General features: G+C 40.2%; 1 long non-coding RNA gene and 2 pseudogenes across 4 annotated transcripts; 2 read left to right on the top strand and 1 right to left on the bottom strand.

Annotated features, from left to right (window-relative positions):
• Positions 1–14,472: 14,472 nt before the first annotated feature.
• LOC308551339 lies at positions 14,473–70,097 on the top strand. 2 transcript variants are annotated; one of them, XR_013998006.1, is made up of 4 exons: positions 14,473–14,624; positions 15,088–15,110; positions 68,128–68,293; positions 69,070–70,097. It is a non-coding gene; the product is annotated as an uncharacterized lncRNA (long non-coding RNA). The 2 variants fall into 2 exon arrangements; XR_013998007.1 differs by lacking the exon at positions 69,070–70,097 and having other exon boundaries at positions 68,128–69,059.
• On the bottom strand, positions 16,469–17,602 carry LOC308551651 (small ribosomal subunit protein uS2 pseudogene; annotated as a pseudogene). The gene is made up of 2 exons: positions 17,555–17,602; positions 16,469–17,143 (listed from the first exon to the last, which is right to left on the bottom strand). The product of its transcript is annotated as a small ribosomal subunit protein uS2 pseudogene (transcript).
• Positions 56,977–57,777, top strand: LOC308551338 (destrin pseudogene; annotated as a pseudogene). The gene has a single exon. The product of its transcript is annotated as a destrin pseudogene (transcript).
• Positions 70,098–72,089: the final 1,992 nt, after the last annotated feature.

Raw genomic sequence — 72,089 nt, 5'->3', positions numbered from 1 at the left:
AGACCTTAACTTATTAGTGTTGATGTGCCAAATGAAGGCCCATTGCCTACAAGCTAATACTCACCTTACTTTCTCCTATGACTCATGATTACTAGGATCTCTGGGGCTGGGAGTTTGGGTTCTGGTAGAGAGGAGAGGATAGGCCACTCTGTGAGGCCTAGCAGACTATAGTAGTATGGTAGGCAGAATTCCAAGATAGCCTTCTAACATTCCTGGATCCCTGTTATACACACACCTTCTCCCAGTTATTCAGTCAAACATGAACCTAGCTACTGCAATGTGGGTTGTGCAGATGAAAATAAGGTCCTAAAACACTTGACCATAAAATAGAGAGATTTTCTGGGTGGGCCTGATCTAATCAAAGAGCTCTTTCAAAGTAGAAAGTTTTCTCCAACTAATGGCAGAACAGGTGGTCAGAGGTTTGAAGTACTAGTGAGATTGATGGATGAGAACTTTTTGTTGTTGGTTTAAAAATGGAGGAGGATAGCCCTAGCTAGTTTTTCCCAGTGGTTAGAGCAGACTGAAGGATCTCGGGTTCGATTCTGGTCAAGGGCATGTACTTCGGTTGCAGCCTTGATCCCCGGCCCTGGTCAGGGCACGTGCGGTAGGCAACCAACTGATGTGTCTCTTTCACATCTCTCTCTCTCTCTGAAAAAAAATGGAAAAAATATCCACAGGTGAGGATTAAAAAAAAAATGGAGGAGGATAAGTGGAAAGGAATGTGAGCAGTCTCTTGGAGCTGAGAGTGGTCCTTGGTTGACAGTTGCAAGAAAATGGGGACCTCAGTCTTACATACGCAAGGCATTGAAGTTTGTCAACAACCTGAGTGAGCCTGGAAGACCCTAAGGCCCAGATAAGAACTGCAGCCCTGGGCAGCTATGCCTTCATTTTAACCTTGTAAGACCTGAGCAGAGGATACAACTTAACCTGTACCTCCTGACTGATGGGAACTGTGAGCTAACAAATAGCTATTTTAAGCCACTAGGTTTGTGCTGTTATGGTGCAATAAAAGCTAGTACATATGTGATCTCCTAGGATAAGCCTGAAGGTTTGGGCACTCAAGAGTCTGAGAAGAGGGGCTCTATAAAGCAAGGGGCTACAAAAAACAATCTTATTTATTTTAATATTTTGCTGGTGGACTGGTTCTCTGTTCAAGAAATGGAAGATTACTCTTCCTTTCTCCCCTTTGTACCACATCCCAGGAAACTTCTTCTTTCCAGCACCCAAAGCTTGGATTGTTACTGTTGTAATTAGCTAGTTATTAATATTAATAAGAGGAAAGGAGCAAAGGAAAGGCCAGACATTATAAGCATGGCCATCTGGACAGCTTCAGCAGAAAGTTGCAATTTCACACTTCCCAGGGAATCACTGCAATCACTGGGGGAAGGGATCCAACAAAAGGGAAGATGCCCCTGCCCGTGTGGCTCAGTGGTTGAGTGTTGACCCATGCACCAAGAGGATGCTGGTTTGATTCCCAGTCAGAGCACATGCCCAGGCTATGAGTTGAATCCCTAGTAGGGGTCCTACAGGAAGCAGCGGATAGATGTTCTCTACCATCAATGTTTCTATATTTCTCTCCCTCTTCCTTCCTCTCTAAAATTAATTAAAAATTTTTTTTTAATTTTTTAAAGGGGGAATATGGATACATGCACAGTAAAGTTGGGGTGATGTAGGGTAGGTACTTGCCTGTCAGTCTAACCTGGGAACAAAGATAATTGGCCAGAGGGAATGGAGTCAATGCAAGCCCACAAAAATTTAAGAATACATAATCCCCAGACAAAGGAATTCTCTCTCTCTTGTTCCTCTTGCTTCACTCCTGCTTCTTTGCACTTCTCCATTCTCCCTCCATAGCCATGTGGCCCTAGAAGCTGCATGGCCTAAGGCCATGTGGACCCCATATGTAATGGACTGCATCTGGGAACACAAGCTAACCTAGCCAAACGCTGGACTGGACTGTGCAAATATGGAACGAAAACTCTGGACACTGGCTTTAATCCTAGCTCCGCCAAAGACAAAATGGAATTTTTTCCATGGTGGGATGGAGGGAGATGGGACCTTGGAAACTATGGGATTTAATTCCACATAAATAAAACTCCATACTTCATCCACTCATGAGGTCCTCAAGAAATTATTTTCTCTGTGGCGCCCCAAGAAGCCCACTTCCACTGGCAACAGGTGGGGACACAGAAAGCACACCACTGATAATAAGATCAGTCTTATTATTTCTATGGTTCAGTTTTACAAAAGTTAAATAGATTTCTACAATTTTCCCTGAGAACTTAGCTGCCACGTATAAAGTTGTTTCTATGAGAGGATGCATTCTGAGTTCCCAAGGACTTAAAAGCAAATTTTTGGAACAAAGCTCATTTGTTATGAAAACAGACTAGTAAAATATGAAGTCTTAAACCAAAGGGATACATATCTGTAGAGATCCAGGCACCTGAGTGCTGGTATTTGGGAGGGTGAAGGGGAGAGAAGTCTTTTACTAAGGGTACATATAATATATATGGATCTAGATCTTAGTTGCTTATGTTTAAATCCTAGCTCTGTCACTTGCCAGTTGTGTGACTTTGGCCAAGTTGCTAACTTCTCAGTGCCTTCTGTTTTCCATCTATAAAATGGGACAATAGTACCAATCTTCTAGGTTTGTTGCACAAATAAAAGAGCAGATATATGCAATGTTCTTAGACTAATACCTGGTACACTATATAAATGTTAGTTACTACTGTTATAAATGCTCAGAAACTTATAGTCTTTTTTGCCTCTCAGCTTTCTTAGCCCTATCAGTTAATTAAAATCAGTTAATCTCTAAAGGTTTAGTTATATTAAAATCCAGGTATTTACAGTCTTGGAATATTAGGGCCATCCTTAAACCATTCCACCCAGAGATTCTCCAGTCTAAGACCAAGTTAGGATGTTCTTTTTTAAAATCTAGATCAAATCCTATATACCACAAAAGAAGCCTAATATCTTTTTGTGTGGTCACCAAAGAAGAGCAACTCTTGTTTGTTCATTTGTTTTATGTAGAAGAGTGTAAAGGTGAGGAGAGTAAACTTGGGTTTGAGTTTTAAAACCTCAGTCTCAAAGATAAGCCTAGAATCTAAATTCAAAGTATGAAGGTGATCTAAATGGAAAATCTGAAATCTGAGTGAGGTTATCATGACTATATTTAGAATTTCACTTTTCACTCTTCAGTCAAAGCTTTCAAACTTAATTAAAATTGCATATCATAGTTGAGCCAAAGTACAGCACCGTGGCAATCAAAAACAAATAGCCATCCTTGATATAGAAGGGCCTAGCTTTAAGAACAGCAAAAGAGCCCGACTGGGCGTCACTCAGCGGTTGAGTATCGACCTAGAATCCAGGAGATCAAGGTTTGATTCCCTGTCAGGGCACATGCCCAGGCTGTGAGCTCGATCCCCAATGACTCTCTCATCATTGATGTCTCTGTCTGTCTCTCCCACCCTCTCCTTTCCTCTCTCTGAAATCAATAAAGATATATTTAAAAAAAAACAACCAAATAGCAAAAGATAACTTAAAAAGCTTATTAAAGAGGCCCTTTCTAAACACTTTTATGAGATAAATGCAAGTAAATCAGGAACTTTGAGTCAAGGAGAATAGACAGGTCCCTGTGTGTGACAAGTTGCAGTATGTTGTGAAAAGATGACACCTGGATTCTAATGCTGACTATCATTTAGTTTAACCCCAGTTTCCTCATGTGTAAAATGAGAATACCAATCTCTGCTCTACATGCCTCAATGGGTTGTTGTGAAGACTCAATGATCTCATTGGTGAAAAGTTACTAAACTAAAGCACTGTGCAAAGCCAATACTTTCCTTTCTATACAAAATCATGCTTTCTATACAAAATCAGGTCTTTAGTATTCTATCTCAATTACCAGATTGTGAAGTTATTGAAAGCATAGAACATGGCTGTCTTTTTCATTGTTATAACCTTGTACCTTGTGCAGAACCTGACATAGAGTAGGTATTTAATAAATATTAGATAAACTGATCATAAGAAATTCATATTAAAAAGGCAGAATTTGCTTCTGTGGCACTCAATCTTTTTTATCTGGACTTTTCTCATCACTGGTGCTTTCTCTGTTTCAGAGCCCTAGTCTCTCATACTTTCCCCTTAAAAAATGCTCTGTGGAAAAGAACAAATAACTTCATTTACAAGATGCCAATGGTGAACAATACTTACTGGGATATTCTATGCCCCTCTTCCTCTTAGGGAATTAACATTCTAATAGGAGTGAAAACCTAAGGGACAGTCAATCTTTAATGGTTGGAATTTCAGGAATCAATAGCCTGTGGGCAGTGCCTGATTTTATGCAGGAAACTTTTGCAAGTCACTGATTCCCAGAACCAGGATTAAGGTCAAATATGCCACTTACCTTGGATACAAAATGTAAGAGAGCCTCAAAAAGTCAGTGATCAGCCCTGCCTGTGTGGCTCAGAGGCTGAGCATTGATCTATGCACCAGGAGGTCCTGGTTAGATGGTCCTGGTTTGATTCCAAGTCAGAGCACATGCCCAGGTGGTGGGCCCAATCCCCGGAGGGGGACAAGCAGGAGGCAGCCAATTGATGTTTGTTTGTTTTCTTAAATATATATTTATTGATTTCAGAGAGAGGAAAGGAGGGTGAGAGAGAGATAGAAACATCAATGATGAGGGAGTCATTGATTGGCTGCCTAGCCCGCAACCAGGGCATGTGTCCCTACCAGGAATCGAACCCTGATCGCCTGGATCCCAGGTCGATGCTCAACCTCTGAGCCACTCCCAGCCGAGCCAATTGATGTTGATGTCAATGTTTCTCCCTTCCTCTCTCTCTAAAAAATCAATAAAACATATTTTTTAAAAAGTCAGTAATCAAGATAAATAGTATTTTAATGTAATTACTTATTTATTTTTTTACAGCTTTATTGAGCTATAATCTACATGTCATAAAGCTCACTTATTTAAAGTGCACACTACAATGGTTTTCAGCTATTTACACAATTGTGCAACCATCACCAAAATCTATTTTTAGAACATTTTCATTACTGCAAGAAGAAACCTGTACCCATCAGGAGTCAATCCCCATTCCCTTCAATCCCTCTCCTCCAAGTCCTAGGTAACCACAAATCTATTTTCTGTCTCTATAGATTTGTAAGAGAAATTATACAGTATGTAGTCTTTTGTGATTGGCTTCTTTAATTTAGTGTAATGTTTCACAGGTTCATTCATTGTATGAATATACTACATTTGGTTTATCCATTCATCGGTTGATTGAGTTGTTTCCACATTTGGGCTGTTATAAATAATGCTGTTATGAACAAGTTTCTGTGTGGACATATGTTTTCAATTCCCATGAGCATATACTTAGAAGTGGAACTGTTAGGTCATATGGTAAATCTAGGTTTAGCTTTTTGAGGACCTGACAAACTATTCTTCATTTTACATTCATATCAGCAATATATGAGGGTTCCAATTTCTCCACATTCTTGCCAAGGCTTTTTTGTCTTTTTGATTACAGCCATTCTAATGGGTGTGAAATTGTAAATGCAATTAAAAAAAATTTACACAAATCCATGATGAATAAATATTTTAAATTTATAAAGACAGAACCTGATGGTGCTGTGCTGAGCCATAATAAAGCCTGAAGCAAAAAGAAATATGTGTGTGTGTTGCCATTGTGAATAAAAGAAACATTCAAGCCTGTGAAGAATTTTTGTGAGTTTATTTGAGCCTAACTGTCGACAATTCCGGGAAGCAAAATCTAAACGAATTGAGATTATCTTCCAGAGAATGACTGTTTTACACCTTATTTTATACATTACAATCAAAAGAGAAGACATAAGTGGGTTACATGAAATTCATTAGTGATACATTAAGGATACAAGAGAAAGCAAAGCGGAGGGTGGGGAGACCTCTGGGATTGGATAAAAAGTAAAATGACAGACATATACATTTTTTACATAGGTGGGTACAGGATAGTTAAAAGTCAACAATTAACATGATAAAAATAACAATGAGAGGATTTGTAGTCTCTGCATTGGTTGTGCCCTGAGGGGCCTGGAAAAAGGGAAGTTACACAGACATTCCAAAGGTACGTTACCGTAGATGCCAAAGATAATAGGCTTAATTAAGGTGAAAATTGACCTTTGTCAAGGAAGATTCTAACCTAGGACTTCACTATCCACCATAAACTGGTTTTAGTTAAAAAGTTTTAATTTCAGAACATCTTTTGTGGTTATTTTGGTCTCTGAGTTTGCAAGGTTGCCACACAGGCCTTCCCTGAGCTTGTCAGGTTAGCATGTGGCCCCTTTTCATCCACACGTATCCCTTTTGGTCATAAATCAATGCAAAGGATGCACTTATGACCAACCTTTTGTTCAGATAATGAGGTTGCACAAGTACTAGGAAAGCTCCTCCTTAGGAAGTCTGTTTTAGTGCTTGTCTTGCTGAACAATGGCCCACCTGGGATGGGGCAAGACCTTAATCTTGGATGGAAGTCAAGGCTGAATTTTTGTTTTTTTCTCCAAAGTGAAAGGCAGGTAAATGAGAGGCAGTCAAGTCTTATGGGCCTTTATTAAGAAAAATATTCTGTATACACAACCCAAGGACACGGACAATGGTGGGGATAGGGACTAGGGAGGGGGAAGGGACATCTATAACATTTTAAACAATAATAAAATTTTAAAGAAGAAAAGAAAAATATTCTGGATGATTTCTAACCTATAAGCTATTATGATCCAGGTTTTGTTGCCTGTCTCAGTTTTTTATATTTTTATATTTTGCATCTAGTATAACATTTACTTTCAGTTTGAGGGCACAACATGCATCTTTTCGGATTTTATAATTTGACTATGAGATGGGTTTCTATTTACTATGGCCCATTTATTTCCCATTGGAAACATTTAGGTGATCTCCGACTCAAAACACCAGTGAAATTTGGAACCTTTGCCCTCACAGCATCCATCAGCGTTGCGGAACTGGAGATGTTCACCCTATGGAAAGACCAAGCAGCAATCAGAGGCTCGGGGTTCAGGAGGTTTATTTTACACCGGTGGGCCCAGAGGAGTCCAACTCCAAAGTCTGAGCTTCGAACACAAATGGGCAAGGAGTTATATACTGTACAGGCTTCCGCCTAGGTTACGTTAGGAGGGCAGGGCCAACCTAACTAGTTTGGAGAGCAGGAAAGTGGCAGGGTGCAGGAAGGGGAAGCCCCCGGGGGGAACTGTCAGCCATTTTAAACCGAGTTTTCCCTTATCATTCCCCCTTTGATGCCCCAGAGGTGGCGAGCCTCCGAGGGCATCATTAAAGTCATCTAGCAGCCGATACCCTCATAAAGCTAGGACCTTGGCTGTGGTTAGGCGGAGGACTGAATTGTAAGGTCCAGTCAGGAGGGGCTGTCGCAGCAAGTCCAAGTCCAAGGATCAGGGTGATGAATAGGGCTGCAACTAGGAACCAGAGGTCTCCTGTGCTCATTAGGTAGTTGTCCGCTTTAGCCGGATCTTGAGGGGGTCACCTGGGTCTGGGCTGGCTCTCCAATCATCCGAGCGCTCCTAGGGAATGTCATGGGATTTCTTGACTCCGGAATGATGGACCCACTGGGAGATACCTGTAACTTTAAGAGCAGTGGGGGTGGTTCAAACTACAGTGTGGGGTCCTGTCCAACGTGGCCTGATGGGTTCTTTTTTCCAGTCCTTGGCCAAAACTAGGTCTCCAGCCCAGAATGGATTGACCGGGGTCCCTAGAGGGATGGGGGCCCTTTCAACTGTATACTGCTGTAGTTCTGACAGGGTGGTTCCCAGGGCCTGGAGTTGTTCTGTAAGGGTCCGTTTTCCTACTTGATGTAGGTCTCCCGGGATGATTCCTAAACTTGGGGGAGGCCTAAAGTAACTTAAAAGGGGAAAAGCTTAACTTTCCAGAAGTGCAATGGGTATGTAGCAGGGCCAAGGGGAGTAGATCTACCCAGGAGAGACTAGTTTCTTGGCTGTATGCCTAATGTTTCCTTAAGGGTATGGTTCATGAGCTCTACTATCCCTGAGCTCTGAGGCCGATATGCTGTGTGAAGTTTCCATGATATACCGAGGGCCTTTGACAGAGTCTGGATGATTTCAGTTACAAAGGCTGGTCCATTGTCACTGTGGATGCTCAGTGGCAGGTAGAACCTAGGGAATGACCTCCCGTAGGAGGGCCTTCACAACTCCTGTGCTTCTTTCAGTCCTGGTGGGAAATGCTTTGGCCCATCCTCAGTATGTGCAAACTAAAACCAGGAGGTACCTGTACCCATGTCTGGGCAGGATCTCTGTGAAATCTATTTCTAGGTCCTCAAAAGGAGCGTTTCCTGTTCTCTGGACTCCAGGAGAGGGCTGAAGCATGGAATGCGTGTTGTTCCTGGCACAAGTAACACATCATTCCCCTACTGCTCAGCAGAGCGCCGGCAGGTGGCTGATATAATACTGTTTTTTTCAGAAGAATTTCCAGGGCAGTTTTTCCAAGATGAGTGAGCTGATGGTACTCAGATACCAGGTGAAGCCTGATGGTTACTGGGACTATGATGCAGCTATCAGGTAGTCACCACCAGTCCTGTGCTGTGAGGGTAGCCCCTTCTTCCTTGACCCATTTAGTCTCCTCAGGGGTGTACTCAGGCTGGTGGGAATCTTTTACTGGTGCAAGGACTGGAGTTGGGTCTGGATGGGATGGTTCCTTCTGGGCAACTGCTTTTGCTGCCTCGTCCGCTAAGTGATTTCCCTTCACAATGAGATCAATTCCTTTCTGGTGTCCTTTGCAGTGGAGAATGGCTACTTCCCTTGGGAGCCAAACAGCTTCCAGTAGTTTTAAGATTTCTGCTTTATTCTTAATAGTTTTTCCCGCTGTTGTGAGGAGGCCTCTTTCCTTGTAGATGGCCCCATGTATATGGACCATGGCAAATGTGTAGCGGGAGTCAGTGTGGATGTTAACCCGCCTGCCCTTGCCAAGAGTTAGGGCCTTCTTCTGTGAGACGTGAAACCCAGCTTCTGACAGTAATTTGAGGAGGGCCCGCATTCCTGCCATGCAATGTTCCTTGGTTTCGCTGGCAAGGAGTAGGTCATCCACGTACTGGATAAGGGTACATTGGACAGCCTCTTGCGAGTAAGCAGCTAAGTCAGTGGCTAGAGCGTCCCTGAATAAGACAGGTGAGTTCTTAAAACCCTGTGTTAACCAGGTCCAGGTCAGTTGCACCTGTCTTCCTGTATCTGGATCTGTTCATTCAAAGGTGAATAAGGGCTGACTCTGGGGTGCGAGCCTAAGGCAGAAGAAGGCATCTTTCAGTTCTAGGAAGGTGAACCATGCGGCAGTGCCAGGGACCTGGCTGAGGAGGATATCTGGGTTTGGAATCACTGGATGCAAGGAGATAGTTACTTTGTTGATGGCCCAGAGATCCTGCACTGGCCGGTATCAACCCCCGGGGTTTCTTGACAGGCAGCAAGGGAGTGTTCCAAGCCGATTGGCATTCGACCAGGATACCAGAGTCCCTGAGCTTGACTAGGTGGTCTCATATACCCAAGTGTGCCTCTCGTGGGATGGAATACCGCCTTTGTCTCTATGGGAGAGCTCCGGGTGTTAGCTGAACTATCACTGGAGCCTGGTTGAGGGCGAGTCCAAGAGGGTTATCTTCAGCCCAGGTGAGAGGAAATTCCGCCTTGAACCCAGGGGAGGGGGGTTTCACTCCTTTCTGGAGTGCTGAACAGCCTCCATTCTTCCTCTCTTCGGGTGACGACTGCCATAATGAGGGGTGCAGAGCCTTTGCTACCGGGGTATAGCTGCAGGGTAGTACCCCACCTCATTCAAAGGTGATCTGGGCCCCTAGCTTAGAGAGGAGGTCTCAGCCAAGGAGAGGGATGGGGCATTCAGGTATGTACAGGAGCTCATGCCGTACCCATTGGCCCCCGAGTTCACACAATCGAGCTTGGCAGAAGGATTTCTGGATGGCCCGGTCCCCAGTTGCTCCAAGTATTGTGGCTGTCCTCCTCCCTGGGGGGCCACAGGCGTAGTGACTACCCATTGTTCTGCTCCAGTGTCTACCATAAAAGTCACATTTTGGCCCTCGACATTCATCCTGACTGTGGCTTGTGGGGGCCGAGGAGTATCGAGCCCAGTCCCCTTTAGTCAGAGTCTATGCTGGCTAACGCAACAAGGTTGCCTTCTTATGGATCCCCTTGATATTTGCTAAGAGTCCGAGGTTTTTCTTTATTGGGACACTCATTTTTCCAGTGTCCAGTCTCCTTGCAATAGGCACACTGGTCTGCCCCCAGTGGGGTCTGTCGATTTTCCCCCTTTTGCAAGCGTGCCTTTTTTGCCCTCTTGATCCCTCCTCTCTGAGGGCTGCTGCTAGGAGGCTAACTTTCTTCTTCATCTTCTTTTCAGCTTCCCACTTGGAGGCGGCTTCTCTGTTCATGTAGACTTTGTTGGCTATTTCTATCAATTGAGTGATATTCATGCCAGCGAAACCCTCCTGTTTCTGGAGTTTTCTCTGGATGTTAGGGGCGGCCTGTGCCAAGAAGGCAGTGTCGACCATTTGCTGGCTCTCTGGTGCCTCGGGATCAAAGGGCGTGTAGATCTGTTATGTCTTGCAGAGCCACTCATAAGAGTCCCCAGGGGTTTCCCCTGGCTGCTGTGTTACTGAGGAGATTGGCCATGTTCATTGGCTTGTTGGTCCCCCCTCGAATTCCACAGAGGATTGCCTCCTGGTAGCGCTGGATGTGACCCTGGCCTTCCTCAGTGGTGAAGTCCTAGTTGGGGTGCTCCTCGGGGGCCACCCTTAGGGCCCAGCCTGCTGGATCATTCACCTCTGCGGGGGTGTTATCTTTTAGCCATTAATGGCCCCTCCTGATAATCTGACGTCTCTCCTCCATGTTGAACAGGGTATGGAGGAGCTGCTGGCAATCTTCCCAGGGTGGCTGGTGTGTCTGGAAGAGGGATTCCATGAGGTATATCATGGTCTGCGGCTTCTTGGAATACAGCGGGGTGTTATGCTTCCAATTGAGGAGGTCAGTGGTGAAAGTCCGGTAGTATATCATGGAACAGCCAGGTTGAACTGTACCATAGTCATTCAGCCTCTCGGGTTCTCGAGTCTCTCTGACTGGCATCTGGAGGGCTCCTTGGTGTGGGCAAACTCTCCCAGCCCATCCAGGTGTGGGAGGACCTTCTCATCCTTAAGGTGGAGGTGACACCGGTGGTGGTGGAGTATTAACATCTGGCACCAGAGGGGCCGTAGGTTCTCCAGACTCTCTGAGATAGAGGGTGGCCCGATGGGAGGCTCATCCTCTTGGTCTCCTGCAAAAACTTGAGGGATTTGTTTTCCTTCAGGTTAAGCAACGAAAACCTTAGCCTTTCCCTGCCTATTGGCACAGAAACATACCCAAGGGGGGAGAGTCTGCACTATTTCTAACCAGGAATCTATATAAAGAAACGGGTCTGGGTGGCCGGGGTTTCCAGTGACAACTTGCCAGACCCAGTGGATTGTGGGGACATCCAAGGTTTCTCCAAGGGTCAGCCAACCTGAAGGTGGTCCATTCAAGTTCACACAAAGTGCGAAGAGTGCTGGGAATAATTTTGATCCTATAGTCCCTGGAAAAGCCCTTTTCAGTTTTTCAGCATACAGTCTAGGACGGTGGGCTTTCTCTGATGTCCTCCCATGTTCCTGTGTAGGGTGTTGGATACAGACAAAGGGTAGGGGGGGTCCCCGGAGAGACCTTTCAGATGCCCATCCGTCTGCTGCCTCACAGCGACTTGGGCCAGCTTTGACCACAGTGCACCTGTATAGTCCTGGGGCCTGGTCAGCCAAAGCTGAGTCACGGTTATGTTGTTATGGCTGACTATGGATATGGAGAAGGGCCCACTCAGATCCTGTGGCTAGCCCCGTGGGATCACAGACACATTCACTCTTACAGTCATTCAGAGGTTATTACATTCACTCCCTGGTAAGCCCTACCTGGGGACCACTAGAGGTCCTTGGGAGGTCATCAGGCTCCCCTTCCACCCATTTGGGCAGGCCTGACTTGGTTGGGGCCCCGGGGTGTTACCGTGTCTGATGCTCTGGTCCCAGTCCTGTCCTGCCTCGCCTCCTCGAGTCCGGTGGGGACCACTGTGCGGGGCCGAGTGCAGGTGGCCAGATCGGAGACTGCCAAATCAGGGCAGAGCGCACCTTTCTCCTATGCAACTCCTCCTTGTTGCCCGCCGCCCTGTACTCCCACCCAAACTGGTGGCTGCAAGGGCCAGCACGGTTGGGCTTCCCGGTCAAGGAACCGAAATGTTGCGGAACCGGAGACCTTCAGTTTACGGAAAGACCAAGCGGCACTAGGAGGCTCGGGGTGCAGGAGGTTTATTTTACACCGGCGGGCCCAGAAGAGTCCAACTCCAAAGTCTGAGCCCAGAGCACAGTTGGGCAAGGAGTTATATACTGTATATGCTTCTGCCTACATGGCAGCTCTACCTTGCTTAGGGCAGGGAAAAGCCCTTTCTGGTTTGGAGCTCAAGGAAACAGCAGGATGGCCATAGGGAAGCCCCGGGAGGAACTGTAGGCCATTTTAGACTGAGTTTTCCTTATCACTGTCTGCCCTACCAATTTCCAAGACTTGCACAGACAAGTCTAAACCATAGGAAATGACACAATTTAAGCTTAAGCTAAGACCTCACTTTACTACATATATTACTGACAAAACATGTGGGCTCCATGTAGTATTTTACACAAGAATGGCCATACATCAAGGCCAAAATGTCTACACAATTCTCTACCATTACCTTCTATTTGAGGGTGAAAACAGCAAAATAAATAAAAGGTAATGATGTAAATGAATAGAATAAGAGGTGTTTTATGCTAGGTTCTTGCGGAAAGCTAGAGATAACATTAGAATGTAGAGATAAACTATAGTTTTGGGAAGGGATTAGGACCTCTCTATTGTCTTTTCCATACCTGTGCAGCACATACCTTTCCCCACCCCCCACTAACCTTCTAACCATTCATTTATAATATTTCACAAACAAGTTTCAGCCTCTTTTTTTTTTTTTTAAATATCTCTATTGATTTCAGAGAGAGGAAGGGAGAAGGAGAGAGATAGGAACATTGATGTGACAAACATCAATCAGTTGCCTCCTGCGCACCCCTTCCGGGGATGGAACCCAAAACCTAGGTATGTGCCTTGATGGTAGAATCGAACCAGCAACCCTTTGGTGCACAGGACAATGCTCATCCAACTGAGGGGACACATGGATACACATCAATTGGTTGCCTCATGCACACGTCCCCACCTGGCAAGAGATCAGCCTGCATCCAAAGTACCTGCCCTTGCCTGGCATCAAACCCAGGACCCTTCAGTCTGTGGGTGTACACTCTAACCACTGAGCCAAACCGGCTAGGGCAAGGGTTCTTTTTTAAAAACATGTTTTGGGGGCTGGCATCCAGATAGTGCATTTCCCTTATGGAGAGAGACTGAAAAAAGATAAATGTTTTGATAAATATAGATGCTTCTTAGAGGAGCAGGGACTTGAGCTGAGTCTAAAAGAAGAGGAAGGACTTTTAGGCTGGAGAACAGCATCCTAACACCTTTATAAAGACACTTTCTGTTATAGAATCAAACAAGGAAGAAGCTTGAATTAATTTTTGTCCTTGACTCATAGTATGAATTTAGGCCCAAATCTTTTCCATTTCTGTCTTAGGTTTCCCATCTTTTCAACTAGTTGGTTGAAGCATACTTTGATCTATAGGAGCATGGGGCTCAACTGAAGTGAAAAAAAAAATAGGTTCTTGTTTATTCTGAGAACAGCTGTTGCATCATTTGGAAAATTGCTTCATCTCTCTGGGCCTTCATTTCCTCATATATAAAGCAGGGAAAAATCAATCCTCAGCTTACCTTATAATGTTGAAATCAATTGGTGAAATAACAGAAATACAGGTTTATTATAAGATGCGGCACACTTTGAACTAATTGAAAGCTGAGAACAAGAGATAGCTAGCCCGGGGGGCGTGGCTCAGCAGTAGAGTGTCCACCTAGGATCCAGGAGATTACCATTGGATTCCTGGTCAGGGCACATGCTGGAGTTTCAGGCTCAATCCCTAGTCGGGGCGTGCAAGAGGCAGCCGATCAATGACGACTCTCTCATCATTGATGTTTCTATCTCTCTCCCCCTCCCTTTCCCTTCCTCTCTCTGAAATCAATAAGGATATATTTAAAAAAGAAGATATCTATAAATGTGGAAAGGAGTCAGGGCGAAGGTAAAAAATATTGGGGCTGGAAAAAGAAAAAAGAAATGAAGGGAAAGACAAGAAGGAAGAATGAGGGAATTTCAATGGAGATAAAGGCTGCAAGAGGAAGTGCAAGCAGTCAGGAAAACTCAGAGAGGGGCCGCAGGACTGCTGGGTCTTGTTGCCGGAGGAGCCATTTGGGCAGTGCACGGCGGTTGGGCGCGGGACCTCTTTGGCTGTGACGCCCACCACGGGCATTTATGGGCGTATCCTTTACAGCTTATCTAAGACCTAAAATGGCGGCGTTTGCTCGGCGCATAAATGCTGCCTGCATACCAGGTGCGGAAAGGTGGCCAAAGGACGAACTTACTAAGGAAAGTCCAGAAACTGAACAGCTTTTGTGTTGTGGTGAGTGCTGAACCTCAAATCGGTGAAAAAGTGGTCGTTAGCTAGGCTACATACTTCGGGATCGTGTGGCCTACCTGAGTGGGGGAAGGAGCTGGCCTGTATTTCATTTTTCTCTCTAGCCTCTCTTCAAAATATCAGACGGTAATTTCTCTCTCCTTAATCACCTTACCACTGATGAGGCTAGGTGGTTCCGGACACTAGCTCCTAGGCGGGATTTTGGGTTGTTTTCCTCTCGTCTTCCATTGTTTAAATGGTTTTTTGTTGACACCATGCCGCCCCAGAATGAAAGATTGCACCCCCACAGAGCGCTTTCAGGAACAGCCTAACCTGTTGGACCTACCGGTCCTTATTTCTTCCTTTGTGCTCTTTTTCGGGTGCAAATGTCATAGTTTTGATAAACTAATCAGTTTTTAACATTCATTATGTGCTAGATTAAAATTTTTTTTTTCTATGCCTTTTATAGGTACTCCAAATGAGGACTTTTAGGTATGTAATGCTTAATATTTGTTCTGAAAGCATCTCAGAGGTAGGTGTGTGTGTGTGTGTATGTATGTATATGTGTGTATGAATAAAGGTACTCATTGGGGGGAATTGCTATATTATTTTGTGGATTGTTGATTACTCACCAAGTAAGAGAAGAGCTAGGTTTCCTGTGTTCAGATCTGTTGGTGAAAATAAATTTATGTTATGCATAACATGTTTGCTGTATGGAGAAGACTGTAAAAAATTACATTTAATCTGTTGTTAAATGCTTATGTGATTAAAATATATGTCGGTTAAGACGTGTCCTAATCTCATGTTGCTGGAGAGAGTATGACTTGCTACAACCTTTTGAAAAAGTAATCTGGCAATATTTAGGGAAATAAAAAACTGAAACCTAATAGTCTGACTTTTAAGAATCTATCCTACTAGGCCTTGGTGGGGTATTCAGTAAGTTAGAGCATTATCCTGATAGCCAAGATAGGCTATGGTTTCAGGGGTTCTATCTCCAGTCAAAGCATATACAAGAAGCAACCAATGAATGCATAAATTAGTGGAACAACAAATCGATATTTCTTTCCCCATTCCTCTCTCTCTCTCAAATCAATAAATAAAAATAAAAGAAAAAGGAAAAAGACCCAAATCTATCCTAATGAGATAAAAGTACCAGTGTGTTAGAACACATGGACCAAGATGCCTTTGCAGTTTTGTTTTTGTGACAAGTAACTGGAAGCAACCCGTGTATTCATCGGTAGGAGAATGTTCAAATAAATTGTAGGACATTTGTATTATGACATATTCTGCAACTGTGGAAACATTTACTTCTTTACACTCTTTTGAGCTGGAGAATGCTATAATGGATTGTTATGTGAGAAAAGTAAGTTGAAGAATAATCCATCTAGTGTGATCTATGTTTTTGGTTGTGGTAGTGAGGGTGGTGAAAGAATGTAAGATTAACTTTCTTTTGTTTGTCTTTTTTGGGGGGGGGCTTTCTATGTGTGTTACGAAATACTTAAGACATATACAGACATATAAAGGATAATACAGTGAACCTCCGTTCTCACCAACCAAGCATAAAAAAATAAAACATTACTGTTATAGTTGAAGTTCTCTGTGCACCCATTCCTGTGTACCCATTCTTTTCTCTCATCCCCAGAGGTAACCATTGTTTTAAAGTGATTATTTTTCCTATACATTTCTTTTTTTCAACTTTTAGAAACTTTATTTTCCGTCAGCCTTACTTCTATTCTGTTAAGAGTTTGTGGAAGAACAGCTTAAGACCACTCAGGAATTGTTCCTACCCGTTCAGTGGCCTGAGCAGTGGGGGCTGCAGACCAATCTTCAGTGGCAGGCTGAGCGGAGCTTCAGTCTTCAGTAGGAAACTGCTGAATAGGTACAGAGGGCACCTGTGCCTTCATATCAGTCTGCGACCTCAGGCTGAGCAGCAGTAAACTCAGGAGCTGGAGCAGTCAGTCCATTTACCCTGAAATTCCTCCTTGGTCACAAGCCTTTTCAGCAGTGGCCTGCTCTTCCTTTTCAATCTTTTCAGAGTCTCTGTAGAAGTAAAGATTAGGCATGACCTCCCATGGGTGTTCACGGGAGATGGTGCCACACATGCACAATACTTCCAGGCCAGCATTCACCACATCAGACCCACTAAGTAAGCTCCCTTGTTGCAAGGGATGGCAATGTCCACATAATGCAGAGGAGAGTCTGTTACACACAGCAATGGTAGGCAGGTTAACATAAGATGCCTCTGTGAGAGGCTGGTGGTCAGTAACCACCAGAAGTCTCAGCTCCTGGAAGGCTGCCTGGGTCTGGTTAGTGAAGGTTTCAGGAGTGAAGTGGACATCAATAGGAGTGGCTCCAGTGGCAGCAGCAAACTTCAGCACAGCTCACTGGCCAGTATTCCTGGACAATATGACAGTGACATCAGGGTTTTCGATGACAACAATGGCATGAGCTGCCAACAGAATCTTCTCCCAGATTCTCTTCAGATTTAGGATGTAGATGCCGTCACTTTTCCTTTTGTAGATGTACTGTTGGAAGTCAAGAAAAAGATGTGTTAACTTTGTATGGTGACAGATGGTAAATAGCTTTAGTGTGGTGATCACTTTGCAGTGTATGCAAATGTCACATAATTATGTTGTACACCTGAAACTAATATAATGTATATCAATTATATTTCAATAAAAAAGGTGGAGTATTACCACCCATTCCGCTGGTGATAATGACATGAATTAGTCTATACAGTTTAGTTCCAGTAAAAGGATAATTCTACTAGAACATTCATGTACAAGTTTCTGTGTAGGCATGTTTTCATTTCTCTAGGTGTATACTTAAGTGTTATTTTGGGTCATAATTGTTTGAGAAACTGCCAGACTCTTTTCCAAAGTGGCTGCACCATTTTACACTCAGACCAGCGGTGTGTGAGGGCTCAACTTGCCTACATTCTCACCAGCATTTGTCATTATCTGACTTGATCCAATTCTAACCATTCTAGTGGGTGTGAAGTGGTATTTCATTGTGATCTCCCTTCCTACCAGGTTAGTGCCCTGATGTTACTCCATAGGGAGGTGCAATTTGAATATGCCTACAGTCACTTTGGGGTTACAGTGGTTTTGTTAGGGCTGTCTTTCTCTGATCACACCCAGCAGCCAAAATCCAATAACTGAACTGATTGTTTATTTTCCACAATGCCTTGGGGTGTAGACTACTGAAAACTAATCCAATCAAACTGTGGGTCCTTTGAGGGTATAGTTTCTGAGATTAGTGTTTGATGTTTGTTTTGATCCCAGGAGAACTCCCAATTGCCTTATTCCCTAGTTCCCCTGCAAATTAATTGACCTACAGTTTAGCCTGTATTTTGAATCTTTTCCTAATTGCCTTTTCAATAAAACCTCATTCTCTTTTCAGGGTTCTTTCACCATGTTCTTGCAAATGAAGTGAGTTCCTTTGGGAAGAGATTAGGAGCTATCTATTTTAGTATCTGCTTTCTTCCTGGTGCAGAAGCTCTGAGCCTGGTCTCTGGAGATAGGGATAGGGACGATGGCAAGTTCTCTCCGAGTGACATTCTGCTCTATTAGCTGAGTGTTTGGTGGAGGGGAAGGCACATCCAGAGAGATCTTTTCAGTTTGCTTTTCCTCACAACCCAAAAGCCCAGTCTTTTCCATGCACCACACCCAGTTAAAGTCTACATTCCATCAATGGGGACTAGGTGGCAGAAGAGAACCTTTGCTTCTCAACCACAGTTGTCAAGAACTCAGCCCTAGCAACAGGCAGCTGGGGACTGGATGAGAAACTCTGATGCCCTGTTCCTCCTTGGAAGAAAGCTCTCTGAATAGGACCTGAGGGGGAGAGGGAGCCCTTTGTTCTTGGCTGCAGGAGTCTTTGAGTGGAGTCTCCCCTTCCTTGAGCTGGGATGGGAGAGGGAAGGAGTGACTAATTTTGTTTCAAATACTACACTCACCTTTCTTAGCAAAATTTTTTTTTTTTAATCCTCACTGGAGGATATTTTTTCCATTGCTTTTCAGAGAGAGTGAACGGGGGAGAGAAAGAGAGAAAGAAAGATACCCATCAGTGTGAGAGAGACACATCGATTGGTTGCCTCCCGTAAGCACCCCCACCGGGTTCAGGGATTGAGCCTGCAACCGAGGCACATGCCCCTGGCCTGTATCAAATCCTGGACCTTTCAGTCTGAGCACTGATGCTCCAACCATTGAGCCAAACCGGCGAGGGCTCTTAGCAAATTTTTGAAGCTGTCCTTGAATAGATGCTTCTTCATTTCCTGCTTGTCCTTAGAACTGTTTCCAAAGTCTTTATTTATTTAAATATGTCTTTATTGATTTCAGACAGAGGAAGGAAGAGGTGGAGAGAGAGAGAAACATCAATGATGACAGTCATTGATCGGCTGCCTCCTGCACACCTCCCACTGGGGATTGAGCCAGAAACCCTCAGCATGTGCCCTAACTAGGAATTGAACCTTGATCTCCTGGATCATAGGTCAATGCTCAACTGCTGAGCAATGCCGGCTGGGCTCCAAAGTCTTTAAATGGTTGTTTTTTAAAAAGTTTTCATCAATTTCAGTAGGGAGCAGGTCACTCGAGCTTCTCACAGTCATGCTATACGTTGATCTCTTTCGTTTATTTTGGAAAGATAGTTTTGTCAGATATAGATTTGTCGGTTGACAGACTTTTCCCTCCAGCACTTTAAATATGTAAGTTCAGCCCAACCGGTGTGGAACAGCGGTGGAGCAGTGACCTGTGATTCCTGGTCAGGGCACATGCCTGGGTTGTGGGCTTGATCCCCAGTAGGGAGCATGCAGGAGGCAGCCGATCAGTGACTTTCTCATCATTGATGTTTCTTTCTCTCCCTCTCCCTTCCTCTCTCTGAAATCTTTTTTAAAAGATTAAAAAAATATATATGTAATTTCATCACTTCTTGGCCTTTTGGCTGAGGTCAAGTATAAATATGTAATTTCACTACCTTCTAGCTTCTATGGTTTCTAATGATAGTTACTTTTGTTGCTTTTAAGATTCTTTTTCTTGGGTTTCAACAGTTTGATTATACTTTATTTCAGTGTGACTCTTGAATTTATTCTCTTTGGGGTTCATTTGGAATTTCTTAAGATGTGTAGACTGGCCATTGTTTCTTCAAGTATTCTTTATGCCCCTTTCTCTTCCTCCTTTTCTTCTGGATCTCTCATTTTGCGTGTATTGGTATGCTTGATGCTGTCTACAGGTCTCTTAGGCTCTTTTCATTTGTCTTTATTTGTTTTTCTACTCAGTCTGGATAATTTTACCTATCTTCATGGTCATTTATTCTTTTACCTACTGAAATTTTATGTTAACCCCTCTAAAATTCAGTGAATTTTTCACTTTAGTTATTGTACTTTTCAGCTTTGTAAATTATATTTGGTTCTTTTTTGTGTGATTTCTGTATATTTATTGATATTTTCTATTTATTGATAACACTGTTTTCCTGGTTTTCTTTAGTTTTTGCCTATGGTTTTTATTAGGTCTTTGGCATATTTATGACAGTTGATTCTTCTAGTAAGTCTAACATTTGGCTTCCTTAGGGACTCTACAATTTTTTTTTTCTTTCTGTGAATGGGCCATACTTGTTTGTTTGCATGCCTAATAATATTTTGTTAAGAAGTAAGCATTTTGAATTTTATAATATGGTGGCTCTGGAAATCATAGTACTCCCCCTCTCCAGGGTTTGCTCTTGTTGCTTACTGTGGGCTGTAGTCATTGATTTGTTTAATGACTTCTAAACTATTTTTGCAATGACTGTATTCCTTGTCATATGTGATCCCTAAAGTTTCCATTCCATTATTTCATTTATCAGCCAGTGACCTTATAAGATTTCTTTAAGTGATAAAATGTATACCCCCCCTTTTTTTAAAAAAAATATATCTTTATTGATTTCAGAGAAGAAGGGAAAGGGAGAAAGAGATAGAAACATCAATGATGAGAGAGTCGTCATTGATCAGCTGCCTCCTGCACGCCTCCAACTGGGGATCGAGCCCACAACCCAGACATATGCCCTGACTGGGAATCGAACTGTGATCTCCTGGATCCTAGGCCATCACGCAACCGCTGAGCCACTCCCGGCCGGGCAGCCCCCTTTTTCATTAAGCATTGTCCTGATTGTAGTACATTTCTGATTAGATTCTAGAGTTCTGAAAAAGTTGATTCTTACAGTTTTTGCCAGCTTCATCATTTCAGTGGAAGGATGGATCCTAGGCACTTCCTAATCCACCCCCCCTTTTTTATTTTAAAGACTTTATTTTTTTTTAGAGTGGTTTTAGATTTACAGCAAACTTGAGAATAGGTACAGTTCCCCTCCTCCCCTCATACAGCCTATCCCCACACATGCATAGCCTATTATCAACATCTCCCATGGGAGTGCTACATTAGGTTCAACTGATGAATCTACATTGGCACATCATTTTCATCCAAAGTCCATAGTTAACATTAGTGTTCACTCTTCATATTGTACAGTATATGGGGTTGGACAAATGTATAATGAGATGTATCCACCATTATAGTATCATACAGAGTATTTTTACTGCTTTAAAAATCCTCTGTGCTTCATCTATTCTTTCCTTTGTTCCACCCTCCCTCCTAACCCTGAGCAGTCACTGATCTTTTTACTCCATATTTTTACCCTTTTCCAGAATGTCTTGTAGTTGGAGCTATATAGTACATAGCTTTTTATATTGTCTTCTTTTACTTAGTAATGTCTTTTCATGGCTCCATAGCACATTTCTTTTTTAATGCTGAATAATATTTCATTTCCGACATGTACCACAGTTTATTTAACCATTCAATGAGGAGTACCTTGGCCCTCTATTCCCCCCAGGTTTTAGCAATTATGAATAAAGCTGCTATAAGCATCTGTGTGTGTTTATGTGACATAATTTTTCAGCTCATTTGGGTAAGTAGCTGGATCATATGGTAAGAGTATGTTTAGTTTTGTAAGAAGTTGCCAAACTGTTTTTCAAATTGGCTGTACCATTTTTTATTTCCATCAGCAATGAATGAGAGTTCCTGTTGCTCCTCATCAGCATTTGGTGTTGTCAGTGTTCTGGATTGGGGTGGAGGGATCTTTTACTAATACATTAAAACATTTTTCTTTATTTTTATTCTTATTAAAACATTTTTTTCAATTACAGTTTACATTTAATACTATTTTGTACCAGTTTCAGGTGTACAGCTTAGTGGTGAGACAATCATATCTTACAAAGTGCTCCCCCTAGTATACCAAGCAGCTGCATGGCACCATACATATTCATCACAATGCCATTGACTATATTCCCCATGCTGTACTTTACATCCTCATGTCTATTATGCAGTTATCCATTTGTACTTTTTTTTCCTTCAATTTTTATTGATTGATTGCTTGAGAGAGAGAAATCATTGATGTGAGAGAACATCTATCAGCTGCCTCCCTCATGTGTCCCGACTGGGGATTGAACCCACAAACTGGGTATGTGCCCTAACTGGGAATCGAATGTGCTACCTTTTGGTGTATGGAATGATGCTTCAAACAACTGAGCCACACTGGACAGGGCATCCATTTGTACTTTTTAATTCCTTCAACTTTTTTGCCCAGTCCCTCAAGCCCCTCCCCTCTAGCAACCATCAGTCTGTTCTCTGTATATATGAGTCTGTTTCAGTTTTGTTTGCTTGTTTGTTCTGTTCTTTAGAGTCCACATATAAGTGAAATCATATATTTGTCTTTCATTGACTGACTTCCTTCAGTTAGCATAATACTCTCTTTGTCCATCCATGCTGTCAAAAATGGTAAGATTTCATTCTTTTTTATAGCTGAGTAATATTCTATTGTATATATGTACCACAGCTTTCTTATCCACTCTTCTATGGATGGGGTTGTTTCCATATCTTGTCTATTGTGAGCAATGCTGCAATGAAATAGAGATACATGTATCTATTTAAATTATTGTTTTGTGTTTCTTCAGATAAATACCCAGAAGTAGAATCACTGGGTCATAGAGAAGTTCCATTTTTAATTTCTTTAGGGACCTCCATACTGTTTTCCATATTGGCTGCACCAGTCTGCATTCCCACCAACAGTGCACAAAGGTTCTGTTTTAACCACATCCTGGCCAACATTTGTTATTTGTGGATTTGTTGATGATAGCCATTCAGACAGGTGTGAGGTGATATCTCATTGTGGTTTTTATTTGCATTTCTCTGATGATGAGTGATGTTGAGTATCTTTTCATATGTTTATTGCCATGTGTTGTCCTCTTCAGGTATACTGCTCACTTTTTAATTGGCTTGTTTATGTTTTTGGTGTTGAGTTGTATGAGTTCTTTATAAATATTGTATATTAACCCCTTATAAGATGTACCATTGGCGGATAGCTTTTCCCATTCAGTAGGTTGTCTTTTCATTTTGTAGGTGGTTTCATTTTCAGTGCAAAAACTTTAGTTTTATGTAGTCTGATTTGTTTTGTTTTTTCTTTTGCTTCCCTTGTCCAAAGAGATCTATCAGCAAATAATATTGCTAAGAGAGGTATGAGAGAATGTACTGCCTATGGTGTTTTTTTTTTCCTTTTAAAATCATAAAATTTAAATTTGATTATTGAGAAATCTTGGATCCTACAAAATCTAAATGAGGATTCTAACTTGAAAAATCCTAAGACAGAGGCACTGAGAGCCTCTCATAGGTCCCTTCTAATTCTGAAATTCTCAGAGGTGCTGGATTCTAGAACTTGGGTTTTATATATGCATTTCTGAACTCGGTTATGTTCACACTGCTTGCCTATCTCCCAGAAAAGGCTCTCCACTGAGCAAAAACTGCTCAGTTTACTGCTTATGTTTTTGACTAGGAATTTTATGGTTTTGAGTCTTAAATTGAAGTCTTACATCCATTTTGAGCATTAAAAGTTGGTCTAGTTTCATTGTTTTTGCATGTATCTGTCCAATTTTCCCAGCACCATTCAGTTAATAGACTGTATTTATCCCATTGTATGTTCTTGCTTCTTTTGTCAAATATTAGTTGATTATATAGGCTTGGGTTAGGGTTAGCCTGGCCTCTCTATTCTGTTCCACAGATCTATGTTTGTTTTTAGGCATGTATCATGATGCTGTTTTGATTATGACAGCCTTGTAGTATAGTTTGATACCAGGTAGCTTGATACCTTCAGCTTTGTTTTTCTCTCTCAAGATTGCCGTGGCTATTTGGGTTCTTTTGTGGTTCCATATAAATGTTTGGATTATTTGTTCTAGTTCTGTGTAAAATGCCATTGGTATTTTGATAGGTATTGCATTCAGTCTATATATTGCTTTGGGTATTATGTATATTTTAACAGTGTTAATTCTTCCTGTATATGAGCATGGTATATGCTTCCATTTATTGGTGTCTTTTTCAATTTCTTTTATTTATTTCATTATTTTTTAAAAAATAGTTTCTTGATTTTGATTTTTAGAGAGAAAGGGAGATGGAGAGAGAGAAACATTGATGTGAGAGCGAAACATCAATTGGCTGCCTCCTGCACATTCCACCAGGAACCCAGCCTGCAACCTGAGCATGTGCCCTGATCAGGAATCAAACCTGCAACCTTTTGATCCTTTTGATGCACAGGATGACGCCCAACCAGCTGAGCCACACCGGCCAGGGCTCTATTTTTTTAAAATTTAATTTTTAATATTTATTATTTATTATTATAATTTTTAATTGATTTTTAGAGACAGAGGAAGGGAGGGAGGTAGAGAGAGAAACAAATGTCGATGTGATAGAGATACACCAATTGGTGGCCTCCAACACACGCCGCCAGTGGGGATCAATCCAGCAACCTTCTGGTACACAGGACGACACTCCAGTGAACTGAGCCACGTCAACAAGGGCCAATTTCTTTCTTAATTGTCTCATAATTTTCTGAGTACAGGTCCTTTACCTGTTTGGTTAAATTGTTTCTAGGTATTTTATTTATTTTTTTGATGCCGTTGTAAATAGGATTGCCTTATTAGTTTTTCTTTATGATAGTTTATTATTAGTGTATAAAAATCCAACATAGTTCTTGATACTTATTTTGTATCCTACTAGTTTACTGAATCCATTTCTAGTAGTTTTAGTAGTTTTTCGGTGGAATGTTGAGGGTTTTCTATGTATAATATGTCATCTGGAAATAATGAGAGTTTTACCTCTTTCCAGTTTGGATACTTTTAATTTCATTTATCTGATTGCTGTGGCTAGGACTTCCAGTACTATGTTGACTTAAGAGTGGTGAATGTGGACCTTCCTGTCTTGTTCCTTGATCTTAAGGGAAATGCTTTTATTTTTGTTCACTGAGTATGATGTTAGCAGTGGGTTTGTGATATATGGTCTTTATTATATTTAGATATGTTCCCTCTATTTTTGCTTTACTGAGAGATTTTTTTTCATAAATGGGTGCGGGATTTTGTCAAATGCTTTTTCTACAACTTTTGATATGATCATATGATTTTTGCTTTATTTTTTTTTATGTGGTATATCATATTAATTGATTTGTGGATATTGAACCATCCTTGCTTCTCAGGAATAAACCCCACTTGATCATGTATAATCATTTTAATACATTGCTGAATATCGTTTGTTAATTTTTTTAATTTTAATTTTTTTATTGTTGATAGTAATACAGATGTCCCCATTCCCTACCCCTTTGGACCCCTCTGTCCAGCCCCTTTACCCCTGCCAGACCACCACACTATTTTATGTGTCCTTGGGCTATGCATTTAAGGATATAAGTTCTTTCGTTTATCTCTCCCCCCTCTAATCCCCCAAAGAAATGTCAGTCTGTTTCATGCCTCTGGACTTATTTTGTTTGTCAATTTATTTTGTTCATTAGATTCCACAAATAAGTGAGATCATGTGATATTTGTTTTTCTCTGACTGGCTCATTTCACTTAGCATGATAATCTCCAGGTCTATCCATGCTGTCCCAAAAGGTAGGAGTTTCTTCTTTTTTACAGCTGCATAGTATTCCATGGTGTAAATGTTCCACAACTTTTTTTCCTTGTGTCTACTGATGGGCACTTGGGCTGTTTCCAGATCTTAGCTATTGTAAATAACACTGCTATGAACATAGGGGTGCATATATTCTTTCTGATTGGTGTTTCAGGTTTCTTAGGATATATTCCCAGAAGTGGGGTTGCTAGGTCAAACAGCAGTTCCATTTTTATTTTTCTGAGGAAACTTCATACTATTTTCCATAGTGGCTGCACCAGTCTGCATTCCTACCAGCAGTGTATTAGTATTTTCCTTTCTTCACAACCTCGCTAGCACTTGTTTGTTGATTTGTTGTGATACCCGTTCTGACAGGTTTCTTTGGCCATGTGTACGTCTTCTTTGGAGAATTGTCTATTCAGGTCCTTTGCCCATTTTTTAATTGGATTTTTTGTCTTCCTTTTGTTGAGTTGTATGAGTAGTTTGTATATTTTGGAAATTAACTCCGTATTAGATATATCATTGGCAATTATACTTTCCCATAAAGTGGGTTCCCTTTACTTTTTTTTTTAGGCAATGATACAATTATTTTATTTTTTCAAAACATATCTTTATTGATTTCAAAGAGAGGAAAGGAGGGGGAGAGAGAGAGATAGAAACATCAATGATGAGAGAGTCATTGATTGGCTGCCTAGCCTGCAACCCAGGCATGTGCCCTGACTGGGAATCAAACCCCCATCTCCTGGATGCCTGGTTGATGCCCAACTGCTGAACCATGCCGGGCCGGGTTCTTTTTACATTTTGATGGTTTCTTTTGCTGGGCAGAAGCTTTTTTGTTTGATGTAGTCCCCTTTTTAAATTTTTTTCTTTGTTTCTCTTGCTCTAGGAGATGTATCCGCAAAAATTCCAGTATGTGAGATGTCTGAGCTTTTTCTGCCTGTGTTTTCTTCTAAGATTTTTATAGTTTCATGACTTACACTTAAGTCTTTTATCCATTTTGAGTTTATTATTATGTATGGTGTAAGTTGGTCGTTTAGTTTCATCTTTTTGCATGTACCTTTTTCCAATTTTCCCAGCACCATTTCTTTTTTTTCTTTTTCCCCCTGATCTTTAAATGTTTTATTTTTATTGCTTCTTAGAGAGTGGAAAAGGAGGGTGGGGGAGAGGAGACAGAGAGAGATAGGGAGGGAGGGAGAGAGAGAGAGGGAGGCCAACGCCATTTTTTGAAGAGACTGTCTGTAATCCTCTGTATCCTCTTGCCTTCTTTGTCAAATATTAATGGACTGTAATGGTGTGGGTCAATTGTAAAAAAATACAGTGAACATGCCAATGAATTGGACAACCTGGGTGAAATGGACAAATTCCTAGAAATATATAATCTTCCCAAGCTCAATCAGGAAGAATCAGAAAACCTGAATAAGCTGATAACAACTAATTGAATTGAAGCAGTAATCAAAAAACTCCTAGCAAACAAAAGTCCCCAACCAGATTGCTTTACAGGAGAGTTTTACCAAACATTCGTAGGTTTGTTAATATATATATATATTTAAACATATCTTTATTGATTTCAGAGAGAGAGGAAGGGAGAGGGAGAGAGATAGAAACATCAATGATGAGTCATTAATTGGCTGCCTCCTGCATGCCCCCTACTGGGAATTGAACCTGCAACCTGGGCATGTGCCCTGACCAGGAATCGAACCTGTGATCTGGAGCATAGGTTGATGCTTAACTGGTGAGTAAAGCCGGCCGGGTTATTTCTTCGTTTTCAAATGATAGCCTTCCTGGGTAGAGTAGTATTGGTGTAGGTTCTGGTTTTTCATCACTTTGAACATTTCATGTCAATAACTTTTGGCCTGAAATGTTTTTGTAGCGAAACCAGCTTTCTTTTTTCTTCTTCTTCCAATTTTCATTTTATTTAATTATTTAATGTTATTTTTAAAAAATTGATCTTTATTGTTGAAAGTATTACAGATATCCCTCCTTTTTTTCCCGTTGATTGCCTCCACCCTACATCTGCCCCCTTCTCTAGGCCTTCACCACACTATTGTCTGTGTCCATGTATTATGTATATGTGCATATAAGTTCTTTGATTAATCTCTTTCCACCCACTCCCACCTTCCCACTGAGATTCATCTGTCTGTTCCATGCTTCTGTGTCTCTGGATCTGTTTTGTTCCTCAATCTATTTTGTTTATTAGATTCCACATATGAGTGAGATCATGTAAAACTGAATCAGGAAGAATCAGAAAACCTGAATGGGCTAGTAACAACTGATGTAATCGAAGCAATGATAAAAAAAAAAACTCGCAGCAAACAAAAGCCCTGGTCCGGATCGCTTCCTAATTCTTTAAGTTATAGGCTTAGATAGTTTACTAAAAATTTTTCTTGCTTTTTGAGGTAGGCCTGCAGTGCTATGATTTAGGACTGCTTTTGCTGTGTCCCGTAGATTTTGGGCTGTTCTGTGTTCATTTTTATTTGTTTCCAGGCACTTTTTGATTTGTTTCTTAATCTTATTGATAACCCATTCACTGTTCATTAACATGTTATTTTAGCCTTCATGAATTTGAATGTTTTTGAGTGTTTTTACTTCTGTTGGTTTCTGATTTTATGCCCTTGTGAACTGAGATGCTTGATATGATTTCAGTCTTCTTGGACTTGTAGAGAGTTGTTTTGTGCCCTAACATGTGGTCCATCTTGGAGCATGACCCATGTGCAATTGAGAAGAATGTATATTCTGCAGCTTTGGGGTGAAATGTTCTGTAAATATCAATTAAGTCTATCTGATCTAGTGTGCCAATTAGAGTCACTGTGTTTGTGTAGACTTTTTGTTTGGAAGATCTATCCAATGAAGTTAGTCGAGTTTTAAAGCCCATGCTTATGATTATTGCTGTCAATCTCTCCCTTAAAGTTGTTAAGGTTAATATTGATAGGACCTTATTTATTGGCATTTTAATTCTTTATGCCTATGTTTCTCTCTGTTTCTTCTTATTACAGCAGTCCCTTTTAACATTTTCTGCAATGCTGGTTTTGTGGTGATAAACTCCTTTAGCCACCTCTGGGAAGCTCTTTATTTCACCAATTATTTTGGATGATATTCTTGCTGGATAGAGTAGTTTGATTTCAGATCCTAGTTTTGCATTACCTTGAATACTTCATGCCATTTCCTACTGGCCTGTACACTTTCTGATCACCTTATGGGAGCTCCTTGATAGGTAACAGATTGTTTTTCTCTTGATCCCTTTAATATTCTCTCTTTGTCTTGACTTTTTGGGATTTTATTTATGATGCTTCTGTGGGTGGGCCTCTTTGAATTCTTCTTGCTTGGGACTGTCTATGCCTCCTGAACTTGTGTGGCTTCATTTCTTCAAAGAAGTTTTCTAACCCTTGCTTACTTTTCACCTCCTCTGGTACTCCTATGATGTGAATATTTTTACCTTATGTTGTCCCACAGCTCACTTAAACTGCCCTCTTGTGTTTTTTTTTGTTTTTTGTTTTTAATTTATTTTTATTGTTGAAAATATTACAGGTGTCCCATTTTCCCACCCCCAATTGACCCCCACCTCACTCCCATCCCCTTCCCAGACCTTCACCCCATTATTGACTGTGTCCATGGGTTATGCATATATGCATATAACTTCTTTGGTTAATCTCTTCCCACCCTACACCCCCCTTCCCTCTTCCCTCTGAAATATGATTGTTACATACGTCAGTGTCTATGAATCTATTTAGTTTGTCAGGTTCTTTTGTTCTTTAGCTTCTTCTTAAAGAAGACCCTTCAACATTTCCTGTAGTGCTGGTCTGGTGATGATGAACTCTCTTAGCTTTTCCTTGTCTGAGAAGCTCTTTATGTGACCTTCAGTTCTAAATGATAGCTTTGCTGGGTAGAGAAATCTTGGTTGTAGGTTCTTGCTTTTCATCACTTTGAATATTTCTTGCCACTCCCTTCTGGCCTGCAAAGTTTCTGTTGAGAAATCAGCTCACAGTCATACGGGTGCTCCCTTGTACATAACTAATTGCTTTTCTCTTGCTGCTTTTAAGATTCTCTCTTTGTCTTTAACCTTTGGCATTTTAATTATGATGTGTCTTGGTGTGGGCCTCTTTGGGTTCCTCTTTTTTGGGACCCTCTGTGCTTCCTGGACTTTTAAGTCTATTTCTTTCCCCAGGTAGGGGAAGTTTTCTGTCATTATTTTTTCAAATAGGTTTTCAATTTCTTGATCTCTTTCTTCTCCTTCTGGCACCCCAATAATACAAATGTTGGGCCTCTCAAAGTTGTCCCGAGACTCCTTATACAATCTTCGTATTTGTGGATTCTTTTTTCTTTTTGCTCTTCTGGTTGGGTGCTTTTTGTTTCTTCATGTCCAAATTGCTGATTTTATTCTCAGTGTCCTCTACTCTACTGTTGATTCCCTGTAAATTATTCTTCCTTTCAGTTCGTGTAGCCTTCATTTCAAATTCATACTTTATTATGTCATCGATTTTCTCAGTTTTCATAGTACTCTTACTAATATGGTTGAGCATCCTTATAAACAAAATTCTGAACTCTATCTGTTAGCTTGCTTGGTTCTATTTCATTTAGTTCCTCTTCTAGAGATTTCTTCTGTTCTTTTGTTTGTGACATGTTTCTTTGCCTCCACATTTTGACTGCTTCCAAGTATTTGTTTCTATGTGTTAGGTAGAGCTGCTATGTCTCCTGGAATTTATAGAGTGGCTTTGTGTAGTAGGTGTCTTGTAGGGTCCAGTGGCTCAGCCTTCCCAGGCACCTGAGCTGGGCCTTCTAGGTGCTCCCCTGTGTGGCCTGTATTCTCTGACCTGATGTAGTTGATCCTCGGTTGCTGTTGGTGTCACTGGGAGGAATTGACCCCTAGGCCAATTGGCTTTGAGGACCAACTGCAACTACAGCCAAAGAGTTGCTGTGCTGGCGACACCCCTATGGAGCAAGGTTTAAATCAGTGGATGTGGTAGGGTTGTAATCAGTGTGGTCGAGTCTGACCACCAGGTGCACTGTCTCTGGGGCCTCCTGAAAGGTGCAAAGTCAGCCTGTGCCAGTGCCTTGCCCAGGGCCACCCAGCATTAGCTACACAGCAAACTGTAGTTGGTTGCTACTTGTGCTGGGCTTGTCGTTGTCCAGGAAAGGCCAAGCTATGAACCAATGCAGGTTTTCACTAGTGCCAGGCCTGGGGCTACTTATCGAGACATATGGAGCACGCTGCTGCTTGTCTGAGAGATTTTAGGAAAGTCCTAGGCATTAGGATGGAGAGGCCACTTGTATGGAAAAACCACTGGAAATGGCTTGGATGAGCTTGCAAGTAGGGAGGGGCGAGGCCTCCAGTAATCACCAGGGTGAGGCCAAAGGTGTGAGTCAGGTGCTGCAGATCGAAATATGGTGCATGCCTGTAGGCTCTGTGGGGGGAGGGCTTGCCAAAGGAGCAATGGCCTCTGCCAGCTCTTCTGTCTGGGAGAAAGCTGCCCCTCGACCTCTTGCCCTAATTTCAGGCAGTTTAGTTCCTCCCCAAGTGTCCCAGGTTCCTTTCAAGCTGCTTCCTGGCCCTGGGGCTCAGAGGGAGTGTGTCTGAGTCAGTCTGTGTGGGGACCCTTTAAGTGGATCTTACTGAGACTCCCGCACCCCACCGACCCTCAGCGATAGCCCCCGCTGGTTTTCACAGCCCGAAATTGTGGCGATTTCTCTTCCCCACCCTGGAGTCCTGGGCTGGGGTCCTGATGTGGGGCTGGGACCCCTCGCTCCTCCGTGAAACCTCTGTCCCTGAGATATCCCTCCCGGGTTTAAACCGTGGCACCAGGTATGCACTGGCAGCAGTGTCTCAGAGATTCATCCCTGATCTGTCCCATGTCTCCACCCCTCCTACTGATCTGGATGCTTTTTCACTTCCCCAGTTTTAGGTCTTCTCTGTTCAGCCAGATTTCAGGAGTTTCTGAGTGATGGTGGTTCTGTATTTTAGTTGTAATTTTGATGTGGCTGTGGGAGGTGGCCGGTACAGCTGTTACCTACACTGCCATCTTGTTTCCTCTTTCTGTCCTCCTATTTTTATATTGTTTTTTGTTTTTGGTTCCCTGAGTGAGTTTTCTCCCCTGTCTTCTAATTCACTGATCCGATCCTCACCTTCCTCTAATCTGCTGTTTATTTCTTCCAGTGAGTCCTTTACTTCTGTTATGTAATTCTTACTTTCCTTCACAGTTTTCATACCTTTTTTCATGTTGTTGAACATCCTTACAATCAATATTCTGAACTGTATATTTGATGGATGGCTTATCTACTTTTCATTTAGCTCTTTTTCTGGAGATGTTTGTTCTTTCATTTGCTGCTTTTTTTTTTGTCTCCCCATTTTGACTGCCTATTTGTGTTTGTTTCTACATATTAAGTAGGCCTGCTAGGACTCGCAGTCTTTTTGGACGGTCTCTGGTGCAGGTCAATGTCAAGTGCTGTTTGTGACTAGCCTTAAGTACCCTGTTTGGAGCTTTCAACAACCCACGGCTTGAGTTCCTCTCTGTTGGGCCTGAGTACGTTTTGACAGGACCAAGATGCGCACGTAAGTCTGCTTTTCCAAGGCCTGGATCCAGAGGCAGATCAGGCAAAGACTGAAAGCACTCTGAAGTCTGCCTCTGCCTGCAGGCTGTTTCATCTGGTCCTCTTAATGAGCCTTAGGCTGTAGAAACTCCACCAGCTAGGGCTAGAGGTTTTCTAGCTGGGTGGGGCAATTGCTTCCTCCTCTGGCAAGAGCTTCTTGGAATGTAAGTGTCTGCCTCTGCAGTATGGGGGAATGACTGGGCATAGCAATCCAGAGGGGTGCCCTCTGAGCTTTATCTACAGAGCCCACAACTCTAGATTCTCCTCACATAGCTCCTGTCTAGCCTTTCCTCCCTCTGCTGGAGCCCAAGGTGAGTGGGTGCACACAAAACTTTGTGCTTTGGCTCTTTTAGAGGGTGCCTACATTTCTACCTGTCTCTCCCTGGCAGACAGAAACCTTGCTGCTTTTCACAGCCAGATGTTATGTGGGCACCTTTCCCAGTTCTGGTGCTCATGGCTGGGAAGCCCAGCCTGGGGTTTATGGCCTAGTGTCCTTAGTGGGAATCCCCCACAGCTGAGATACCCCTCTGGACCTTCAGCTACTGCCTGTGGGAGCCCAGCCAGCCCTCTCATGCCTCCACACTTCCTGCCACGCTGTATGCAGTCTCCACTTTTCCTCTTTGGTTATGAGTTTGCTCTCTCCAGCTTGTCTTCAGTTGCAGTTGATTATTCAGGATGTTTTTTCTAAATTTTAGCTATAATTCCACTTTGGTCCTGGAAGAGTGTTAGTGTTTTGTTTTATTTATCAATTGGAGAGAGAGGAAGGGAGTGAACTAGAAAGGGGAAGAGAGAGACCGACAGACAGAGACATTAAGTTGTTGTTATTTATGTGTTTATTTGTTGTTTATTGTAGGTGCCCTGACTGCTGATCAAACCTGTAACCTTGACATATTGGGATGATGTTCTAACCAATTCAGCTGTCTGGATAGGACTCAACTCACAGTTTTATTGGAGCACCTTATAGGTAACTAACTGTCTTTCTCGTGCTGCTTTTTTTTTTTTTTTTAACATTTATTTATTTATTTTTAAATACATCTTTATTGATTTCAGAGAGAGGAAAGGAGAGAGAGAGAGAGACAGTGACAGAAACATCAATGATGAGAGAGTCATTGATCGAGTCCACAACCCAGGTATGTGCCCTGAGTGGGAATCGAACCCCAATCTCCTGGATCCTAGGTCGATGCTCAACCGCTGAGCCACGCGCGGCTGGCCATCTCATGCTGCTTTTAAGAGTCTTTGTATTTTACCTCTGGCATTTTCATTATGATGTGCCTTGGTGTGGGCTATTTTTTTTTTTGTTCGTCTAAGTTTGGAGACTCTGTGCTTCCTGGAGTTTGTGTCTTTTCCTTTCACAAGGTTAGGGCAGTTTTCATTCATTATTTCTTCAAATAGCTTCTCAATCCCTTGTTCTCTCTTCCTCTGGTACCCCTATGATGTGAATGTTATTACCCTTGATATTTTCCCAGAGGTCTCTTAAATGGTCCTCATTTTTATTTATTTAATTTTATCTCTTCATTTATTTTTAATTTAATTTGTTGCGGTAACAGTGGTTCACAAAACCATACAGGTTTCAAGTGTCCAACTCAATAAAACATCATCTGCACACTGCATTATGTTCCCATCATCCCAAGCCAAGTCACTTTCTGTCCCCTTTTTCTCTCTCCTTTGCTCACCTCCATCTGCCCTACCCCCCACCTCCCATTTTCCTCTTGCTATCCCCACACTGTTATCTGTGTCTTTGTGTTATATATAAATATATAGATATAGATACACATACATGTTTTTTGGCTAATCCCTTCACCTTCATTTATCCAGTCCCCCTCCCCCTCCCCTCTCACAGCCATCATCCTCTTCCATGTATCCATGCATCTGTTTCTATTTTGTTCATCAGTTTATTTTGTTCATTAGATTGCACATATTAGTGAAATCATATGGTAATTGCCTTTCTCTGACAGGGTTATTTCACTTAGCATAATAAGTCTATTCATACTGTTGCAAAATGTAAGATTTCCTTCTTTTTTACAACTGTGTAGTATTCCATCGTATAAATGTATTACGGCTTTTTCATCCACTCATCTTCTGATAGGCACTTGGTCTGTCTCCAGATCTTGGCTATTCTAAATAATGCTGCAATCAACATAGGTGTCCATATTCTTTTGAATTAGTGTTTTGAGTTTCTTATGATATATTCCCATAAGTGGGTCTCTAGGTCAAAAAGCAGATTGTTGTTTAATTTTTTGAGGAAAGTCCATACTGTTTCTGTTCCATTCTCTGTGTGTCATATATACATGATATCTGTATGTCTTAATATGTGTATTGTTAACCTTTAACTGTTGGTTGAATTGTACCAGTGTTTTTCACTGTAAAGTTACTGCTTTTCCCTTTCAATTTTATGCCCATCTTGTGGGATGTCCTTTGAGATTATGTAGATGTCATGTTTCTCATCATACCATAACCCACTAATTTTATCCATCCATGATTCTTATCTGCTACAATGATTATTTTCATGTTTGTCTTATAATTATTTGATTTCAATTTTTCTTTTTATGTTTATTAATTAGAATTCTGTAAGTGTTGTCTTTTTCTCCCATTTTATTAACCAAATATTTATGTCAGTATGAAGTCACTGATACTCATTTCGTTCTAGTACTATAAATATTTTGTTGCTATGGCTCTCAGGTTTGGCCACTGGCCTTTCCTTCACGTTGGATCATGTGTTCTTTTGAGATTCACCCATGTTTTTCGAGTATTGCTATGCATTCTGGTACCACAGTATGTTCTGGGAACATCTTGTTTTCCCCCTATCCCTACTCTGGAATCATCCGTTTCTCTAAGGAATCTTGGTTTCTGTTATTGGAGAATGGCTTTTAGAAAACGATATTTTTGTGCTCATTGTTACTGGAATATCATTGTTGCCAGGCCCTCTCAGTCAACGTAGTTTTGAAGTGTATGTTTATATTCATATACATGGACATTCCTATTTTTATGTGCATATTCCTATATGTATGTGTTTGTGTGTATGTTTCATGTAAAACCATTAATTCATATTGATATTTCTGATTCCATTTAAATGCACAGTGTTCATTCTCTTCTACTCTTTCTGTTATTCTTAATTGTAATTTCTGTTCTTTTGAAATTGAGAAACTTGGCTCTCATTATCCGCAACATATATACTTTGCTCAATTTTAGATTGTTAAAATTTTTTGCATTATTGTTAGAGTCATATCTGTGATTAAATCTTGATCTGTAGAAATAGAGCCTGTGCTTTTTTAAAAAAAATAACTTTTGAAAAATGTCAAATAATTGTGGATTCACATGTAGATGTAAGATATAATACAGAGAGAGCCCATGTATTGTTTACTCTGTCCTCTCCTAAAAGTATCATCTTTCAGATCTGTAGGAAATATAATAAAAAACATGGACATGGATACAACCCACTGATCTTATTCAGATTTCCAAATTTTCACATTTTTTAAATATTGCCAGTCTGGTTGGTGATGATTGGCATTCCAGTGGGTTGTTTTTCCCCCCCATAATAAAATGTATTATTCCAATGGCACTAATATAGCTAGAGGTGCTCATGGTGACATTGCGCAAGATTTCCTGTCTTCTTGCTTCTGTCCAAATGTCTACCTGCTTGTTCCTTCCACCTTTCTGGGGAAAATTCACTTACTCAAATAAACCTCTTAATGCATTTAGTTCTTTTTTTGAACATTTGAGCTTCCCCCAGAAATGGGGGGGAAAAAGGAGTGTTGGGTATCTCCTCCCAACTCCTCCACCAGCCAAATAAGTCCCTACAGCCAGGGCATTTCTGTTGCCACTGAAGTCTTGAAATAAATATAGAAAGAAACATCATCAAGTGTTCATGTTGAACCATGGCATGGAGTGGCCCCAGAACCTGCCAGGCCAGCAGCCAGTGTCTAAACAGTCTTGGAGGTGTGGAGAATGAAGGCTTGTTGTGGTTGATCAGGAGCTGGTGTGGAGGTGGCACCCGGGTGGTATGCTGCAGGGAGAGGAATCTTCCAATTTATCCAGGAAGTTGTCCAGGGCAGGGATGCCTTCCTTCAGGCCTTTGCACGTGTACCTCTCAGAAAAATAATGAATGTTTCACGAACTTCACGAATTTGCATGTTCATCCTTTCGCAGGGGCCATGCTAATCTCTGTATTGTTCCAGTTTTAGTGTATGTGTTGATGAAGTGAGCACAGGTTTTTTTCTTCTTCTTAAATATGTTTTTATTGATTTCAGGTGAGGAAGGGAGAGGGAGAGAGAGAAACATCAATGAGAGAGTCATTGATTGCTGCCTCCTGAACGCCCCCTACTGGCAATCGAGCCTGAGATCAGGGCATGTGCCCTGTCTGGGAATCAAACTGCGACCTCCTCATTCATGGGTCAATGCTCAACCACTGAGCAACACCGGCAAAGCACAAGTGATCTTTAAATTTATATATTTTAAACTTTTTAGTGAGTTTGAACATTTTCTTATATGTAAGTACTTTATTTTTATTTTTATTTTTTTAAATATATCTTTATTGATTTCAGAAAGAGGAAAGGAGAGGGAGAGAGAGAGATAGAGACATCAGTGATGAGAGAGTCACCGATTGAGCCCACTACGCGGGCATGTGCCCTGACTGGGAATTGAACCCCGATCGCCTGGATCCTAGGTCGACGCTCAACCTCTGAGCCACGCCCAGACGGGCATATATAAGTACTTTTTTAATAGTTTTTTTTGCAAGTAGCTCCTTCTTTTCCCATTTGTATATTGTATTTGTGGTAATTTTTCCCCTGCAATTTTAAAGAATTCTTTATATGTTTAAACAGATGTAGCCCTATGTGGAAATAATTTGGAGGTATTTTCTTCAAATTTGTTACTTGTCTTCTTTTTTATCAATTTAGATATAATTTACAAGTAATTTAAAACTGACAGCACTATCTTCTTTTTGTTTATTCGTTCACTAGTTGAAGGATTTTTTGGTTGTCTCCAGTTTTTGTCAGTGAATAAAACCTCTGAATATTTGCACACCAATTTTCGTATAGAGATATATTTTTATTTTTATCCTGAGTAAATACCTAGGAGTAGGATTACTGGGTAGTATTGTAAGAGTACATCTAACTTTACAAGAGATTGACGAATGGTTTTTCAAAAAAGTTTTACCATTTTATATTCCCAGTGAGAGTTTTTGATGTTCTGTATCCCCACCAGCACTTCATACATTTTTAAAAGACATTCTAAAAGGTGTTTAGTATTGTCTTGTCATTTTAACTTGCATTTCCCTGGTGACTTACGATGCTGAGTATCTTTTCATGTGTCATTTGACATCTATATCTTCCTTGGTGAAATGTTCAAATTTTTTTGTTTTGGGGTGTTTCTCTTAATATTGAGGTAGAATGTTTATTTATATTTTCCAGATACAAGTCCTATCTTAGATATATGTATTGTGAATATTTTCTCCCATTCTCTTGAGTGCTTTTGTGTTTTCTTAAGGATGTTATTCAAAGATCAAAAGTTTTTTGTTTTTTTCATGAAATGCATTTCATAGTATTTTTCTTTCTTGGTATATGCATTTTGTGTTTTAAATAAGGAATAACTTACTGTGCCAAGGTGGGGAAAACATTCTATTTTCTTCTGGAAGTTTTATAGTTTTACTTCTCATATTCGATTTTTAATCCAAGAAAATGTAAGTACAGCTATCAAAATATGTGAGATAGTATTAAAGCGTTGTATGTAGGTAAATTTATACCATAAATACTTTCAATTTTATAATCGACTTCCTACCTCAACTAACTAGAAAAAGAAGAGCATAATTAACCTAAAACCAGCAAAAGAAAGAAAATAATAAATTGAGAAATTAATGAATATGAGAATAGGAAAACAATAGAGAAAATTATTGAACCCCCCCAAAATAAATAAAGTTGGTAACTAGCAATAATAACAAAGAGAATACAAGTCAATATCAGCAATGTGCAACTATTGAAAAGATAATAAAGGCATAGTATGAACAACTTTATACTCATAAATTCATCAACTTAAAAGTAAAAGACTGCCCTGGCAAGGTGGCTCAGTTGGTTCGAGAATCATCCATACACCAAAGGGTTGTGGGTTTGATTCCACTCAGGGCACATATGTAGGTTGCAGGTTCAATCCCTGATTGGAGCACATACAGAAGGCAACGAGTTGTTGTTCTCTCTCACTTCAATGTTTCTCTTTCTCCCTCTCTCTCCCTCTTCTCTCTAAAATCAATAAGAACATATCTTTTGGAGAGGATAAAAAAAAATTAGAGTCATCTTCCCTCTCTGGGAGAGACCATTAAAAAAACAAAACAGTAAAAGATTGATTCTTCAAAATTCACAAATAACTAAATCTAAACCAAGATGTAATGAACAAATTGAATAGTCCCACAGCCATTAAAGAAATTGAAAGTATAATTCAAAAGATTGTAAAATAAAATATCAAGACCCAGATGATTTCATTTCCCTGTTATGTATTACAAACTAAAGAAAAATTAAAACCAACTTTACATAGCTCTGGCCAGTGTGGTTCAGTTGGTTGGAGCATTGTCCCATATACCAAAGGGTGGTGGGTTTGATACCCCTTCAGTGCACATACCTAGGTTGCAGGTTGGATCCCCAGTTGGGGCACATAGGGAAGGGAAACAGTTGATGTTCTTTCTCACATCGATGTTTCTCTCTCTCTCTCTTTCTCTTCCTCCCTCCCTTTCCCTCTCTCTAAAATCAATAAGCGTGCCCGGTCAGGGTGGCTCAGCGGTTGAGCGTTGACCTAGGATCCAGGCAAGCGATTGGGGTTCAATTCCTGGTCAGGCAGGGCACATGGCCAGGTTGCGGACTCCATCCCCAGTCCGGGACGTGCAGGAGGCAGCCGATCGATGACTCTCTCATCATTGATGTTTCTATCTCTCTCCCTCTCCTTTCCTCTCTTTGAAATCAATAAAGATATAAAAAAATAAATAAAAAAATAAAATCAATAAGCATATCCTTGGGTGAGGATTAAAAACAAACCAACTTTACATAATTTTATAAAAAATAGAACTCATTTTGACACTAGTATTACCCTGCTATGAAAACCATTTAAAATTAATACAAAATCTCCATAAAACTACAGACCCCTATATGTATATATATATTTTAAGTTTCTTTATCTTCATTGTTGAGAATATTACAGATGTCCCCTTTTTATCCTCACTGATCCCCTCCACCCCACATCTATCCCACCCCCAGACTTTCCCTATGCCAATGTCTGTGTCCATGCGTTATGCTTAAACATATAAGTTCTTTGGTTAATCTCTCCCCACCCACACCTCTTTCCCCACCTTCCCTCTGAGATCCTTCAGTCTGTTCCATGCTTCTATGTCTCTGGATCCACTTTGTTCGTCAGTTTATTTTGTTTATTATATTCCACATATAAGTGAGGTCGTGTGCTACTTGTCTTTCTCTGACTAGCTTATTTCACTTTAGCATAATATTTTCTAGGTCCCTCCATGCTCTGCCAAAGGATAAAAGATCCTTCCTCTTTAAAGCTGCATAGTATTCCATGGAGTAAATGTGCCACAGCTTTTTTATCCACTCATCTACTGATGGGCACTTGGGCTGTTTCCAGATCTTAGCTATTGTAAATTGTGCTGCTGTGAACATAAGGGTGCAAAAGTTCTTTTTGAGTGGTGTTTGGGGTTCCTTAGGATATATTCCTAGAAGTGGGATCACTGGGTCAAATGGCAGTCAATTTGTAATCTTTTGAGGAAACTCCATACTGCTTTCCGTAGTGGCTGCACCAGTCTGCATTCCCACCAGCAGTGTACTAAGGTGCCCTTTTCTTCACACCCTCTCCAACACTTGTAGTTTGTTGGTTTGTTGTTGGTAGCCATTCTGACAGGTATGAAGTGATACCTGATTGTGGTTTTAAGTTGCATCTCTCTGATGATTAGTGACTTTGAGCATTTTTTCATATGTTCCTTAGGCATTTGTATGTCCTCTTTGGAGAAGTGTCTATTTAGGTCCTTTGTCCGTTTTTAAATTGGATTATTTGTCTTCCTTTTGTTAAATTGTATGAGTTCCTTATATATTTTGGATATTAACCCATTTTCAGATGTGTTGTTGGCAAATATGTTCTCCCATACAGTGGGCTCCCTTTTTGTTTTGCTGATGGTTTCTTTTGCTGGGCAGAAGCTTTTTATTTTGATGCAGTCCCATTTGTTTATTTTCTCCTTAGTTTCCCTTGCCCTGGGAGATGTGTAAGCAAACATATTGCCAAGAGAGATGTCTGAGATTTTGCTGCCTATGTTTTCCTCTAGTTTTTTTATGGTTTCATGTCTTACATTTAAGTCTTTTATCCATTTTTAATTTACTTTTGTGAATGGTGTAAGTTGGTGGTCTTGTTTCATTTTTTTGCATGTATCTGTCCAATTTTCCCAGCACCATTTATTGAAAAGACCGTGTTTACTCCACTGTATGTTCTTGCCTCCTTTATCAAATATTAATTGACCATAATGGCATGGGTCAATTTCTGGGTTCTTTGTTCTTTTCCACTGATTGATATGTCTGTTCTTGTGCCACTAACAGGCTGTTTTGATTATAGTGGCTTTGTAGTATAACTTGATATCTGATATTGTGATTCCCTCCAACTTTGTTCTTCTCAAGATTGCCATGGCTATTTGGGATGTTTTTTGGTTCCATAGAAATTTTCAAAATGTTTGTTCTAGATCTGTGAAATATGCTGTTGGTATTTGAATAGGGATTGCGTTGAATTTATAGATTACTTTGGGTAATATGGACATTTAATGATGTTAATTATTCCAATCTATGAACATGGTATGTTTTTCCACTTGTTTATATCTTCCTCTATGTCTTTTTTCAGTGTCCTGTAGTTTTCCGAGTAAAGGTCTTTTACATCTTTGGTTAAGTTTATTCCTAGGTATCTTATTTTTTGAGTTGCAGTGGTAAATGGGATTGTTTTTTTAGTTTCTGTTTCTGAGAGTTCATTATTGGTGTATAAAAATGCCATCGATTTCTGGGTGTTAATTTTGTATCCTTCTGCCTTGCTGAATTAATTTATTAAATCTAATAGTTTCTTGGTGGAATCTTTAGGATTCTCTATGTACCATATCATGTCATCTGCAAATAATGACAATTTTTTGTTTCCTCCTTTCCAATTTGCATGCCTTTTATGTTTTCTTCTTATCTGATCACTGTGGCTAGGACTTCCAGTACTATGTTGAATAAGAGTGGTGAAAGTAGACATCCCTGTCTTGTTCCTGTTCTTAAGGGAAATGTTTTTAATTTTTGCCCATTGAGTATGATGTTGGCTCTAGGTTTGGCATATATAGCCTTTATTATGTTGAGGTATGATCCCTCTATTCCCACTTTGCTGAGAGTTTTTATGAAAATGTGTGTTGGATTTTATTGAATGCTTTTTCTGCATCTATTGATATGATCATGTGATTTTTTTTCTTTCAATTTGTTTATGTGATGTATCACGCTTATTGATTTGTGACTATTCTACTGGCTTTGTATCCCTGGAATAAATCCCATTTAGTCATGGTGTATGATCTTTTTAATATATTGCTGGATCTGATTTGCTAAAATTAATTGAGGATTTTAGCATCTATATGTTCATCAGAGATATTGGTCTGTAATTCTCTAGACTACTATTTTTGACCATCTTAGACCTAAAATCCTTTAAACAAAATATTAGCAAGTTGAATCCAATAGTGTATGAAAAGAATGATACACCATGACCAAGTGGAATTTTCCCAAGTATGCAAGGCTGGTTCAGCAGTTGAAAGTCAATCAATATAATGTAACTTATCAACAAATTTAACAAGAAAAATTCTATAATTATATTGATACCAAAAAGACATATAAAAAATCAAATACCCATTCATGATAATTTTTAGGAAATGAGAACTCTAGGGTAACTTTCTTGAGTTGATAAAGAGCATCTACAAAATCCTCTGCTAACATACATAATGATCAAAGACTGTGTACTTACCCATAGGGTCAAGAAAATACCTCTGTTATTCAACATAATACCATAAATTTGAACCATTGTAGTAAGGCAAGAAATTGAAATAAAAAGTATCCTAATTAGAAAGAAAATAAAGCTTTCCCTATTTGTAGAGAACATGGTTTCTATATAGAAAATATCAAGGAATCTAACAAAAAAGTCCCCCAAACTCCTACAATAATTACTAGCAACATCAAAGGCTACAGGATTGATACACAAAATTCATTCACATTTCTGTATGCTGTCAATGAATGTGTGGAAATACAAATTTATAAAAACAATCTAATTTACACCTACTCCAAGAAAATACAGTGGTTAAATATAAAATTAAACATGTGTAGCATCTGTAGTCTGGAAATTACTGAATGCTGATGAAAGAAAGTAAGGAAAACCTAAGTAATTGATATATTTCCCATGTTCATATATTGGAAAACTCAGTGTAATAAAGATGTCAGTCATCCCCAAAGTCATACAGGTTTAATGGAACTACTATAGAAACCCTAGTATGTTTTTATAGATATAGATAAGCTTATTCTAAAATTTATATGGAAAGGCACAGGCCCTAGAATAGCTAAAAATTGTGGAATCATTCTACCAATTATTAGTACTTACTGTATACCTGCAACAGTGAAGACAGTGTTATATTGGTGAAGGGATAGACACATAGATCAATGTAACAAAATTGAGTACTGAGAAATAGACAAACACAATTATGTCCATCTGATTTTTTAAAAAATAGATCTTTATTGATTTCAGACAGAGGAAAGGAGAGGGGGAGAGAGAGAGATAGAAACATCAATGATGAGAGATTCATCGATCCGCTGCCTCCTGCACACCCCTGACTGGGGATCGAGCCCGCAACCTAGGCATGTGCCCTGACCAGGAATCGAACCCTGATTGCCTGGATCCTAGGTCGATGCTCCACCGCTGAGCCACACCCGGCAGGGCTCCATCTGATTTTTGACAGAAAGAAACCTTGACCGGAGTCTCATACCTTACACAAAAGTGAACTGAAAATGAATTACACACTTAAATGTAAAATGTAAAACTTAAAACTATGAAACTTCTAAAAGAAAACATCAAAAATTTCTTTAGAATCTTGTGCTAGGCAAGTAGTTCATCTACTTGACCTCAAAAGCATGATCCATAAAAGGAAAAAAATGATGAATTAAACTTCATGAAAATTAAAAAGTCTTACTCTGCCAAAGACTCTGTTAGGGGGATGTAAAGAAAAACTATAGAATGGCAGAATTAATTTGTAAACCACGTATCTCACGTTACTAGTATTTAGAATGCATAAAAACTGAAATCAAATAATAAGAAAAACAGGCATTCCATCCAGTTAGAACATGGGCAGGAAACATAAAGGGATATTTCACAGAAGATATGCAGACTGCAAATTAGAGAAAGAAAGAATATTCAACATCATTAGCCATTTTTTACTTGCAAATTACAACCACAGTGAAATATAACTACTTGTTAGAATGATAAAATGAAAAATAGTTAGGTATGCAACGTAGTGATTTGACATTTATATACCTTATGATGTGATCATGACAATAAGTGTATTTGCCATCCGTGTAGAGTTAGTAAGATATCATTAATTACATTCCTTGTGTTGCACACTACATTCCCATGGCTTATTTATTTTATAACTGGAAGTTTGTACTTCCTCTTCCCCTTCACCTTTTGTATCCACTCCCAGTCCCTCTGGCAGCCATCAGTTTTTTCTCTGTATCTATGAGTCTTTGTTTTGTTTCTTTTTTTTCTTTGTTTTTTGTTTTTTAGATTCCATGTAAGTGAATTCATACAGTATTTGTTTTTCTCTGTCTGACTTCACTTAGCATAATACTCTCTAGGTTCATCCATGTTGTCACAAATAGTAACATTTCATTCTTTTTTTAAAGCATAGTGATATTCTGCTGTATATGTGTACCACATATTTGTTATCCATTAGTTTATTGATGGACACTTAGGTTGCTTCCATAAATTGACTATTGTAAATGATGCTGAAATGAACATAAGGGTGCATGTATCTTTTTGAATTAGTGTTTTGGATTTCTTCAGATAAATACTCAGAGGTATAAATGCTGGGACATATGGTAGTTTTATTTTTTGATGAACCACCATACTGTTTTCCATAGTGGCTGCACCAATTTACAATCCCATCAGCAGTGCATGAGGATTCGTATTTCTCCACATTCTCGATGGCACTTGTTTGTTGACTTATTGATGTAGCCCTTCTGATACTTGTGATGTGATAGCTTGTAGTTTTGATTTTTATTTCTCTGATGATCAGAGATGTTGAACATCTTTTCATATGTCTGTTGGCCATCTGTATGTTCTCTTTGGAGAAATGTCTCATCATGTCCTCTGCCCATTTTCAATTAGATTGTTATGGGGTTTTTTTGGTGATAAGTTGTATGAATTCCTTATATAGTTTGGGTATTAACCCCTTATTGGATGTATTATTGGCAAATATCTTCTATTCAGCATATTGTCTTATCGTTTTGTTGATGGTTTTCTTAACTCTGCAAAAACTGTTAAGTTTGATGTCCCATTTGTTTATTTTTTGTTTTCTTTGTCTGAGGAGACTTACTCAGAAAAATTTTGCTTAGAGCGAAGTCAGAGATTTTATTGCCATTGTTTTCTTCTAGGCATTTTATGGTTTCTGGTTTTACATTTTAAGTCTTTAACATATTTTGAGTTATTTATTTATTTTAATCCTCACCTGAGGATATTTTTTTCCGTTGCTTTTCAGAGCAAGTGGAAGGGAGAGAGAGAGACAGAAACATCTTTGTGAAAGAGATTGGTTGCCTCCTGCATGTACCCTGACCGGGGCCTGGGATCAAGCCTACAACTGAAGTATGTGCCCTTGGCTGGAATTGAACCTGGACCCTTCAGCACACAGGGTGATGCTCTGACCACTGAGAAAGACTGGCTAGGGCTTGAGTTTATTTTTATATATGGTGTAGGAAAGTGGCCTGGTTTCATTTTTTCATGTATCTGTCCAGTTTGCCAACACTGCTTATTGAAGAGACTGTCTTTACTCCATTGTATATTCTTGACTCCTTTATCATACATTCAGTGAACATATATAGGTGTGCGTTTATTTCTGAGCTCTCTATTGTGTTCTTTTGATCTGTGTGACTTGTTTTATGCCAGTAAAGTGCTGTTTTGATTCCTATAGCCTTGTAGTATAGTTTGATGTCAGGTATTGTGATACCTCCAACTTTTTTCGTCTTTTTCAGTATTTGTTTGGCTATTCAGGGTCTTTTGTGATTCCATATAAATTTTGGTATTGTTCTAGATCTGTGAAAAATGCCATTGGTATTTTTATTGCATTGACTCTATGGATTGCTTTGTGTAGTAGGAGATTTTAATAATATTAACTCTTCCTGTCCATGAGCATGATATATGCTCCTATTTATTTGTATCATTTTCACTTTCTTCTATGTCTTATAGTTTTCCAAGTACATTTCATTTATTTCCTTGCTTGTATTTATTTGTACATATTTTATTTATGCATTTGAAAAATTTAAAATGTTTTTAATTTTAGAGAGAGGAAGAGAGAGAGAGAAACATTGATACGAGAGCAACACATCATTTGGCTGCTTCCTACATGGCCCCAACAGGGGATCGAGCCCGCAACACAGGCATGTGCCCTGACCAGTAATAGAACTAGCTACCTTCTGGTGCATGGGACGATGTTCAGCCAACTGAGCCACATAGGCCAGGACACTTTTATGCAATTTTAAATGGGATTGTTGTCTTAATTTTTCTTTCAGATTGTTATTGATGTATAAAAATGCAGCTGAGCATGGCCGGGCGTGGCTCAGCAGTTGAGCATCGACCTAGGATCCAGGAGATCGAGGTTTGATTCCCTGTCAGGGCACATGCCCGGGCTGCAGGCTCAATCCCCAGTGACTCTCTCATCATTGATGTTTCTGTCTGTCTCTCTCCCTCTCCTTTCCTCTCTCTGAAATCAATAAAGATGTATTAAAAAAAATGCAGCTGATTTCTGAATATTAATTTTGTATACTGCTCATATTGGCTGGCTCTTTGTGTTTGTTCCTATCTATTAGGTAGACCTGCTAAGTCTCACAATCTTGACAGAGGGACCTTATGTACAGTAGTACAACCTCCCTGGTTACCTGAGCTGGGTGGTCCAGGGGTGTCTCCTGTGTGGGTTGTCTGTGCCCTCCTGTTGTAGCTGGGCCTTGATTGTTGTTGGCACATCAGTCAGTTGGATTCACCCTCAGACTGATTGGCTGTGAGGGCTGGCAGTGACTACAGCAAATGAGCTGTTGTTCAGGGTCTGACCGCACAGAGTGTGAGTCACTTTAGCGGAGCTCTGGTGCCAGCTGAGTTTGCTCTGCGTGTGTTGTTTGTGAAGCTGGTTGAGTGGTGCTCTGGTGTAGTCTGAAGCTGGCCACCAGATGTGTTGGTTCTGGAGCCTCTTGTGAGGGCCTCCAGTGTAGGTTAAGGTTAGCCACCACTTGTGTCAGGCTTGGGATCTCTTGGTAGGAGCTACAAAATGTTCTGTGTTTTGTTGCCAGTTGTGCTTGACTTGGAGGCCCTTGAAAGAGGCAACAATTTGAACTGAGGCAGGCTGATACTTGTGTTGGGCTTGGAAGTCCCTTTCTGGGCACCATGATGTAAAACGAGGCCAGCCATCATTTGTGTTGGGCTTCAGACTGCTTAGTTGTTGCTATGTTCCAGGCCAAGACTGGCTGCCGTTTGTGCCAGGCTTGTAGTCATCTGATAGGAGTTACAATGCAAGTTGAGACTTGTTGCCCCTTGTGCTGTGCTTGGGGCGCTCTAGGAAGAGCTACAAGGCATACTGAAGTGGGCTGCTACCTGTTTGGGGTTTATGGACCTTTGAGAGGTTTTGGGAATGTTTGCTGTATGAACCAAGATAGACTGCTGTGTGGAGGAGCTGCTGGAAGAAGCACGGGCTGGGCTAGCAGCTTGGTTGGGGTAGGGTCTCAGAATCACCAGCTTAAGGTGAACAGCGTTAGTTAAGGTAGTGGACAGCACCGATTAGGCATCTACCTGCCTGGCCGTTTGGGTAGGAGGAGAGCAAAACAGTGAAACAATGCCAGCACTTCTTTCTGTTCATGGAGAGAGTTGCCCTGACCCCTGTCCTTCTAGCCCTTGCTGTGAATATAGACAATTTTGCTCCTCCCCAATATGTCTCTGGCTCTTTTTGAGCTGCTGCCCCTGTGCTTAGAGCAAGTGAGTTGTGAGTGTGCTGGCAAGCCCTTTAAGAGCAGTACCACCATCTAGCAGCCCTTTGTCTTTCACGGACTTGTTCAAGGATGGTTTTCTTTTTTTTCTTTTCTTTTTTTAATACATCTTTATTGATTTCAGAGAGAGGAAAAGAGAGGGAGAGAGAGAGACAGAAACATCAATGATGAGAGAGTCATTGATCAAGCCCGCAACCGGGCATGTGCCCTGACCGGGAATCGAACCCCGATTGCCTGGATCCTAGGTCGATACTCAACCGCTGAGCCACGCCCAGCCGGGCTCAAGGATGGTTTTCATAGCCAGATGTTACAGGGACTCTTCCTAGCCGTATTGCTGTGGGCTGGGATCCCTGCCCTTTAAGGAGGACCTCTGCAGTTGAGATATCCCTCCCAATTGTTTTTTTTTAAAATATGTTTTTATTGACTTCAGAGAGAGGAAAGGAGAGGGAGAGAGAGATAGAAACATCAATGATGAGAGAATCATCGATTGGCTGCCTCCTGCATGCCTCCAGCTGAGGGATCGAGCCCACAACCTGTGCATGTGCCCTGACTGGGAATGGAACGTTGACCTCTAAGTTCATGGGTCGACACTTAACCACTGAGCAACACTGGCTGGGATATCCCTCCCAGTTCTTAATCACCACACTGGGATTGGGTCCTGCTCATGCTGTGTCTCTGCCTCTCCTAATAGCCTTGATATGGCTTCCTTAATTCCTTAGTTATAGGAATTCTGCTCAACTAGTTTTCAGGTGGTTCTCAGTAATGGTTGTTCTATAATTTAGTTGTAATTTTTATGTGATCATGGGGGGAAGAGAGCACAGAGTTTACCTACTATGCCATCTTTACCAAAGTCCCCCTCTTTACATTTAAGTCTTTATTCCATTATGAGTTTACTTCTGTATATGTTGTAAGAAAGTGGTCCAGTTTCATATTATTGGACCTGTCTCTCCAATTTCCCCAAAAGCATTTTATGAAAGGTACTGTCATTTTCCCAGTGTATATTTTTGCTTCCTTTGCTGTAGATTAATTTACTGTATAAGTGAGGCTTTATTTCTGGGCTCTGTATTCTGTTCCATTCACATATGTTTGTTTTTGTGCCAGTACCATGTGGTTTTGATCATTATATCTATGAAGTATAATTTGACAACAGAGATGCGATACCTGTAACTTTATTATTTCTCAAGATTGCATTGGCGTTTTGGGATCTTTTGTGAGTCCATATAAATTTTAGGTTTAGTTCTAATTCTGGGAAGAATGCCTTTGGTATTTTGATAGGAATTGTAATGAATTTGTAGATTACTTTGGGTAATATGGACATTTTAAACATATTAATCCTTCCATTTATTTGTGTTCTCTTCAGTTCTTTTATCATGGTCTTACAGTTTTATGAGCACAGGTCTTTCACCTCCTTGGTTAAATTTACTACTAAGTATTTTATTCTTTTTGATGCAATTGTAATGGGATTTTTTTCTTAATTTCTTCTGATAGTTACTAGTGTATAGAAATAAAACAGATTTCTGTATGTTACTTTTGTGTCTTGCAACTTCCCTGTATTTATTAGCTCTAATAGTTTTTTTTTTGGTGGAGTCTAAGATTTTCTCTATATAGGATGTTATTTGCAAATAGTGACAGTTTAACTTCTTCCTTTCCACTTAGATACATTTTATTTCTCTTGTCTGATTGCTGTGGCTAGCACTTCCAGTATTATGTTGAGTACAAATTGTCCTAATATTTTGTTCAGGATTTTAGCATCTGTGTTTATCAGGGATATTGGCCTGTAGTTCTCTTTCTTTGCAGTGTCTTTATCTAGTTTTGGAATTAAGCTAATGTTGGCCTTGTAAAAAGGGCTTGGAAGTGTTCCTTCCTCTTGAATTTTTTGGAATAGTTTGAGGAGAATAGGTGTTCTTTGAATGTTTGGTAAAACTCTCCTGTGAAGCCATCTGGAACTGGGCTTTTGTGGGCTGGGAGGGTTTTGTTTTTGTTTTTAAAAAATATATTTTATTAATTTCAGAGGAAGGGAAAGGAATAGAGATAGAAACATCAATGATGAGAGAGTCATTGATTGGCTGCTTCCTGCATGCCCACTGCTGGGGTTCTCCTGGATCATAGGTAAATGCTCAACACCTGAGCTACACTGGCTGGGCTGCTGGGAGTTTTTTGATTAGTGCTTCAACTTCATCAGTAGTTACCGGCCTCTTCAGGTTTTCTGACTCATCTGAGTTTTGGAAGGTCGTATTTTTCTAGGAATTAGTCCGTTTCGTCCAGGTCATCCAGCTTGGCATATAGTTCTTCCTTGTATTTTCTTACAATCCTTTGTATTTCTGTTTGGTCAGTTGTTACTTCACCTATTTCATTTCTGATTTTATTTATTTGCGTCCTCTCTCTTTGTTTCTTAGTGAATTTGGCTAAAGGTTCATCAGTCTTATTTATCTTTTCAACGAACCAGCACTTGTTTTCATTGATTTTTTGTGTGTTTTTTTTAGTCTCTATATCATTAATTTCTGCTCTGATCTTCATTATTTCTTTTGTTCTTCCTCAGGGCTTTTTCTGCCCTTATCGTTCTAGTTCTTTTAGATGTTTTGTTAGATGGTTCGTTAGAGCTTTTTCTTGTTTCTTGAGGTAGGCCTGTAATGCTATGAATTTTCCTCTCAGGACTGCTGTCGTTGTGTCCGATAGATTTTGTGTTGTATATTCATTTTCATTTCCTTCCATGAAGTGTTTGATTTCTTCCTTGATCTCATTGGTAACCCATTCATTGTTTAATAGCATGCTATTTAGCCTCCATGTGTGTGAATATTTTTGAGTTTTTTTATAGTGGTTGATTCTGGGTTTATGTCATTGTGATCCGAGAAGACGCGTGATATGATTTCAGTCTTCTTATATTTGTAGAGACTTGCCTTGTGCCCTAACATGTGGTCTGTTTTTGAGAATGTTCAATGTGCACTTGAGAAGAATGTGTATTCTGCTGCTTTGAGATGCAATGTTCTGTAAATGTCAAATCCATTAGTTCTAGTGAGTTATTGAAGTCTTTGTTTCCCTTTTGATTTTTTTGTCTTGATGATGTGTCCAGTGCTGACAGTAGGGTGTTAAAGTCCCCCACTATGATTGTGTTGCTGTCAATCTCCCCCTTAAAGTTCACCAAGAAATTTTTTATATATTTAGGTGCTCCTATATTGGGTGCATAAATGTTTAGAAGGGTTGTTTCCTCCTATTGGATTGATCTATTTAATATTATGTAGTGACCATCTTTTTCTCTTGTTATTGTTTTATTTTGAAGTCTATTTTGTCAGAAATAAGTATTGCTACTCCAGCTTTCTTTTCCTTTCCATTTGCATGGAATATTTTATTCCATTCCTTCATTTTTAGCCTGTTTGTGTCCTTGGCTCTCAGGTGCATCTCTTGTAGACAGCATGTATTTTGGTCCTGCTTTCTTATCCGTTCAGCTACTGTATGTCTTTTGACTTACCATTTATTCCGTTTACATTTAAGGTTAATATTAATATAAACTTACTTAATGCCATTTTTCCTCTTTCTGCTAATGTACCTTTCTCTCACTATTCCTTCTTTTTCTTAGAGCAGACCTTTTAGCATTTCTTGCAATGGTAATTTGGGGGTCCTGAACTCCTTTAGCCTTTTTTTGTCTGGGAAGCTCTTTATTTCACCTTCAATTTTAAGTGATAGCCTTCCTGGATAAATCAGTCTTCATTGCAGGTTCTTGCTTTTCATTACTCTGAGAACTTCATGCCATTCCCTTCAGGCCTGAAAAGTCTGTTGAGAAATCACCTGTTAGCCTTATGGGGCTTCCCTTGTAGGTCACTGCTTGTCTTTCTCTTGCAGCCCTTAATATTCTTTATTTGTCCTTTACATTTGCATTTTAATTATGATGTGTCTTTGTTTCCCTCTTGTTTGGAGCCTTCTGTGCTCCCTGAACTTGTTTGGCTTTTTTCTCTGTAGCATAGGGAAGTTTGCTGTCATTATTTCCTCCACCAAATTCTCTATCCCTTGCTCTCTTTCTTCCCCATCTGGAACTCTTATCATGCGAATATGGTTTCGCTCCATATTGTCGCAAGTCTCCCTTAGAATGTCCTCATGCTTTTTAAGTGTTTTTTCTTTTTGCTGCTCTGATTGAGTGATTTTTTTTGTACCTTGTCTTCTAAGTTACGTATTCTATCCTCTGCTTCATTGAGCCTACTTTTAATTCCTTCCAGTGTAATCTTGATATCAGATGCAGCATTCTTTATTTTTATCTGATTTTTGCTTATGTTATGCATTTCTTTTTCATGTTTTCACTAAGTTCCTCTATCTTATCATCTAGTACCTTGTTTTTCTCATTAAGTTCCTTGAACTTCTTGATAATCAGTACTCTCAACTCTGTTTCTGATAGCTTGCTTAACTCCATCTCATCAGTCCTTTTTGGCAATTTTTACTTTTCTTTAATTTGGGGGCTGTTTCTTTGTCTCCCCATTTTTGTAGATCTTTGTGTATCTATATATTAGAAATATTTGCTGTATTCCAGTCTTGTGGGGTGGGATTTTGTCTTGTGAGTCCAGTGGAGCTCAGAGGTATACTTTTCTTATACTTCTGAGCTCTTTGCTCTAGGCGTGTCCCATTTGTGGGTGTCCTTATTGTGGGTTTTTTGGGTTCTCGTTTTATGGTTTGGTCTAGGTTGTTGTTGACCAGTTCTTGGGAGGACTCTTCTCTCAGGTTTGCTAATTGTTGTCATGTAAGCTGTTGTATGGGTGCTGGCAAGTCAGGACAATACACAACTAATCTTCCAGGAAACTAGAGGTATCTTACATAATATCTTGACAGCCATAATGAAAACAACCCAAGTGAAAATCGAACTGGGAGAGTGAAGGGAGAACACACACGCACCCAAAAGCTTAATAAAAAGAGAGAAAGAAAAGTAATGCTTAGAGAGAGGGAAGTATATTGTTAATAGTGATGAAAATTTATAAAATAATAATAATAAACTACTACATAAAAAATAGAGAGACTCCTGGGAGATAATGGAGGCAGAGAAAAGATTCTGAATGGAGGGACATTAAAAAATTAAGAGAGAGAATATCAACAGGATAATCGTTTAAAATGAAAAAATAAAACTACAATAAAGAGAATAAGAGAAACTAGCAAACAGAAAGACAGGAAGACAGAAGGGAGGAAAACAGAAGAAAGAAAGAAAAGAAGAGAGAAAAAGAAATTATGCCAATGGATTGAGCGTAGATAGAGAGAGAGAAAGCCAGGGCAGGGAGGGAGTCTGGTGAGAGATTTTGGGGAAAATATAGAGAAAAGCAGTAAACTTGTTGGGTATAATGATAAAGTCCCAGCAATTAAGCAGGGAATATCAAGAAAGTCTTGATTGTAGAATAAAGGATAAAACAATATGAAACAACAAAACAAAACAAAACAGAGAGACAAACCAAACAACATGGTAAGGAAATCAAAATTCTTTTATTAAAAAAAGGAAAAAAATTAGTTTAAAAATTTTTTAAAAAGTTAAAAAACAATTACTCTAAAATTGAGAAAGAAGAAAAAACAAGCAAATTTCCCCCCCTTTTCTTCCTAAGGGAAAAAGAGAAAACACAAACAGACAAACAAAAACAAAAACAAAACAAATAATAGCAGGGAAAAAAAGGCAGTCAATCAGATGAGTATCTTCTGGGCAGCTTATGTTGTCTGCAGCTCATTGTTTTGTATGCTGATTTCCATTCTCCTGGAAGGTACTTGTGTATCAGCCAGTGTGAGGAGCTGTCTAGGTTTGGCTCTGGTGTCCTTAGGTAGATGGTTGATCTGAGGCTCTCTATGGACCCCCTGCTCTTGTCAGCTATTTTGCAACTATGTAGTTGCCTGGTCTTGCTCCAGAGTCTTCTGTAGAATCTTTAGGGTGCAGGATGGCTGTTGTTGCTCAGGGTATCATTCCCCTTAAGAGTTTTTGCGTCCAGCATTCACTGTGAGGGAATTAGTCTCTGTTCCACAGCCAGCTCCTCAGTCTCTACCCCATCCTCCAATTCTACTTTCCCATGCACTGTCCTGCTGCAGTTTTAGATCGATTTCAGCCTGTTACCCTTTCTGTTTGGGACGTTTCAGCAGCATGGTTTCAGTGGGTTCAATTAAGAAACATTCCAGTGAGCCCTCTGCCTGCCCAGCCTCCAACAGCGGTTTTCAGCTTTTCCTCAAGTTCCCAAACAATCGTCCCTGAGAGTCCTATTCTTGTAATGTCCTTCTGTAAGCTGTTTTCCCTCCCCCCTCAGGACTGTGCCCTGTGTTTGTATGTGGGGCCTCAGCGAGCTGTACCAGCTCCTTTCCTGTTGGGGGTGGTGCTCCCAGGCTGCAGGAGAGTCAAGTGGGCTCCGCCCCTTCCTTCCCAGCTCTGGTCGGTTGGTCGCACCAGGCCCACCCCTCAAACAGTCTGCTATTGGGACACCAATCCCAGCTTCCCCTGGCCTGTCTGCCCACCACACACCTGGAAGGTGGGAGGCAGTTCAGAGATAAAATCTCAAAGAAGCACAAAGCAACACAGAGGCAGAGGGTCCACCCTGCAAGGTCCTGCCACCTGTGCACCAAGGCACCCTGCAGGAGGGGCCCAAAGTCAGCTCCACACAGCTCCCTGCCCTGCTGTTCTTAGCAAAGTTGGGGCGGCTCCACGCGCTATCACGGCAACCCACAGGGGTGGTCACAGATCCCAGCTTCTCTACAACGGGAGCTCAGGGCAAGAGGGCTCTCCTCCCCTTCCCTGCTCCATGGAGATTCAGTGCTTTTTGGGATCAACACAATGCCTTACAGGGAGGCAGAGGGTCCCCATGTATGGACTGCTCAGTGCAGTCCTCTGTTCCCTTACTACTCGGGTGCCACATGCTTTGGGACAACTTTTCCTATGGTCAGCACCCTGAGCATTAGATGCTAGTTGCCTATGCTGTTATTAGCTTTGTTTTTCTAGGAAGGCGCAGTCCGTCGTTAGAAGCTTTGTTTTGCTAGGATGGCATTCTCCCCTCCTCGCGGGCACACTGCTCCCCTGCCTGGGTCCCTCTGCCCTCTGCGCGGTGCTCTCCTTCCTCTCTCCTCTGCTCCGGTTTTAATATCCCTGCCTTTGGATTCCACTCTGCACTCCCGAGGGTAGGGAACTTTGCAGCCGCCAAGCTTCGGGGCTCGGAGCCCAGAACAGGCGTCAGGGGGGACTCCCCCTTTCTACGCCTCCCTCTTTTACCAGACTGTAGGATGTTTCGTCAGTGCTCCCTACTTGCACTGTGTCCACTCAGGTATGTTTCTCTGGTTTTTCCAAGCTGGCTACGTAGTATTTTAGGAGTAAATCAAGTCTGTGACTGGGAACAGGGGTACTCTGCTGCTTATCACAGTGCCACCATCTTCCCTCTCCGCCAGACCATTTACTTTCTTTTTTTTAGTATGTCTTTATTGATTTCAGAGAGAGGAAGGGAGAACGAGAGAGAGAGAGACCGAAACATCAATGATGAGAGAGTCGTCATTGATCAGTTGCCTCTTGCACTCCCTAGACTGGGGATTGAGCTTGTAGCCCGGGGAATGCGCCCTGACCGCGAATCTAAGTGTGATCTCCTGGATCGTAGGTCGACACTCAACCATTGAGCCATGCCCAGCCAGGTAGCCATTTACTTTTTAACAGCCATTGTGTTGCCCTCCCTCTGCTCCCTCTCCCTGGATCTCCTCCCTCCATCTTTTTTGTTTGGTACTTCATTTTTTCATGAGATTCTACATATAAGTGAGAGTATGTGATACTTGTTTTCCTCTGACTGGTTTATTTCACTTAGCATAGTACTCTCCAAGTCCCTCCATGCTGTCCGAACGGGTAATATATCCTTTTTTACAGCTGCATAGTATTCCATTGAGTAAATTTACCACATTTTAAACATCTGTTCATATACTAATGGGTACTTGGGCTGTTTCCAGATCTTAGGTATTGTAAGCAATGCTGCTATGAACATAGGGGAGTATGTATTCTTTTTTCTTCTTCTTCTTTTTTGGTTAATCATTTATAAGTTTTCATTGCAATAATGCTGGCAGTGTGGGGAGAGCAATAGGATTTGTCCACGTAAAATCTGCTCTGTTCTCCTACTAGCTGTCGGATTATATAGGGATAAGGAAGAAAGGCTGCGTGCAAGGGGATGGAAGGGTGGGAGAATGACTCTTGGGTCTGTCTTCCATGTGTTTCCTTCCAGGCATATATTCTTTCTTATTGGTGTTTCTTGCTTGTTAGGATATATTCCTAAAAGCAGGGTCCGTGGGTCAAATGGCAGTTCCATATTTAATTTTTTGAGGAAACTCCTCCTTTCCATATTGGTTGTACCAGTCTGCATTCCCACCTACAGTGTACTAGGGGTTCCTTTTTCTCCACATCCTCGCCAGCAATTGTTTGTTGATTTATTGATGATAACTATTCCTTCAGGTGTGTGGTGGTACCTCATTGTCATTTTAATTTGCATTTCTCTGATGATTAGTGACATTGAACATTTTTTCATATGTCTCTTGGCCATCTGTGTTTCCTGTTTACAGTAGTGTCTATTCAGGTCTTCTGACCATTTTTTAATTTGATTGTCTTACTTTTGTTGGATTATATGAGTACTTTATATATTTTGGAAATTAACCTCTTATTAGATGTATCATTGGCAAATATGTTTTCTCATACAGTGGTTTCCTTTTTCATTTTGATGCTGGTTTCTTTTGCTGTGCAGAAGCTTTTTACTTTGATGTAATTCCATTTGTTTTTTACTTTGTTTCTCTTGCCATATGCATTGTATCAGTGAAAATTATGCTCCATGTGATGTCTGATATTTGCTGCCTATGTTTTCTTCTAGGATTTTTATGGTTTCATGTTTTACCTTTAAGTCTTTTACCCATTTTGAGTTTATTCTTGTGTATGATGTAAGTTGGTAGTCTAGTTTCATCTTTTTACATGTATCTGTCCAATTTTCCTAATACCATTCTTTGAAGAGACTCTCTTTACTCCACTGTAAGCTCTTGTCTCCTTTGTTGAATATTAATTGAGCCTAATGACTTGAGTCGATTTCTGGGTTCTCTGTTCTGTTAGATTTAACTGTATGTTTGTTCTTGTGCCAGTACCAGGCAGTTTTGATTACAGTTGCTTTCTAGTATAACTTGATACCTGTTGTTCTGATCCCTTCACATTTTTTCTTTTTTTCTGAGGATTGCTGCAGCTATTCGCGTCTGTTTGGTTCCCTATACATTCTTGAAGCATTTCTTCTAGATATGTGAAGTATTCCTTTAGTATTTTAATTGTGATTGCTTTGGGTAATATGGACATTTTAATGCTGTTAATTCTACCAGTCCTTGAGCACAATATATTCTTCTACTTATTTATATCTCCCTCAGTCTTAGTTTTCAAGATTCTATAGTTTTCTGAGTATAGATCTTTTACCTCCGTGGTAAGTTTATTCCTAAGTATCTTAATTTTTTGTGTTACAGTGGTTAATAGGATTATTTTTTAGTTTCTCTTACTGGGAGTTAATTATTGGTGTATTAAAATGCCACTGAGGCTCCCTGCCCTCAGCAGGCTCGCTCCCGGCGTCGCCTCTCGCTGAGTCGCTGGGCCCTGCGGCTCTGAGGAGGATGCGCAGCAGACTCGGCCGGCTCCACAGACCCCGCACCCGCGGACCCCCTGCCCCACGTCCTTGCGACCGCCGCGGCAAAGATGGCCTCAGGAGTGCAAGTTGCTGATGAAGTATGTCGCATTTTTTTTATGACATGAAAGTAAGGAAGTGTTCCACACCAGAAGAAATCAAGAAAAGAAAGAAGGTTGTCATTTTTTGTCTTAGTGCAGACAAAAAGTGCATCATTGTAGAAGGCAAAGAGATCTTGGTTGGAGATGTTGGTGTAACCATAACTGATCCTTGCAAGCATTTTGTGGGAATGCTTCCTGAGAAGGATTTTCGCTATGCTTTGTATGATGCAAGCTTTGAAACCAAGGAATCCAGAAAAGAGGAGCTGATGTTTTTCTTATGGGCACCAGAGCTAGCACCCCTGAAAAGTAAAATGACCTATGCGAGCTCCAAGGATGCAATAAAAAAAAAAAAAAAATTTTAAGGCATAAAACAGTAATGTCAAACAAATGGTCCAGAAGACCTCAGTTGGGCTTGTATTGCTGGAAAGCTAGGTGGATCTTTAATTGTAGCTTTTGAAGGATGCCCTGTGTAGATCATCGTTCAGTGCCACAAATCAAAAGCTTCCATGTTTAATGTTATCCTCTTGCTATATAAGTAAAGCAAACATGTTTAGGCCAGGGTCTCACTGAGGGGGAGCTATCTTGTCATCTGTTAGAGTAAACTAAATAATCTATAAACATGTGCAAACACCCCTAAAGTAAATCTAAAATCTAAAGTTTTATTGATGTGAAATTAAATTCTTATTGGCCAAATGCCTTTTTCAATGAGTTAGCTTGTAAAGATTTTTGTGAAGCTCATGATTTTTAGTAATGCTGTTCACAAAACAGTACAAGGTCATATAAAGAGAATTACTGCAGCTTTGTTAACCTCAGCAATTACTTTGTTTCTTTAGCTTAGAGAATTGGTCATAATCTGGTTACAATTTGCCCAAATTCTTTATTCTCTCTTGAGCTAAACTGAATAATGGAAAATAATTTTCACAACATGTAGTAACACTAATATACTAACTACCGTAAGATTAAGTCAGGCAGTCTTTTAATTCTACCAGATGTGTAATGAAGACTGTCTCAGAATTGTGTATGCTTATAATCAGCGCTGAGCTTGCAAAGCACTATTTCAGGCACATAGTTGGAGTACAGGAAACTCCTTGCACCTGTGGTGAGCTCTCCACTTACTAGATGGGAGACTGTTCTTCAAGTGACCTTGCATCTTGAGAATCATGTGTCCTCAGGAAAATGTGCAGTATCTTGTAACAACCAATTATAATGCAAATTAGGGCTCCATTGTAATACACCTTGTTAATGAAAATGATAAAACAGTATATTGATAAGCTGGGACACTTGTGATAGCTTTAATTATGTCTTCTTCAGAACTGTTTCTGGCACAGTAAGGTGTGGAAGAGCATTAGGTATGTTTACTCTGGGGCCTGGGAGAACTTAATTTCCTAGAGCAGTTTGTCAGCTGTATGTGAAATGGGGAGCAGGTGTGACAAATGATGACACCCACAGAAAACTGCTACATGATGACACTTGGAAGTGATTGTCTTTAACATCACAGGCATAGCAACATAGAGATGAACAGTTGAACTTAGAAGTAGCTGTATTGGCTTTATGTAATAAAGGAAGCATTTTTATTTAAAAAAAAATGCCATTGATTTCTGCTTGTTAATTTTGTGTCTTGATGCCTTGCTGAATTCATTTATTAAATCTAGTAGATTTTTGTGGAGTCTTTAGGATTTTCTGTGTACAGTATCATGTCATCTTTGAATAATGACAATTTTTCTTCCTCCTTTACAATTTGAATGCCTTTTATGTTTTCTTCTTGTCTGATCACTGTCACTGGGACTTCCAGAAGTATGTTGAATAAGTGTGGTGAAAGTGGACACCCCTGTCTTCTTTCTGTTCTTAGGGGAAATGCTTTTTGTTTTTGCCCATTGAGTATGATGTTGACTGTAGGATTGTCATATATGGCCTTTATTATGTTGAGGTATGATCCCTCTATTCCCACTTTGCTCAGAGTTTTTATCAACAATGGGTGTTGGATTTTATCGAATGCCTTTTCTGCATCTGTTGATAATTTCATGTGATTTTTGTCTTTCAGTTGGTTTTGTGATGTATCACATTTATTGATTTGTGAACAGTGTACCAGCCTTGCATGCTTGGAATAAATCCCACTTGATCATGGTGTATAATATTTTTAATTTATTGCTGGTTCCGATTTGGTAATATTTTGGCGTCCTAAAAACTTCTTTGCATTCTTCCTTTTTCATTCTTTTTTTTCTTCTTCTGATTGCATGTTTTTTGCTTTCTTATATTCCAAATCAGTCATTTGATTCTCAGCATTATCTTCTATGCTTTTGATTCATGGTAAATTATTTTTCATTTCAGTTAGTGTATCCGTCATCTCTGACTGGTTCTTCTTTTTTCTTTTCAATAGATGATCTATTTTCCCTTGGTATATCAGAGACCGTGTAAGGGAGGTGTGTGGGTGTGAGTGAGAGAGGGAGAAACAGCAATGCAAGAGACTGGTGGCAAGGAACGAACTTGCAACCCAGTTACCTGCCCTTGACGGGGAATCAATCCCATGACCCTTTGGTCTGCGGTCCGATGATCTAACCACTCAGCGACCCTGGCCATTCTTTTTTATATTCTCATGTTGTTTTTTTTAAATTATTTTTATTGTTGAAAATATTACAGATATCTTCTTTTTCTCCCCCGTTGACCCTTTCTATTCTGCTCCCCACCATTTCCTTTTATATGGTGTTGAAATTCTCTGTAAGTTCATTGATCATCCTTATAACCAGTGTTTTGATCTCTGCATCTAGTAGATTGCTTGTCTACATTTTGTTTAGTTCCTTTTCTGAATTTTCATTCTGTTCTTTCATTTGGGACATGTTTCTTTGTTTCCTCATTTTGGCAGGTTCTTTGTGTTTGTTTTGATATATTGGATAGAGCTGCTACATCTTATGGGCTTGTTAGAGTGGCCTAATGTATTGGGTGTTCTGTAGTGTCCAGTGGCACATCCTCCCTGGTCACCCATGCTGGGTACTTGATATGCGCCTCTGTGTGGGCGGTGTACACCCTCCTCTTTTTGAACCTTGATTGCTTTTGCCACATCAGTGTGAGGGATTTAGCCACAGGTCAGTCAGCTGCAAGGACTAGTCCTTGTAGTGTGTTGCTTGTGGAGGTGGTTGGGTGGTGGTGCTTCAGCATGGTATTAAGCTGTGGGTGGGCTGGCTCTGAGGTCTCCAGGGAGGTGCTGGCCAAGTCAGCCACTGCCTATGTCCTGCCTAGGGCCATCTGGCATGAGCTACAAAGCTATCTGCAGATTGTAGCTACTTGTCCTATGCTTGGAGGTGCCGTGGTGAGGCCAAGCTGTGAACCAAGGTTGGTTCCTGGGCTTGTATGTGCCCAAATGAGGCCTTGCTGTGAACCAAGGCCGGCTGCTGCTTGTGCCAGGCCTGGGGTCACTTAGGGACAGTTACAGGGCTTGCTGAGGCCAGATACTGCTTGTTTGAGAGATTTTCGAAAAATCTAAAGCATGAGCCAAGACAAAGCATTTGAAGTTGGGTGGGGCTGGCCTCAGGGAATTACCGAGGGGTGCCGAATAGTGAGTGCCAGGTTGATGGAGTCTCAAATATGGTGCATGTCTGACAGCTGTGTGGTGGGAAGGCTCTGAAAAGTAACAATGGTCTCTGCCAGCACTTCTGTCTGGGAGAAAGCTGTCCCTCCAGCTCTCACCCCGATGCCAGACAATTCAGTTTCTCCCCTTGTGTCTCTGGTACCTTTCAACCTGCTGCCCCAGTGCTGAACCTCAGAGCGACTGACTCTAAGTCTGTGCTTGGGCCCTTTAAAGGAACTGCCTGAGACTCAGGTAGCCTCTGACTCTCTCAGCCATAATCCCCCCTGGCTTTTACAGCTAGAAGTTATGGTACCTTTTCTTCCCGGCACTGAACCCTGGGTTGAGGGGCATTGTGTGGAGCTGGGACACCTTGCTCCTAGGAGTGGACCACTGCATCCAAGGTATCCTTCTTTATTTTTTTCTGCTACGTGTGGGTTTAGGACCAGCCCATTTTGTGTCTCTGCCCCTCCTACCAGTCTTGATGTGGCTTCTTCTTTAATTTTCTAGTTGTAGGACTTCCATTCAGCTCAGTTTCAGGTGGTTATGAAATGGTTGTTCTGTAGTTTAGTTGTAATTTTGGTGTTTCTTTCATATATATTCTTATTCCTGCTTATAGCCTTTTCTACTGTAATATTTTTTGTTAAGTCAGTTTAATGGTGGTGAACTCTTCATTTTTACTTCTCTGGCAAACTATACTTTTATTTTGGATGATAACCCTTTCGGTAGAGTATTCTATATTATAGATTCCTTTCAGCACATTAAACACCTTCCATTCCCTTCTATCCTATAAAGTTTCTCCTGAGAAATCAGCTTATACCCTTACGGTGTTTCCCTTGTATTTGAGTAGTAGTTTTCATCTTTTTGCCTTTAATATTGCCACTTTAACTTTTGCACTTTATTACACTATGTCTTCATGTGGATCTCTTTGGGTTCATATTGTTTGGAATTCTCTGTGCTTCCTGGAACTGGATGTCTGTTTCCTTCCCGAGTTAGGAAGATTTTTAGTCATTATTCCTTCAAATAAGCTTTCTGCCCCCCTTTTCTGTTTTCCTTCTGGGATCTCTATAATGCAAATGTTAGTTCTCTTAGTGTTGTCCTAGTTGTCCCTTAATTTACCCTTGTTTGTTTGTTTTTTTCTTTTTGCTATTCTGATTGGATGATTTACACTATTCTGTCTTCCAGGTCCCTAATCCTTCTTCTGTATTACCTAATTTGCTGTTGATTCCCTCTAGTTTATTTTTCTTTTTTTTTTCTTTTTTAAATATATCTTTATTGATTTCAGAGAGAGGAAGGGAGAGGGCAAGAGAGAGATAGAAATATCAATGATGAGCGTCATCATTGATTGGCTACCTCCTGCACTCCCCCTACTGGAGATCGAGCCTGCAACCTGGGCATGTGCCCTCACCGGGAATTGAACCTCGATCTCCTGGATCCTAGATCGATGCTCAACCGCCGAGCTATGGCGGCCGGGCTCCCCAACCTTCTTCATGCGGTCTTTCTGTTTTGTGTTGTACAGAAGCTGTTCAATCAGCCTTCAGTTGTGTCTCACGAGGAATTGCTTTATACGTAGGTGTATATTTAGTGTGTTCTTGGAAGGAGGTGAGTTCAGGGTCCTCCTGCACCTTTGTCTGTACCCCTCTCTTCCCATGTCTTTTAATGGTTGAATGCCTAAAGAAATAGTAAATTCATTACATGTTGTTACGAATTTGTTCACTTAACAATTGTTAAATAGAGCCCCCTGAGTTTGGACAAGAGATCACAAGAGAAATGGAAATAGACAAATTTATTACTCACAGTTCCTGGAGGTATTAAAGACACAGCACATCTTTATAAGGGCCACATGTGGTGGGCAGGACAGGATAGGCTGAGATAGAAAGGCAGGACCTGAGATAATAAAGACCTTTATTAGGATCTATAGGTGAAATGCTTTAGATTTCCAGGCTAAGGGTGAATAGAGCAATTCAAACTAAAAAGTGTGGGGTTTTGCTAGGCTTCTAGGTGGCTTAATCTAATGGGTACACAAAGGAAAGGCCCTGGGTAGCACAGGAGACTTTATCACAGTGGCCCTGGGAAGAGTCATATTAAGACTTACATTTACATGTATTTCTGTGGGCTGTTACCTAGGGCATGTGTTTGCATGAGGGTCTAATAATGTTAAGGCCCCTTCAGGCCAATTGGCTAAGCAAAATGGATGTCGAGGCAGTAATACTATGGAGTAGCTTAGTTTAACTCTCCACACACATAGTACCAGTCAAGAATGAAAACAAATTAAGTTGATACAACAAGGTGGATGGATCGCCAGAGAATTATGCTGAGTGAAAAAATTCAATCTCAAGAGGTCACATACTGTAAAATACCATTAATATAATGTTCTGAAAATGTCAGAATTATGGAAAAAGAGAATAGAGTAGTATTTAAGTTTCAAGGGTGAGATTGGGTATAGGTAGGTGGTAGGTGTGTTATAAACGATCACATGAAGTATCTTTGTGTTCATGTAAATGTTCTGACCTTGACTATCAATATCAGTATTCTGGTGGTGATATCGTAAAATTTTGCAAGCTTTTAGTATTGGAGGAATGTGGATAAATAGTAAAAGGGTTATCTTTGTATTATTTCTTACAACTGCATGTTAATCTACAATTATCCTAAAATTAGAGGTTTAATTAAAAGCGCTCTGTTCTTGAATTACTGATTTGTCAATGCCCTTTTTGTGTAGATTTCAATTATCTGGACAAGCCCTCGTTTTATTTTTAATTAAAAAAATATTTTAAAATCTTCACTTGAGGATATGTTTTTATTGATTTGAGAGAGAGAGGAAGGGAGAAAGAGAGAGAAACATGAATCAGTTGCCTCCCGCACTCGCCCCAACTGGGTATAGAACTCAAAACCTGGGTATGTGCCCTGATGAGGAATTGAACCGGCCACCTTTACGAATGACTCTCTAACCAACTCAGCCACACCAGCCAAGGCCCCTCCTTTTAAATGGAAGTACAGTATCATCTTAATGTTTGGAACCCATCTGGTTAGCCAGTTAACTTGTTTTGGACACAACTGAGATGTAGAATAAAAAGGATTTTGAGCCCAACTGGGCGTGGCTCAGTGGTTGAGCATTGGCCTAGGATCCAGGAGATCTCGGTTCAATTCCCGGTCAGGGCACATGCCTGGGTTTTAAGCTCGATCCCCAGTAGGGGACGTCCAGGAGGCAGCTGATCAATGATGACGCTCATCATTGATATTTCTGTCTCTCTGTCTCCCTCTTCCTTCCTCTCACGGAAGTCAATAAAGATATATATATATATTTTTTTCTTTTTAAAAAAGGATTTTAAACAGCTGAAAGAGGTACAGCGGTGTCTGCAAACTCACATTGAATTAATTTTATTGTATCCTTCATTTGCAGCCTTTAATACATAATTCTAATGTGTCTGGTTTCCAAATCCATGGTATATTTAGCAGAGAGAAGAGTGTCAGTACTATGATACATTGGTTGTTATTACATGTGGCAGCTCATAGCCTGACTGCAAGTAAGGAGATAAACATATAAATGTAAAATAGAGTAGTCTGGGGCAATTTAATGTAGAGGGTATTCAGAACAAGGTTAAGTTATAGTTTATCTTTTGTTTTGTTAGATAGAAATGCATGTTAACATTTTAGGGTTCCCTTCCAAAGTTTACAAAACAGTTTACTTAGGTCTAAACCCTCAGCTATTTAAGAAATCTCAAGCTATTCAGAAGATACAGCTTTTATAGATCCTGGGAGGGGTGGGAAACCCTTATTAATTTGGAAATGAAATGTTTTTTTTCCTAATCCATTGTTTACTACAAGATGATAGGTTAAATGATAGTGAAGTTGTAGACTGATACAGACATCAGTAGTACTCTTGGGAAAGGGCAATAATCTATGATGGCGTGGGAGCAGATCTAGGGGGACATATCACCTGATATGATTGCTAGCAGTATAAAAGAGTTTTCAGTGTGGGCTTTTCAAGGGATCAGCAAAGTCTGGGGTTTTAAAGTCCCCTGCTATAACTGTACTGCTGTCAGTCTCTCCCTTGTATCCTACAATTTTAAGTTGTATTTTCATTTTCATTTAGCTCAAAATATATTTTAAATTCTCTTTAGATTTCTTCTTTTATTCAAGTGCTAGTTAGATGTGTCTTACTTAATCTGCAAATATTTTGGGATTTTCCAGTTATATTTATGTTCTTAAGATCTAGTTTAATTCCATTGTGGTTTAAGGGCATACATACAGGCCACAGTAGGAGTCTTCTTATTTCTCTCTTTCTCTGGTTCTCTCTGGTTCTAGCTGGTGTTTCTTTAGCTTGTTGATCTCATGTACTTAACAGTCTCCTCTTAATTGCTTACAATTGAAATTTCTTTTGTTTGGGGAGTACTCTATGGATTGAACTTTCTCCACTGTGTTCCAAATTAAGTTGTTTCCCTTGGGGGTAGTTTGTGAGCTCTCTGTTAATTGCAGCCGGCCTCTGCCGTTGGCAAAACCTCTGTACTGCTGCTCTGGAGCTGAGGGTAGGAGAAGGGGCTTGCTTTTTCAGAGTGACACCCCTACTTAGTGAGCAAGGTAGTTTGGCTCAGGTAGTAGCCTCTCATTTTCCTAAATGACTGCCATCCTCAGGTTAAGTCTTCCCTTTTGCTGTGTCTCAAAGAAGGTCTTTTTCCACATTATTGTCCCTCCCTTATCTACAAATAAATACATATGTGTGTGTGTGTGTGTGTGTGTAAATATATACAAAAAGTGTTAGCTGAGGTTTTGATTGGGATGACATTGAATTTATAGATGACACTAGGAAGATTTGATATTTAGGCTTCTGATTCATGGACGTAGTGTTTCTTCATATTTATGTTTTCTTTAGTTTTATTTATATTTTGTTTGTTTTTTTCAGCATCTAGGTTCTGCACATATTTTGTTAGATTTATATATATGAACTATTTTTTGGAGTGCTATTATAAATTATATTTTTATTTGTATCATTTCAAATTCTAATTATTAATAGCTGTATATAAGAATGACTTGTTTACTGATTTGTATTATGCAATCTTGCTAACCTCACTTTTTAGTTCTAAGAGGTTTTTTTGTAGATTATTTTAGAATTTCAACATGGACAATAATGTTTTCTGCAAATAAAGGTCTTTTAAATTTCTCCCTTTCCAACATCTGTGCCTTATAATTGTTTTTATTGCTTTGTTGGTAGTTCTTCCAATACAACGTTGAATAGGGTAGAGAGAGAGGGCATATTTTTCTTCTTCCAATCTTTATTAGCGGTAGGTCTTTTATAGATGCCCTTTATTAAGGTAAGTACTTCCCATTCCATTTTCAGTTTTCTGAGAATTTTTATCATGAAAGTATGATTTTTCAGATACCTTTTTCTAAATGCATTGAGATGAGTGGTCCTCTTTAAATTGTTGATATGAAATTTCACGGACTTTTTTGAATTTTGAACTAAACTTGCATTCCTTGAATGAAACCGACTTGATTGTGATATAGTATATGTATATATTATATTACTGTATTTGATTTGCTAACATTTTGTGACAATTTTTATTTTATATCTATGTTCATTAGAGATACTGATTTATAATTGGAACATGTTCCCTCCTCTTTTTTTTTTTTTTTTAAATATATCTTTATTGATTTCAGAGAGAGGAAAGGAGAGGGAGAGAGACAGAAACATCAATGATGAGAGAGGCATTGATCGAGTCCGCAACCGGGCATGTGCCCTGACCGGGAATCGAACCCCGATCGCCTGGATCCTAGGTCGATGCTCAACCACTGAGCCGTGCCGGCTGGGCTGTTCCCTCCTCTTTAATGGAATTGATTGTGTAGAATTAGTATTATTTCTTTCTTGATTATTTGGTAGAATTCACCAGTGAAACCATCTAGGTCTGAAAATTTTATCTTTAGGAAGTTTGTGACTTTCAGTTCAATTTATTTACTAGGTATAGGGCTATTTGGGCTTTCTTGATCAAGTTTGGGTAGTCTGTGTCTTTCAAATAATTGTTCCATTTTCATGTAATTTATCAAATTTATGAGCATAAAGTTGTTTGTAGTATTCCTTCATTTTCCTCCTAATGTCATTGGCTTCTCTCTCCCTTCCCTCTCCCTTCCCCCTTTTTTCTTTTTGTGGGCAGCTTCAAAAAAACCAGCTTTTGGTTTTATTCATTTTTTGGTATTTTTTATTTATATCTGTTTTAGATCTTTATTATTATTTTTCCTTCTGTTAGCTTTAGATTTAATATGTGCTTCTTTAGTTTTATTAGTGCAAACTTTGGTTACTGTTTTTAGGTCCTCATTTCCTAATATAGCATTATTTAATGATACAAATTTCGCTGTTGGTAGTGCTTTAATGGCATCCCACAGATTTTGATATACTGTATTTTCGTTGTCTTTTAGTTCAATCCATGCTTTAATTTCCCTTCAGACTTTCTCATTGATCTATGTGTTATTTAGAAGTTTTTTGTTAATTTTCAGTTATTTGGAAAAATTTTTGTTGAATTCATTGACACTGGTTGTCAAAATTATACAGGTCTCAGGTGCACAGCTCTACAACAAGTCATTTGTACATTGTACATTTGTACAAGTCAAGTGGGAATTTTTGGATATCTCTCTGTTGTTTCTTTGTAGTTTAATTTTATGTACTAGGAATGCCCTTTGGGTTACTATTATTTTCTTAATTCATTGAGATTTGTTTTTCAGACCAGAACATGATCTGCCTTGGGGAATGTTGCATATGTGTTTTATTTATTTATTTTTATTTTGTTTTCGTTTATAAAAGATTATAAAGACTTTAAAGGAATTTGCACACAGCACCCCCACATATTCTTTTCACTTGTTCCCTCTAACTCACCCCTCTTTGCATTCCCTCTTCTCTCTGTATTCAGCAGAGGACTCTTCCTCCTTCTTTGGTAAGGAAATGAAATTGATGGGAAAGAGTTGGGGGAGGTGGTGGTCTTCCCAACACCCCCTCTCTGTCCCTTTACATCCTCTCCTTCCCACCTACATATTCATCTGCATTCATATCCACCATTATCTTCCCTTTAGTCCTTGAGAATGAGAGTCTCCTCTTGCCAAGGTGACCCTTCTATGGCTAATTGTGTGGTCAATCTATTTATTTGACATGGTCAGCTCCTTCTAGCTAAACTGCCTTTGTACAACTCCCTAAAAGGGTATGATATAGATCTTCAGTCTTCTCCCACAGGGAAGGCCTCACACTGGACTGGAGGTGAGCACTTGACCTAAGGGAGCCAGCTTATCAGCTGTCTGGCGGTCTTCAGTCTGTAGAATCTTGTCCAGATCATCTTGGCTAAGAATTTGCACGTAGGCACACAACTCTGTCAGCTGCTGTGATGGCTCGTAAAACAAAGATGCTAGAAACAGAGTTTCTCTTATTTGAAAGGTAACCTGAGAAGATGTCATTCTGATGGATTTATTTTAGGATGTCCTGCTGCCTGGTCTTCCGGTCCCCGGGTTCCCACCACGCTGGAGAGCGAGTTCCCAGTTGAGATGCCAGACTCCGCCCTCTGCTCCTCACCATCGCTCCCCAAGTTGGCCTACAGCAGTGCCCAGCAGCAGAAAGCGGCTGCGCTCAAAACCCTCCCTATGTGTGTTTTTAGAAGACTATGTATTCTGTTGTTACTATTTAGTGTTCTAATATTATATGAAGTTGGCAGATAGTGTTGTTCTGGTCTTCAATATCTTTTCTGATTTTCTGACTGTATTATTAATTTCTGAGAAAACAGTGTTGAAATCTCAAACTAATTTTTCATCTGCCTGCTTGTCCTTTCACATCTATTATTTATTGTCTTATGCATTTTGAAAATCTATTGTTAGGTGCATATACATATGGGATTATTATATCTTTTTTGGAGATGTCACCCCTTTATCTTTTCATAATGTTCCTTTTTATCCTCTGATAATCTTTCTTGTTCTGATGTCTACTTTGTTTCAAATTAATATTGATTCTCAACCTTTTTCTTTGGTTAGTGTTTTATGCTATATCTTTCTCCATCTTTTTACTTTTAATTTTTGTGTGTCTGTATAATGTGTGTGGCTTACACTATGTTAGTGGTTGGGTTTTTAGGTCAGATAGAGTAGGTGGATTAGCTTGCATTTTATCCCATATGACAATATCTGTCTTTTTACTGCTGTTATTTTGATCATTCAATTTTTAAACAACTTTTTAAGAAAAAAACAAACATACAATTTAGTCATTTAAAGTGTATAATTAAACATTTTTTAGTAAATTTAATGAGTTCTGCAACTATCAGCATAATCTAGTTTTATAACATTTTCACCACCTCAGTAACATTTTATGTTTAATCTCTTTTCACCCTCAGCCCCAGGCAAGTACTAATCTATTCTTTTTTTTTTTTTGTAGATTTGCCATTCCTGGACCTTTCATACTTCTGTAATCATTTAATATATAGTCTTTTGTTTTTAAGTTCTTTTACGTAGATTAGTTATTTTGAGGTTTGTTGGTATTATATGTATCAGCATTTCATTTATTTTTATTTGTGAATAATATTCAATTGTATACAACTTTTAGAATATACCACTTTTTGTTGCTACTATTAAACACTTGATAGGAATTTGGTTTATTACTGTTTTATTGGTTATTATAAATTATGTTTCTAAGAACATTCATGTGGAAATCTTTGTATGCATATGGTTTCATTTCTCTTGTGTATGAATTGTTGGATAATATGGTAATTTGTATTTAACTTTTTAAGAAATTTCTAAGTTCTTTTTCAATGTAACTGTAACATACTATATTCCCATCAGCAATGTATGAGGGTCAGTGATTCTTAAATCTTTGTCTACATTTGTTACTGCATTCTGTTGGAGTAGAGTTGCATCTCATTGTGGTTTTAGTTTGTATTTCCTATTGACTAATGAATTATGAATTTTAAAAATTTTCTTATTTCATGTGTCTTTTTTGGTAAGATGTCTATTTAAACATTTTGCCCATTTTTAAGTGGGTCGTTTGCCTTATTATTGCGTTATAACAGTTCTTGATATATTCTGGATAATAGTTTTGTATTAGGTCAGTGAGTTTCAGCCTTTTTCTTCTCATGGCACACATAAACTAATTACTAAAATTCTGCGGCACACCAAAAATTGTATTTTTTGCCTGACAAAAGATAAGGCATAATTTTGATTCATTCACACTGGATGGCTATTGTTGTATTGGCCGTTGTCATTTTTTTATTTGACAATCTAAGGGAAAAGAGGTCATTGCCCCTGACTCAATAGTCTGGTTTTGCATGCTTTAAAAATTCTTGCAGCACACCAGAGGCACATTGGTTGAAAATTGCTGTATTAGGTGATTTGCAAGTATTCTGATATATGCCTTGTATTTTTCATTATCTTATTTGTGTCTTATGAAATAAAAAGTTTTGATATTTATTGAAGGCTTCTTTTCAATTCTTTCTTTTAGGGGATGATTCTTTCAGTATCATACCTAGCAAACACATGCCTAACCTAATGTCTCAAAGATTTACTTATGTTTTCTTGTTTTTTTTAATCTTCACCTGAAGATATTTTTTCTGTTGCTTTTCAGAGAAAGTGGAACAGAGAGAGAGAGAGAGACGGAGGGAGGGAGGGAGGGAAGGAGGGAGGGAGGGAAGGAGGGAGGGAGGGAGAGAAACATTGGTGTGAGAGACACACATCGATTGATTGCCTCCCACAAGTGCCCTGACTGGGGCCAGGATCAAGCCCGCAACCGAGGTACGTGCCCTTGGCTGGAATTGAACCCGAGAGCCTTCAGTATGCAGGCTGACACTCTAACCACTGAGCAAAACTGGCTAAGTCTTGTGTTTTCTTCTAAAAGTTGTATAGTTTTACCTTTTTCAATTAGATTTCTGCATATAGTTTGAGATTAATGTTTATGTATGTTGTGAAGTAAGGGTCTAAGTTCATCTTATTGTAAATATCCAATAGATTCATCACTGCTATTTGTAAAGACTACCCTTTGCCCATTAATTTTCTTTGGTACCTTCTTTGAAAATGAATTGACTATAATGATACTTCAGTATTCTCAATTTTTTTAAAAAAATATATCTTTATTGATTTTAGAGAGAGGAAAGGAGAGGGATAAAGATATAGAAACATCAATGATGAGAGAGCCATTGATCGGCTGCCTCCTGCACGCCCCCGACCGGGGATCGAGCCCGCAACCCGGGCATGTGCCCTGACCGAGAATCAAACCCTGATCTCCTGGATCCTAGGTCGACGCTCAACCGCTGAGCCACGCCCGGCCGAGCTGTAGTAATTTTTAAATCTGGCAGTGTGAATCTTCCAAATTTGTGCTTTTGGCTAATCTGGGTCTTTTGCTTCTTTATATAAATTTTAGAATCAACATTCCCCCCCCCCCCCTTGGAAAAAACCTGCCGTAATTTTGGTAGTGATTCTGATTCAATGTGTAGATTAATTTTGGGGAAATTGTTATCTTGACCATAATGCATCTCCCCCCCCCCCCCCAAACTATAAGAGAACATTTATTTGTTAAATCACAGTGGTAAAAAAAAGTAATTCCTAGAAGAAATGGGCTTAGGAAACAAGTTATAGAGATAAAGGAAGGGCCCTGGGAGCTTGGGAGTGAGGAAACTAATGGTAACCCACCTGGTGGTGGTGAGGGAGAGGGGGAAGGAAAGGGAGAGGGAAAGGCTCCAGCATGCTCCCAGGAGGGAAAGTGTGCTGGGTCCTCCTTTGTAAGGGAGGAGATTTTAGGGGAGGTCCCAAGGGAAGATCTTAATAGAATATTCAGCCCTTTTCCAGGTATGTCCTTTCAGGGTTGTGGTCTCCACAGATTGATGGGTCAGGGCTGTGAGTGGGGAGGGTAATTATCCGATGCAGTTTGTCTTGAGGTCAGCTGTGGCTGGTTTTGTTGCTTTTCTGGGCCTGAAGCTGAAATAAAACTGAGGCCTAGGTGTTATCTCTAGGGAGGAAAGGTCAGGGGGTCCAAACCACATGACCAGAGATGTGCTAGGAGGGAGGAAAGGTCACCCTGGGGTGGATGTCCCACCCTACAATTGTCCGTTGCTAGGCACCAGGGGCTTTCCAGCACCAAGGGCTTTCCACCCTGATGACCTGTACCTAGCCCATAGTCCTTGCTCTGCTCATGTCTGTCTAACTGCCTACCATATCCTCCCTCAGGATCTTGGCTCTGAATTCTTTCAGGGAAACCGGGCTCAGGGTCTCATCTGTAACTATGTCCTGTTGAAGAGGGGCGATGCTTTCCTTTAGAGCCAAGAGATCCATGCTGTCTGTCAGAGGGACAATGAGGCCTGGGCACGGAAGGAGGTGGTAGTGGTGTCGAGAGGTGGTATTCTGAAGGAGAGTAAGGCTTGTAACCTGGTGGAGACAAACTGTCATAAGTCTTAGTATTATTGGGGCAAA

Source organism: Miniopterus schreibersii (genome assembly GCF_964146895.1).
Source record: "Miniopterus schreibersii genome assembly, chromosome: X".
In the NCBI taxonomy this organism is placed as follows: domain Eukaryota; kingdom Metazoa; phylum Chordata; class Mammalia; order Chiroptera; family Miniopteridae; genus Miniopterus; species Miniopterus schreibersii.
The sequence above is the reverse complement of the archived record's forward strand: the minus strand, read 5'-3'. Positions and strand labels throughout refer to the sequence as shown.